Source organism: Somniosus microcephalus, chromosome 2 (genome assembly GCF_052327205.1).
Source record: "Somniosus microcephalus isolate GS21.2 chromosome 2, FLI_Smic_1.0, whole genome shotgun sequence".
Classification (NCBI taxonomy): Eukaryota; Metazoa; Chordata; class Chondrichthyes; order Squaliformes; family Somniosidae; genus Somniosus; species Somniosus microcephalus.
Window position 1 is genome coordinate 115,173,205 of NC_140988.1, and position 72,089 is coordinate 115,245,293.

At 47.2% G+C, this 72,089-nt stretch overlaps 1 pseudogene; it reads left to right on the forward strand.

The window, feature by feature from the left end:
• Positions 1-36,372: 36,372 nt before the first annotated feature.
• On the forward strand, positions 36,373-39,354 carry LOC147122904 (uncharacterized; annotated as a pseudogene).
• The last annotated feature ends 32,735 nt before the right edge of the window (positions 39,355-72,089 follow it).

Below are 72,089 nucleotides of genomic sequence, written 5' to 3' on the forward strand. Positions count from 1 at the left end.
CACCCTTGTGCATCTACATTTGTGGCATTTTTCTTTTCCGAGTGTTTCTACAAGGTGCAACCCCTGTGGCAGGCTGCTCACTTCCCTGCTCTGACTGCTTAGAGACTTGTGGCGGATGTCCTCTGGTTTTTGGAGCCTGTGAGGGCCCCGCCAAAGTCTGCTCCTCCTACACCTGTGCAGGGGCAGACTCAGCCATTGGGATCCAAGGCAGCATGCGGGACTCTGACTGAGGGGAAGGCAACGGGGAAGAAGTGGGAGTGCTTTGAGAAGAGCCCCCACTTTCATATCCCTTCTCACCATCATCCCTCTCATGGGCCACCCACACTTCCCTGCTAGCAAAGAGCTGGAGACCACCTTGCTGCACATCAGTGGGGTGATGAATGCCCAAGTCTAGATTTGTATCCCTCCTACATATGACTGCAATAAGAGTTTGAAAGCTGTTGTTCACTTCAAGCATGATCTCGTTTGACTGGCGCATTTGCTATTCCGTGCAGGTGGCCATGCTTTCCATGGAAGAGCACATCGTAGCCATAGCCTGTGACATGCTGCTCATGTTAGAGATGGACTCCTCCATTTTCCCTACAATCACGCACATCACGGCTGCAAAAGCTGCCAAAGCCTCGCGCATTTTTTTCTGCTCCTCCAAGATCATCCTCTTTGTCGATTGCCCCAGAGGTTCAGCATCTGCATCCAGCTGAGCAGAGCTGGGAGTGTCCTGCACCCTCCGATGAGGAGTCTCCACTGCTGCCCTGTCTCTACCATCTGCTCTTGCTCACTTGTGAATTGTGAGAAGCCAGGTGACAACACTACTCTCTCTCACGGAACCCACTGACGAGCGCATATCTGCGCTGGTGCTGGCTGCGCATGGGTCTGCTGACAGTGCACCCTCAGAGAATGGAGCTTCCCCTGAGGAGTCGGCTTCCTCCTCTGGCTGGACAGTGGGGGTGGGGGTTGGGAGGGGGTTGGGGGAGCACTTGATGGACCTGTGGGAGAGTAAAGACATGAATTAGAACTGTTATGATAAGAATATTTTAAGTTACCATTATTCACATAATCATACGTCACTGGCTGCTGACATCAAGTCAACTTGAGCGACTGTTGTCTACCGTGTGGCTGTATGCTACTTAATTCTGTCACCAGTAAGCTAGGAGCTCCCCCCTCTCCATCTCCCACGGCCAGCAGCTCTGCAACTCCACTTATTTCCAGTGCCTCCTCCTCTGCTGCCATCAGTGGAGTGGTAATTAGAGGGCCACCTCCAGTTCTCAGCCTCTCCCTGGTGTTCTGCGCTCTCTTTTCCTGCAAGGAGGGAAACAAGAGAACTTTGAGTGAGTCATAGGCCGGAATTTTTGTTACTTTGGCGGTGCGGCCGGTGTCCATGGTGGGTTGTGACCCTGCTGCTGGCTCCATCCCAGTGTAGAAAATGAACTTACCTTAATGGGGCCTATTAAGCCTGCCCAGCGCATTACCCAGCCCAATTAGATGGAGCAGGTCTGGTGATGTCATTCATGATGTGTTTTAAGCTGGGATCCTTAAAGGGACCATGGCCACATTAAATTTTAAGTTTAATCTAATATAGTGGGTATTGAATCTTTACTGTACAATAATATAATAAAAGTTATATATGAGTGACAAAGAAATATTAAATAATATTATCATTAAGTAATATGACTCCATCAGCAAATACGATCAAGAATATAATTAAAGAAGTACATTAATTGGGAAGTTATTGGTGCTTTAGTCACAAATCTATAGACTTTTGTATCAGTAACTGGTGCAATTAAAAGATGTGTGTGTATAGGTAATACATAAAATTAAGCAGATTTTAAATGTAATTGTAAAGGGGTGGATTTACAATCATATGCAAGTTCAGTGGAAGAGTTGCGGGATCCTTGACAAACAGTGTAAGTGGTGCTTACAGTGTGTTTCTGGGATTTCTGCAGCTCTTCCATTGAAGTTAACAATGGACAATTGAGAGAACCTCTGCAGAAATTCATCCTAAAGTCTCAAACTGAAAAATTAAATTACAGAAAACTCTGGTATCCGGCACCGACGGGGCCGGGATGGTGCCGGTTGATTAAAAATTCCGGATGACGGAGAGGGTTATCTACCGAGGCTATTTTTAACAAACAAAAATTAAAAAATCAAGAAATGTGCAGTATACAGTAATTGGGTACTCACCTACAGAATGTTGTGTTAAATGGATGGTGGAAGATGCTTGATTAAGTACAGTACTGCCAGTTGAGGGTAATCCATAACTCTTTAATTACTTAACAGTAAAACAAAACTTATACAGTAAACAGAAAAATGGCGGATTGCAAGAGGCTACCGGCAGCGCGGGAGAGTCAGACCCCTGTTGTTGAGGTGTTCGGACTTCCGACAGCGCCAAGAAGCCGAGTAGTGGCAGTTTGGAGAACTACCCCCACTGACTAACTCGGCCACCATGGGAGACTCAGACTCGGACACATTTCCGGTTATTGAAGTGCTGTTTTCGGAGTATGAATTTTGCTGGTTAATAGAGAATTCTGGATATTTAGGTGCCATTTAAACGAGAGTTTCCTGTAGTTATATTCAGGGACTGAAAGCAAATTGAACCAGTGGAATGAGTGATGAGAATGAAATTGTTATGGTTGATGACTTGATTTAATGTGTAACTGGACAATCATAGTATACTGTGAGAGAAAGCTGACCAGAAACAACTCAAAAATTCATTTAAATGGCATATGTCATTTTTTATAGTGCAGATCAATTCACTGTAATTACTGTTGAGCTGGGAGGCAAGAGCCGAGAATTGCCAGTGAAAAATGTATTTCACTCACCATCCAAGGTAGCACTTACATCCCTTCAGGAATTTCTGAATTAACATTTACCAGTAGCTTTTCAAGCAGAACAGAATCTTCATCAATCTGTTAGCTGATGTAATCAACATGTTTTTATTTTGCTTTGTTTTCTATGCGGTCAAGTAATCAGCTGGAGCAATGGCCACGGAACTCATGCCTCAGGTTGACAGACGTGGTTCCCGAGCTGCGTGAATCCCGTGGCCATGCAGGGAAATTTAAAACGTAGGGGGGAAAAGGCTCTTAAGTGCCTACCTCATAATGATTTCAATTGGGTCCCCCGCCGCTGCAGGTCGGGTCAGCTCCATAGTGACAGACGCGCCTGTGGGAAAGGCGAGTGAGAGCAAAGTGACAGTGGGCTCTCATCAGTGTCAGCTGTGGCTCAGTTGGTAGCACACTTCCCCCTGAGTCAGAAGGATGTGGGTTCTAAGTCCCACTCCAGGGACTTGAACACATAAAGCTAGGCTGACACTCTATTGCAGTGCTGAGGGAATGCTGCACTGTCGGAGGTGCTGTCTTTCGGATGAGACGTTAAACCATGGCCCCATCTGCTCTCTCAGGTGGGCATAAAAGATCCCATGGCACTATTTCGAAGAAGAGCAGTGGAGTTATCCCCAGTGTCCTGGCCAACATTTTTCCCTCAATCAACATAACAAAAACATTATCTGGTCATTATCACGTTGCTGTTTGTGGGAGCTTGCTGTGTGCAAATTGGCTGCCGCGTTTCCTACATTACAACAGTGACTCCACTTCAAAACTACTGGTTGTAAAGCGCTTTGAGACGTCCGGTGGTCATGAAAGGCGCTATATAAATGCAAGTCTTTCTTTCTTTCCCATCACCAGGGAAGAGGACCTCCCTGCAGGCTCTCACTCCCTGGAGCAGGATTCCAGGGAGGCATCACAAAATGTTGGCACAGCCTTTAGCCACTGAGCCTGCACTTTTCTTTATAAATCTTTAAACCTTTTGAATCAAACTACTTCCTTACTCTGACACCAACCACTGTTTCCCCCACCAACCTCTCCAGCACCTCCACCAACTTTCAACTGTCATCTGTGCAATGCTCCTTTAAATAGGTGAGATGAAGTCGTGTCATCTGTGATGTCATCAGACCCGCTCCACTTAATTGGCTGGGAAAGTCACAGGACTAATTCAATTGGAGTAGTTTAGTTAAAAAGACACTGCAGAGCGCACGAAATTTCATTATAAGGGGGCACCCTTTTAAATCGGAAATGAGGAGGAATTTCTTCTCTCAGAGGGCCGTGAATCTTTGGAATTCTCTTCCCCAACAAGCTGTGGAGGCTGGGTCATTGACTATATTTAAGGTGGAGATAGACAGATTTTTGAATGATAAGGGAGTCAAGGGTTATGGGGAGTGGGCAGGAAAGTGGAGTTAAGGCCAAGATCAGATCAGCCATGATCTTATTTAATGGCGGAGCAGGCTCGAGGTGCCAAATGACCCATATCAGCAAATCATATCTTGGTCTCTCACCATACTCTTCTGGCAACTTCTCGTCCTTTGAGCCTTTCAACCTGCTCCACCGCTCTCACCTCTCCTTTAAAATTCTTGTTGTCTTTCACCCTGAGTTTCTTCTCAAAATATTCAGCCTCTGCACTAAGCGATTCCTCATCCTCATGATTTGAATCTCCACCTCAGCTGCCCTTGCCTATGAATTCATCATCCTCCTGTTTTTCCTTAACTTCTTTCTCCATATAACCTCTCCTATTGATATTCACGGACACGCCATCAACCTCACCATCTCCCGTGGCCTCTCTACTCCGAAGGTGTTGATCACTGTCCAACCCATCTCTGATAACATCCTTGTATCTCTCACCTCCCATATACCCTACCCCTTTCCAATTCCATTTGCTTCTTCATCTGATCCTGGAAAACAATCTTGAGATAAGTGCATTTAAAAATTTTTAAAAAGGGGATATATTAAATAAATTAATCAAACACAAAGAGGATAAAACCCCTGGTCCAGATGGATTGCATCCATGTATTTTAAAAGAATTTAGTGAAGAGATAGCGGAGGTTTTACTACACATATTTAATCATTCATTAGAAAAGGTGTAGTGCCAGAGGACTGGTGGATAGCTAACGAAATACCAATATTTAAGAAGGGAGATAGAACATGTCCAGGGAATTATAGAAGACCAGTCAGCTTAACATCGATGGTAGGAAAAATAATGGAATTCCTACTAAAAGGGAGAATAGAAGAACATCAAGAAATGAAAAGTATAATAATGAATAGTCAGCATAACCTCCCTCTCCTACATTTAAGACCCTCCTTAAAATCAACCTCTTCAACCAAGCTTTTGTTCCTCACTCTTAATATTTCCTCCTTTGGTTCAGCATTCACTTTTTCTTAAAAAAGAAAGCATTTATATAGTGCCTTTCACAACCTCCGGACTTCCCAAAGTGTTTAAAGCCAATGGAATACTTTTCAAGTGTAGCCACTGTTGTAATGTAGGAAACACGGCAGCCAATTTGCACACAGCAAACTCCCACAAACAGCAATGTGATAATAATAATCTGATAATCTGTTTTAGTGATGTTTGTTGAGGGATAAATATTGGCAAGAACACCAAAGAGAATGCCCTTGATCTTCTTCGAAATAGTGCCACGGAATCGTTTATATACACCTGTGAGAGCAGACGGGGACTCGGTTTAACGTCTCATCCAAAAGACGACACCTCTGACAGTGCAGCACTCCCTCAGTACTGCACTGGAATGTCAGCCTAGATTTTGAGCTCAAGGGCAGGATTTTCATTGGGCCATGGAGGCGGGATTGGAGGCGTGTGGGAGGTTAAAATCCTGAAATTGGGGGGCACGAACCCATCCCACCCCCAACCTGCCTCCATGCCAGTTTCAAAGGAGGCGGGTACCTGACCCGCACTGGGACCCGCCTCCCCAAGGCAGGAAGAGGATTAGTGCCAATTAACTGCCTGTTAACAGGTAGTTAACAGGCAGTTGTTAGCCTAATCCCTATTTTCATTGGTGAAATGTGGGATTCCTGACGGCTCCAAACCACGCCAAGTTAGCGAGGCGGGCCGTCGGGATGAAGGGCTTGGAGGGGTCGAGATGTCCAGTGTTCAGGTAAGTGATGGGTGCATGAGTGCAGAGGTAAGTGTGTTTGGTGTGTTTAAAGTGTTTAAAGAAGTTTTACTTACCTTTACAGCCTTCCTTCCTTCAGGTCTCGGGAGTCCCTCATCTCATCGGCACAGAAAGCAGAATGGCCGCGAGCTGTCAAAAATTGTAGCATTCAGCTTTCTGTTCCGGAGAGATCTCTAAATCATCCTGAGAGGAAGGAATTAACTTGGAGTACAGATTGTCAGTGTTTGACAGCTTCAAACAGCTGTCGAATGCTGATATTTCATCTGTCAAAAGGTCTTGACCGATGAAATATCAATCTGTGACGTCACCTGTTGCTGGGTGGCTCTTAATTGGCCTGCTGAGCCCGCTGGAGGGCTCAACAAGGTCAATCAAGTCAGAATCGCGTGGGTTGGCTAGAACTCGATGGAGGCAGGACTGCAACCCCGAAAGTTGTAGTCCCGCCTCCTACCCGCCTCCTCAATGAAAATCCAGCTCCAAGTCTCTGAAATGGGACACAAACCCATGACTTTCTGACTCCACGGTGAGAGAGCTATCAACTGAGCTACAGTTGACACCCATATATCCCTGTGTAGCATTTTGAGACTTTTTTATTAACATTAAAGCCACTACATCAATGCAATTTGTTAATAATAACTTAATTTCAGCTTTTTGAAAAGTATGTATGAAAACAAAGAAAAATATAAACGTTTTGTGGAAATTGGAGAAAATAAGCATATCATGTTACTTTGCGAAAAAAAAGTGTGAATGTTATCAGTATTTCCCCTGATTCTGAGTATATGAAAGGCAAATGTATTTCAACCAGACGATGTAGCAGAATTATTTCACGGCATGAAGAAAAACTAGGTTTTCGGAAAGCTGGAAGCAGCATTTACAGATTTTACAATTGGAAAATAACAAAATCAAATCAAATCTGAATACTATGAGGTGAAAAAAGTAATATTTTGGTAAAAATCAATAAAACCCTACCACCTGTAGTTTTATTTATACCCCTTTACTTTATGACAAGAGTGACATCAAACACAATCCTGTAATGTAAACAAGTCAACACTGAAACCCTCTTTAGGGGGCAGTTTTATTGGGCGTCTCTGGGAAATTCCTTACATCTTGATTCGGTTGCCAGTAAGCAGAACTCTCAACCTATCCATTTGGCCCTTTGGCTATTGATGGCCGCTGTATCAACATTTTTCTGACATTAGGAAGGGTCCTGGCCTAAATGTGTACATCCGAAATTGCTCCATTAAAAGTGAATCTGCCCCACAGTAAAATGGACAATTTGGCAACATTGGGATAGAAAATAAGAAAGTGAGGGGGAAAAATTAATGATCGCCAGCAAAGCAGTCGGTGTCACCACTAACTGCCATTAACGACCACCCGAAATGGCCGCAGCGCTAACTGACCTAAATTGGTGTGGGGGGCATGGAGGTAGGTGGCGCTGTGCTAAGCTTAGATGCAACGTGGTCCTGGTGGCATTGCACGAGGGATCCAGGACCAATTTGTAGTCCTGGTGGTGTTGTACGAGGGATCCAGGACCAATTTGTAGTCCTGGTGGTGTTGCACGAGGGATCCAGGACCAATTTGTAGTCCTGGTGCGGCGTTGCTACTTCCCCGAGCGTCTGTATGCGAGGCTGTGAAGCTCGCAATGCATTGTGGGCAGCGAGAGCTGTGAGATTTAAAGGGGCATGCACATTGAAGCAAGGAAAATTAAAATAGAAACATAGAAACATACAAAAATAGGAGCAGGAGTAGGCCATCCAGCCCTTCGAGCCTGCTCGGCCATTCAATATGATCATGGCTGATCCTCTATCTCAATACCATATTCCTGCTCTCTCCCCATACCCTTTGATGCCTTTTGTGTCTAGAAATCTATTATCTCCTTCTTAAATATATTCAGTGACTTGGTCTCCACAGCCTTCTGTGGTAGAGAATTCCACAGGTTCATCGCCCTCTGAGTGAAGAAATTTCTCCTCATCTCAGTCCTAAATGTCCTACCCCGTATCCTGAAACTGTGACCCCTCGTTCTAGAGCCCCCAGCCAGGGGAATCATCCTCCCTGCATCCAGTCTGTCTAGCCCTGTCAGAATTTTATACGTTTCAATGAGATCCCCTCTCATTCTTCTAAACTCTAGTGAATACAGGCCTAGTCGACCCAATCTCTCCTCATACGACAGTTTTACCATCCCAGGAATCAGTCTGGTGAACCTTTGCTGCACTCCCTCTATGGCAAGTTCATCCTTTCTTAGGTAAGGAAGTGGATAACTTCACATTTATCCACGTTATACTGCATCTGCTATTTATTTGCCCACTCACTCAACTTGTCTAAATCGCCTTGAAGCCTCTTTGCATCCTCCTCACAACTCACAATCCCACAAGTTTCGTGTCGTCAGCAAACTTGTAAATATTATATTTGGTTCCCTCATCCAAATCATTGATATATATTGCACTGATTCAATACATTTTTCAGCCTTTTCTGTCTTTTCACAAATAGTCAATATTTAAAAGAAGTTCCAAATGTGACAGTTCAGCTCTTAAAGCTGAACTAGCTTCCTAAACTGAACAATTGGGAAAACTGCCTCAGCACTAACACAAATGGCGCAACAAGGCAGAGTATGGGCATCCAGGGTGTTGCAAGCAGCACTCCAGCTTTGTGCAGGGGGTCAACACTGCAAGACTGGCTCTCTACCCACAGGGGCCAGGAGGCCCTCCAGAAAGAACAATGTGGGAGTACATTACCAAGGCCGCCACTGCAGCAGTGTCACCCCCCACCACCTGGCTCCAGTGCCCAAAGAAGCTTCATGACTGTTGTGTATTTTGAATGTTGTATTTGAACTGTCCCACATAGCTTACCATAGTTGTGATGTGCAATGCACTATGGGAAATAGAGTGCAGGAAGTTGAGAAGACTCTCTTGAAAGTGTTGGCTGTGAACTGAACTCTGTCTCCTGCGTACTCTTTTAATTGTTATACAAGCAAGGTTATTAAACTCTTGAGATATAACAAAAGTGGCGACGAGGATGTCTGAACTTACGTGGCTCTGCTGTGTGGAAGATAGTCGGGTTTTACGTGTTTAAAACTGTTATTTTTGCCGTGGACAGTTAATTAAAGTGAGGTTGGCTCGAGGATAAAGGAGCTTGAAATGGCGGGAAGAGGAGATGGCATGTAAGGTACAACGACTTGAGGAAGGGGAGGAAAAGCAGTGATTAAATCAGAAAGGACATTTATTCAACTGTGAAACGATCTGTGAATTGAAGCACTAAATAACTGATAGTGATTTTAGTTGAGTTCAACATTGGAAGGATCCTTAGTGAATGATAATTAGGAGCCTGAGAGAAGGAAAATGGCTGGAATTATCGGTAACATTGGACCGTTTGATGAGAATGTCGAATAATGGAGCTCATACACAGAACGATTTGAATACTTCACACAAGCAAATGACATTGGAGGGAACAAAGTAGGACCTACATTGTTAAGTGTGATGGGACCAAAGACTTTCAATCTTTTGTGTACTTTAGTGCATCCAGATAAACCAGGGACTAAACAATATAGCAAAATTGTAGAGATAATAAAAGGGCATTTTTCACCCAAACCCCTAGTCATAGCTGAGAGGTTTAGGTTCCACAGGCGTAACCAGGAAGAAGGAGAAACAGTGACCATGTTTATAACTGTACTAAAAAGACTATCAGAGCACTGTGAGTTTAATGACGTGCTAAATGATACTATAAGAGACAGGCTAGTGTGTGGTATGAGAACTGAAGCCATACAGAAGAGACTATTAACGGAGAGTAATCTGACTCTACAAAAGGCCATTGAAATCAGTATTTCCATGGAATTGGCAGCTAAGGAAGCTCAACAGTTGGGTGCAACAGAAAAAGTGCACAAAGTAAGAACAGAAAGCCAAGGGCCATGCTTCCGTTGTGGCAAAACGGGGCATCTTGCGTCTACATGTTGGTGTGTGGGCATGGATTGCCACAGCTGTGGTAAAAAGGGACATATTCAGCGCGTATGCAGAAATAAAAAGGACACAGAGAAAACATCAAAAACGGAAGGAAGAAAAAAAACATTCAGACAAAAGACAAAGAAGCATGTCCGCTCTGTAGAACAGGACAAATCAGAGGCAAGTGACACTTCAGAGGGGGAACTATCACTGAACGTGCTGACTGTAGCTGGGGATTCGCATGGCTACTGGGTACATAGATACATAGAAGATAGGAGCAGGAGTAGGCCATTCGGCCCTTCGAGCCTGCTCCGCCATTCAATGAGATCATGGCTGATCATTCAAATTCAGTCCCCGGTCCCTGCCTTCTCCCCATATCCCTTGATCCCTTTAGCCGTAAGAAATATATCCAACTCTTTCTTGAATATACTTAATGAACTGGCCTCCACCGCCCTCTGTGGCAGAGAATTCCACAGGTTCACCACTCTCTGGGTGAAGAAATTCCTCCTCATTTCAGTCCTAAATGGCTTACCCCTTATCCTTAGACTATGACCCCTGGTTCTGGACTCCCCGGCCATCAGAAACATCCTTCCTGCATCTAGTCTGTCCAGGCCTGACAGAATTTTATAGGTTTCGATGAGATCCCCTCTCAATCTTCTAAACTCCAGTGAGTATAAGCCCAATCGACACAATCTCTCCTCATAGGTCATTCCTGCCATCCCAGGTATCAGCCTGGTGAATCTTCGCTGCACTCCTTCCATGGCAAGAACGTCCTTCCTCAGGTAAGGCGACCAAAACTGCACACAATACTCAAGGTGTGGTCTCACCAAGGCCCTGTACAACTGCAGCAAGACATCCTTGTTCTTGTACTCGAACCCTCTTGCTACGAAGGCTAACATACCATTTGCCTTCTTAACCGCCTGCTGCACCTGCATGCTTACCTTCAGCGACTGGTGTACAACAACACCCAGGTCTCTTTGCACTTCCCCTTCTCCCAATCTATTACCATTCAAATAATAACCTGCCTTCCTGTTTTTGCCACCAAGGTGGATAACCTCACATTTATCCACATTATAGTGCATTTGCCATGTTTCTGCCCAATCACCCAACCTGTCCAAATCGTGCTGGAGTTTCACGACATCCTCCTCACAGCATATCCTCCCCCCCAGCTTTGTGTCGTCTGCAAATTTGGAGATATTACATCCAATTCCCTCGTTCAGATCATTAATATATATTGTGAACAGCTGGGGTCCTTGGACCGATCCTTGCGGTACCCCACTAGTCACTGCCTGCCACTCAGAAAATGACCCGTTTATTCCAACTCTTTGCTTTCTGTCCACCAACCAGTTCTCTATCCAAGTCAATACCTTGCCCCCAATCCCATGTGCCTTAATTTTGCACGCTAATCTCTTATGCGGGACCTTATCGAAAGCCTTCTGAAAGTCCAAATACACCACATCCACTGGTTCTCCCTTATCTATTTTACCAGTTACATCCTCAAAAAATTCCAGTAGATTAGTCAAGCATGATTTACCTTTTGTAAATCCATGTTGACTTTGTCCGATCCAGTCGCTGCTTTCCAAGTGCTCTGCTATTACATCTTTTATAATGGACTCTAGCATTTTCCCCACTACCGATGTCAAGCTTACCGGTCTATAATTCCCCGCCTTTTCTCTACCACCTTTTTTGAATAGTGGGGTAACATTAGCTACCCGCCAATCCATGGGTACCGTTCCAGAGTCTATTGAGTTCTGGAAGATGACCAGCAATGCATCTACTATTTCTAGGGCCACTTCCTTAAGTACCCTGGGATGTAGATTATCAGGCCCTGGGGATTTATCGGCCTTCAGTCCCATCAATTTTCCTAACACCATTTCCCTACAAATACTGATTTCTTTCAGTTCCACCCTTTCATCAGACCCTATGTTCCCCGGCATCTCTGGGAGGTTATTTGTGTCCTCCTTTGTGAAGACAAAACCAAAATATGTTGGTCAGCCATTTCTTTGTTCCTCATTATAAATTCCCCCGATTCTGACTGCAAGGGACCTACGCTTGACTTCACCAATCTTTTTCTCTTCACATATCTATAAAAGCTTTTACAGTCAGTTTTTATGTTCTCTGCAAGCTTACTCTCATATTCTATTTTCCCTTTCTTAATTAATCCCTTTGTCCTCCTTTGTTGAATCCTAAACTGCTCCCAATCCTCAGGATTATTGCTTTTTCTGGCCAATTTATATGCCCTCTCCTTGGACCTTATGCTATCCCTAATTTCCCTTGTTAGCCACGGTTGGGTCACCTTTTTTGTTTTATTTTTATGCCAAACTGGGATGAACAAATTCTGTAGTTCACCCATTCGGTCTTTGAATGTTTGCCATTGCCTATCCACCGTCAACCCTTTGAGTGCCATTCCCCAATCAATCCTACCCAACTCGGTCCTCAGACCATCATAGTTTCCTTTATTTAAATTGAGGACCCTAGTCTCCGAGTCAACTACTTCATTCTCCATCTTAATGAAGAATTCAATCATATTATGATCGCTCCGACCCAAGGGGCCTCTTACAACAAGATTGCTAATTAATCCTTTCTCGTTACATAATACCCAGTCTAAGATGGCCTGATCTCTGGTTGGTTCCTCAACATATTGGTCCAGGAACCCATCCCGTAAACACTCCAGGAATTCCTCCTCCACAGTGTTGTTACTCATTTAGTTGGCCCAATCTATATGTAGATTAAAGTCACCCATGATGACTGCTGTGCCCTTATTGCACGCTTCTTTAATTTCTCTTTTAATGCCATCCCCAACCTCCGTCTCACCCTTGCTAGAGGGGCAGCCTGTGCGAATGCAGATCGATACCGGGGTAGCAGTATCTCTTATGTCAGAGACAGTCTACAAAAAGACATTAAAGCACCTTCCACTTCAGCCAGCTAACATAGCGTTAAAGACATATACTGGTGAAAGAGTAACCGTGAGAGGTATCACTGAGGTCACAGTTCAGTTGAATGGACAAACTAGGAAGTTACCACTCTACGTAGTTAAAGGAGACTACCCCTCCCTGCTGGGACGTTCGTGGATGGAGAGAATAAAATTAGACTGGTCATCAGTCTACATGATGTCACACAATGATCGAGGCTTACCCGCCATCTTAAAGAAACATGCAGAAGTCTTTAATGGAGAACTGGGTAGCATGAAAGATATTACTGTGAAGCTTCGTATTAAGCAGGATAGCAAACCCAAGTTCATGAAGGCACGACCCGTACCTTATGCCATCAGACCAAAAGTCAAGGCTGACTTAGAAGCCCTAGTTGAAAGAGGAGTACTAGAACCAGTCAGCGTGAGTGAATGGGCAACGCCCATCGTACCAGTGCTCAAGAAAGGGGGTGGAGTTAGGATATGTGGAGATTTTAAAGTAACTTTTAACCCTGTATTGTCAGTGTGTGGCAGAGCCACCAAGGGACTCTTATATCGATGTATATAATTATCTGTAACAGAATGAATCTGTACGTGTATTCGTTTTACTGCATGTAAATAGCGCGGTCTCCGTGGGATTAAGTCCAAACGCGATGATGTCACCACGTGGGTCACGTGACATTCCCAACAGCGGGAAACGTGATGACGTCATGACGTCAGACTGAGGAGCGTCTTCCCTCAGTCCTCGTGGAGCCAGCATTGAGCATAGACCTGTTAGTTAGTTCTCCTGCGTTTTGATTGTCACTTCTGCAAAACAGTATTAAACTTCGTTTGGTTGACAGACTGACTCGATCTCAGTCCTTTGGTTAGGAACCTAGCAATTCCTACAGTGGTGACCTCGAACTTTCACGAACGATCTTCGCGGAGGAAGCGCAACGCAACGAAACGATGGAAGCGAACGCGGTGGTTTTGAAGCTCCCTCAGTTTTGGGAACAACAGGCAGCCTCCTGGTTCATGCAAGCGGAAGCTCAGTTTGACCTTCGAAACATCGTGGCGGATCAGACCCGTTACCTCTACGTGGTCTCCGCACTCGACGGCTCCACGGCTTCGAGGATCATCAACCTGCTTGAAAACCCCCCCGGTCGACGGCAAGTACAGCACGCTAAAAGTGCGGTTAATTCAGGTTTTCGGCCTCACGAAGGCGGAACGCGCACGCCGCTTACTGACGCTGCCCGGGTTAGACGACTCCAAGCCATCGGAGTTAATGTGCCAGATGCTCACACTCCTTGGCTCCGAACCGCAATGTTTCCTCTTTCGAGAGTTGTTCTTGAGTCAATTGCCCGAGCAGATACAGGCAGCCCTCGCAAGATCGGATACTACGGATTGCGTAGCGCTTGCCGCCGAAGAAGACACCATTTATGCAGCCACGCAGCAATTCTGCGCCGCCACGAGGCGCCCATCCCTCGCGGACTCCGCCCCGACGCCTCCATTGCCCGGCTTGTGTTTTTACCACGCCTGTTTCGGCGCGAAAGCCAGATGCTGCCGGCCTCCCTGCAGTTTCATGCCTCAAACGAAGAAAAAACGCCAGCACCAAATACGGGAAAGGAAGACTGAGCCTGAGGGATGTCCCACGGCCGCGATGGCGGTTGGTGATTCCGAGAAGCTCCTTTACATTACCGATTCCAACTCGGGCCGACGGTTTTTATGCGACACAGGGGCGCAGTGTAGCATCCTTCCCGCCTCTGTCCTCGACATCCGGACGGGGAAGCGTGGTTTTCCCCTCCAGGCCGCCAACGGCGGTGCCATCCGTACCTTTGGTAAACGGCGGGCCCAGGTGTGTTTTGGCGGACAGCGTTTTCAATGGGACTTTATCACTGCCAAAATCTCACAAGCTATCCTCGGCGCAGATTTTTTATGCGCCAACAGCCTTTTGGTGGATGTGAGAAATCGGCAACTGATTAATGCAGCCACTTTCAACTCCATCCCTTGCTTCCGCAGTGCAGTTGTGTCGCACGCGGTCTCCTGCGCCTTGCCTGCGCCTAATGAATTCACTCGCCTGCTTGGGGAATTCCCGGAACTAACCAAGGCCACTTTCTCCTCCTTGACCGCCAAACACGGTGTGGAGCATCACATCGCTATGACCGGTCCTCCAGTTTACGCACGGGCTCGGCGCCTAGAACCCAGCAAACTCGCGGACGCAAAGGCAGAGTTTGCCACAATGGAGCGGCTGGGGATTATTCGCCGGTCGAGTAGTCCCTGGTCCTCGCCTCTCTATATCGTCCCGAAACCCGGTGGCGGATGGCGGCCATGCGGTGACTACCGACGCCTTAATGATGTCACAACTCCCGATCGGTATCTAATACCGCATATCCAGGATTTCTCCGTGCATTTGGCGGGAAAGTCAATATTCTCCAAGGTCGACCTCGTACGTGGATACCATCAAGTGCCCGTACACCCCCAAGACATCCCAAAGATGGCGGTCATTACTCCCTTTGGCCTGTTCGAGCTCCTCCGGATGCCATTTGGGCTCAAGAATGCGGCGCAGGCATTTCAGCGCCTGATGGATTCGGTGCTGCGGGACCTTACCTTTTTATTTGTCTACCTTGACGATATCCTAATCGCCAGCTCTACCAAAGAGGAACAAACCTGCCAGTTGCGCACCCTCTTTCGCCACCTCCATCAACATGGCTTGATAATCAACCCGGCCAAATGTCAGTTCGGCCTACCACAAATCGACTTCTTGGGCCACCGCATCACTTCGGAAGGCGCGATGCCGCTTCAGTCGAAGGTAGAGGCGATTACAGCTTTCCCACGGCCGCAGTCCATCAAGTCCCTCCAGGAGTTCCTGAGTATGGTAAATTTTTACCACCGTTTCGTTCCTAGGGCTGCGCAACTTATGCAACCACTCTACGAGGCTCTCAGAGGAAAGCCGGGAAAAGGGTCCATGGTTTGGACGCCCGAGATGGACTGTGCCTTCAGCGACACAAAGACCGCTCTAGCAAATGCAACTATGTTGGCACACCCACTGCCTGGTGCCACCATCGCTCTCACGACCGACGCTTCTGACTACGCTATAGGCGCCGTGCAAGAACAGTGGGTCAGCGGCACGTGGCAGCCACTGGCATTTTTTAGTCGCCAACTACGACGTAATGAACGCAAATACAGCACGTTCGACAGGGAGTTGTTGCCGCTGTTTCTGGCTATCCGCCATTTTCGATTTTTATTGGAGGGACGCCAATTCACCGCGTTCGTGGATCACAAACCATTGACGTTTGCTAAGCCAAGACCGCCAAACCGTGGTCGGCTCGACCGCAGTGACAACTTACCTTTATTTCGGAGTTTACGACCTACATTCAGCACGTGGCCGGCAAGGGCAATGTGGTGGCTGATTGTCTTTCGCGTGCGACCGTCCAAGCCATTCAGCTGGGAATAGACTATTCCCACATGGCCGCCGACCAAGCAACCAATCCGGAAACACAGGCGTTCCGCACCGACTCCTCCTGCCTCCAGCCAGCAGATGTGCCATTCCATTCAGCAGGCACCTCCATGCTCTGCAACGTCTACTTGGGAGATCCCCGCCCGATCGTTCCGACTTCCTGGCGTCGCAAAGTTTTTGATGCCATACACGGACTTTCGCATCCTGGCGTGAAGGCGTCTCAAAGATTATTGGCATCTAAATTCGTCTGAAGAGGAATGCGTAAAGATGTCCGCGACTGGGCTAACACCTGCGTCGTTTGTCAAAAATCTAAAGTGCAATGGCATGTAAAAGCCCCCTTGGCCACTTTCGAAGTGCCAGAACACCGTTTCGACCATGTCCACGTTGACCTCGTTGGGCCGCTTCCGCCGTCACAAGGTTTCACACACCTCCTGACCATGGTCGACCGCACTACAAGATGGCCAGAGGCGGTTCCTTTGGCATCTACTACCTCCGCTGATGTCACCAGGGCTTTTATCTCCTCATGGGTCGCATGTTTCGGTGTCCTGGCAGATATTTCGTCCAACCGCGGTCCACAGTTTTCGTCCGAACTTTGTAACGCTGTAGCCTTAGGTTTGGGCACCAAGCTCCATTGCACCACAGCTTACCACCCGCAGGCGAACGGGTTGTGCGAACGTTTCCATCGGTCAGTAAAGGCATTGCTAAGGGCCAGCCTGCAGGGCACCGCATGGGTGGATCGGCTCCCGTGGGTTATGCTTGGTTTGCGCACGGCGCCTAAAGAAGACCTGCAGTCATCTTCTGTGGAGCTGGTGTATGGCCAGCCACTCCGGGTTCCAGGCGATTTCCTGCCATCGCCGACTAAGCCGTGGTCCGCAGCCGACCAACTCAGCACCCATCGGGAAACAGCCGACTCCTTTAAGCCAATTCCAACGTCGCACCACGGCCTTCCTTCCTCTCACATACCAACAGAGTTAATGCAGGCTGAGTTTGTCTTCGTTCGCCATGATGCCCATCGCGGTCCACTCAAGCCTTCTTATACGGGCCCCTTCCAAGTACTGGAGGCAGGCGACAAGAGTTTTTTGGTTGACATCGGTGGCAAACCCGACTACATTTCAATTGACCGCCTCAAGCCCGCGCACCTGGACCTCGACTGGCCGGTCGAAACTGCACAGCCACCACGTCGTGATCGACCGCCCGCCGCTACTACGTCCGACCGGATCGCTCCACCTGTCAGCCCATCCACTACTCAGCAAATTCCTCTCCGGGAATATAGGAGTCGTTCGAACAGGCTTGTCCGACCTCCTCTTCGATTGACTTTCACTGTTAAAGACAATTCTGGGGGGGCTTAGGAACCTAGCAATTCCTACAAGTGGAGCAATATCCGCTTCCCCATATTGATGATTTGTTTGCGGGACTTGCTGGGGGCCAGAAGTTTCGCACAATCGACCTCTGTCAAGCCTACCTGCAAATGCATGTGGATGAACAGTCACGAGAAATGCTGACTATTGTGACGCACAAAAGCCTATTTAGGTATCGTCGACTTCCTTTCGGAATTACATCAGCTCCAGTGCTTTTCCAACGTGCTATGGACCAGATCCTTAGTGGATTGCCTGGAGTCCAGTGCTACTTAGATGATATCTTAGTTACTGGGTGTGATGACCAAGACCATCTGCGTAACTTGGACGCAACGCTACAGAGACTGAGGGATTACGGACTCAGAGTTCGCAGGGATAAATGCAATTTTTTTCGCATCAGTTGAGTATCTCGGTCATGTGATCGATGCCACAGCACGGTGGCATAGTGGTTAGCACTGTTGCCTCACAGCGCCAGGGACCCGGGTTCAAATCTGGCCTCGGGTGACTGTCTGTGTGGAGTTTGCACATTCTCCCCGTGTTTGCGTGGGTTTCCTCCGGGTGCTCCGGTTTCCTCCCACAGCCCAAAGATGTGCGGGTTAGGTTGATTGGCTATGATAAAAATTGGCCCTTAGTGTTAGGTGGGATTAAATACGTGGGGTTACGGGGATAGGGCTTGGGTGGGATGGCTGTCGGTGTAGGGACCGGGTGCTAGGGTTTGGATGATCAGCCATGATCTCGTTGAATGGCGGAGCAGGCTCGAAGGGCCGAATGGCCTACTCCTGCTCCTATCTTCTATGTTTCTATGTTTCTATGTTTCACAAGGCACCGTCCAAGACCAAGGCAATCGTGGATGCCCCAGTACCTGAAAATATCAGCCAGTTGCGTTCTTTTCTAGGGTTACTGAACTACTATGTACGGTTCGTACCGAACCTAGCCTCGATGCTGAGGCTGTTGCATTGGTTGCTATGTAAAGACAAGAAGTGGGAATGGACTAACAAGTGCCAGGAGGCGTTCATGACAGCAAAGGACACGTTCCTGAAGTCAGAGGCTTTGACGCATTTTAACCCTTCATTACCAATGCAGTTAGCTTGCAATGCATCGTCATATGGGGTGGGAGCAGTCGTTTCTCATATCATGCCAAACGGAGAAGAGAAGCCGGTAGCATTCGCATCTAGGATTTTGAACAGAGCTGAAACTAACTACGCCCAAATAGAATGAGAAGCCCTGAGCATCGTTTTTGGCGTTCGCAAGTTTCACCAATATTTGTACGGGAGACAGTTCACCCTACTAACAGATCACCGCCATCTCACGACCATCTTCGGGCCACATACAGGGATTCCGTCACTTGCTACAAGCAGAATGCAAAGGTGGGCGCTGCTGTTGTCTGCACACACATTTGACATTAGATATCATAAGTCTGACCTGCACGGCAACGCCGACGGTCTTTCCAGGTTGCCGCTGCCTGTCACCAAGCCTATGACGCGTAGCATGGACGTCTGCTATTTTAGGCAGGTGGAGAACGCGCCTGTTACTTTGACACAGGTTCGACGAAACACCAGAAACGACCCAGTGTTGTCTGCAGTTGTTGTCAGGGGCATGCTTGACAGCAATGACCCAAACCTGAAACCATATCTCTTAAGGAGAAATGAACTGTCGGTGCAGTCTGGATGTTTGCTGTGGGGGAGGAAAGTGGTTATTCCACCATCGCTACGGAAACCAGTGTTACAGCAACTACACTCCGGACACTGCGGAATGGTTTGTATGAAAGAAATAGCGAGGAGCTACTTCTGGTGGCCGGGTATGGATGGACAGATTGAGGACAAAGCTAAAACCTGTTCCTCATGTCAGAGAGTTCGTAATGTGCCACAGCTTGCACCTCTTCACCCCTGGGACTTTCCGGAGGAAGCATGGCACCACATTCATGTAGACTTTGCAGGTCCATTCGAGGAGAGAATGTTCCTGGTGGCTGTTGACGCACACAGTAAGTGGCCAGAGGTTGTTATAATGAGGTCCACCACCGCTGAGAAGACCATCGAGAAGTTAGGTGAGGTGTTCAGCCGATTTGGATCTACGATGCAACTTGTCTCAGACAACGGTCCACAGTGGGTGTCACAAGAAATGGCTACATTCCTGCAGGTGAATGGCGTACAACATATCAGGGCTGCACCATACCACCCTGTGACCAATGGTCTAGCTGAGAGGTTTGTTCAGACCATGAAACACTCTCTAAAGGCATCGCAAGGCCAGGGAACACTTCATCAGCGCCTGAATAGTTTCCTGTTGAGTTACAGGAACACACCACATGCGACCACAAAAGCATCACCTGCCACTCTACTGCTCAAAAGAGAGCTACGAACCAACTTCGACCTGCTGAAACCGCCAAAAGTGAAAGACGTGGTACAGTATCAGCAGGACAAGCAGATCAAGCGACATGAACAACGCTCCAAAGACAGAGTCTTCAGTCCAGGTGAACATGTGTTGGCATGGAACTACAGTGGTGGATGTTAAGTCTGTGTGTTATAGTGATAATTACTACACAGACTACAAGAGTAAATTCAACAGGTCTTTACTGGTTGGAGGTCGGGACTATACTGAATACAATATTACTACACAGTGCTTATATACCGGTGTGGTCACCACCGGTATTACGTATACAGCAGCCAGAGAAAGTAGTACATCTCTTAAGGTGGAACAGGCTTAAGTTCTCTTAAGGTGGAACAGGTTACATACACCACAATCCTCCCTTTTTAGCTTAACAGTCATATCCCCATTTAACATAACATAATAACATATATAAATATAATAACTTCAGGTATAACAGTTCAAAGGTTCAGTCTCTCAGGAGGCTTTCTGATGCGTCTTGGATAACGCCTCTCAGTAGTCACTGATTCTTGTTGTTGAGGTGCCTCCTCTATTTGGTTTCCAATGTATTGGGTGTCATCATCATCAAGTACATTCCCTGCCGAGGTAGATGCCTCAGGTTCATTAACGTCTTCCACAGTTGTCTCTGTCACAACCATGGGTTCGACCCTTGCTCTCGACTCTACCAGTTGATCCGCATGACGCCTTATCACATTATGACCAATATCTACTGTGTACATCAGAGGTCCTTGTCTGGCCCGAATTGTTCCGGACTGCCATTTTTCGTTTCCATAGCCCCTTGCCAACACTGGTTGTCCTACGTCGAAAGTTCGAGTGGTCTTGTTGTTAATATGCCGAAACTGTTTGTTTTCCACTTCCCTCCGCACATTTGGTTTTAACAAGTCCAACTTGGACCGCAACCTCCTGTTATAAAACATCATGGCAGGACTTTGGTTAGTCACTGCATGATCGGCGTTTCGATATGACATCAGGAACTTGTCGACCTTGTGTTGCAGCGGAATCTGATCATCGTTCATGGCCTTAATTGCCTTTTTGAATGTCTGGACAAATCTTTCAGCCAACCTGTATGTCGCCGGATGATATGGGGCAGAGGTATAGGCCTAGAAATTCAGTCGCGTTTGCGCCCACTTATTGGCAATAAAGTGGTTTGCGGCGGAGGTTTTTTAGCACCCGAAATTGAGTTGGTCCCTAACATCGGCATTAGCCGGTAGCGCTGCGCCGGCACCGATGACGTCATCGGTGTGCGCAGTGCCCCGGTTCCAATGGTAATCCGTCCCAATGGCCAAATTCAGTTGCGGCCGCCTCGCCCGTCGCGGCCGCAAACAGCGTTTGCAAAACGGTGCCTTACAGCTCCGAGAGGCCGGCGCATAAAGGTGGAGGGGCGGCCGGCTGCTTTCCCGGCGGCCGCCTGGCCGCACCTCCCTCCCCGGACTCCTGCACCACCCCCCCGCAGCATTGGTGTGTGACTCCCGCGAGCCCGGCACTTCTCTGTGGTGCCGGGCTCATTTGACGGGGGAATCCAACGGCGATCTCACGGCTGCAGGCAGCTCCTCCTTAAGAGAAGGAGGAGGCCTGCAGTACCCCAGCCTGCCGCACCGCATCGGTTGCCGCAGCGGCAGCTGGGCGCCGGAAACTGACATTCTTCGCCCCAAACGAGGCGGCCAAACCCTCCAATAGCGCCCGCCTCCGTCTTGGGGCGGCGCTACTGAATTTCAGGCGGGCGCTAGGGGAATCCGGCCCAGCGCTAAATTTCGGGCACTAAAGACCTGGCGCGGCGATACCGAATTTTTAGCCCACTTGCCTAGAAATTGGGTATAGCCCCGCCAGCACGTTTGCGCCGAAAATTTTGCGCCCGCCGCGGAGCCAGTTGTGCCCGCCCCATATTCACTTTCAGCGCCCCAAAGCGGAACCGGGCGCTGGTACAGGGTGTGTCCGCCCCGCTTGGGGTGCTGAAAGTGAATTTCAGCGCTCCCGGTCCCGCTGCGCCACCCGATGCGGTGCGGCAGGCTGCTGTACTGCAGGCCTCCCCCTTCTCTTAAGGGGGAGGTGCCTGCAACGGCCGGAGCCCCGATTGCAAGTGCCGGCAAAAGAGCCCGGCACAACGGAGAAGTGCCGGGCTCCACGGAAACCAGCCGGCAATGCCGCGGGGGGGGGTGGAGGAGGCCGGGGAAGGAGGTGCGGGCAGGCGGCCGCCGAAAAAGCGGCCGCCCCGCACCTCCACCTTAACTTGCGCCGCTAAGGCTGCAGTAAGGACCCGGTCTCCCGATGTTGTTAGCGCCCGCCACGGAAGAGGCGGCCGCTACTGAAGATGGGGATCGGCGTGGTTTCGGGCGGTACCGGGGCACTGCGCACACCGATGACGTCATCGGTGCTGGCGCAGCGCTACCGGCTAACGCCGATGTTAGGGCCCAACTAATTTCGGGCGCGACGCAACTTCCGGCGCAACCCACTCTTTCGCCCCTAATTGGGCGCAAACGCAACTATGTTTTACTCCATTCTTCTTTAAGAATTGTCGGAATTCTTCCGATACAAACTGTGGTCCGTTGTCCGAACAGATCTGTTCTGGCAATCCGTTCCTTGCGAATATTGTTCTTAACACCGCAATTGTCTTTTCTGAAGTAGTGGTATTCATCTTGATGACTTCTGGCCATTTGGAATGAGCGTCCACCGCGATTAGGAACATGGAGTCCATGAATGGACCGGCAAAGTCAATGTGTACGCGTTGCCATGGGGCTGAAGGCCATTCCCATGGGTGTAGCGGTGCTATCGGAGGTGCATTTTGCACTTTTTGGCACCCAGTGCAGCTTTTCGTTAACTCCTCAATCTGTTGGTCAATACCCGGCCACCATACATAAGCCCTAGCAAGACTTTTCATTTTAACTCCCCCCAGATGACCTTCATGCAGTTCGTTTAAAACTCTTTCCCTTAACTTGGGAGGAATAATCACTCTTGTCCCGTACATCAAGGTACCATGGCAGACGGAAAGCTGGTCTCGCCTTGCCGAAAATGCCGGTAACAGAGGATCACCCCGTGTTGGCCATCCTTTCACTGTCACCTTGTAGACTCTGGACAGTGTCGGGTCGTTCCTGGTTTCTCTTTCAATACTTGCATTGGTGACTGGTAAACACTCGATGATGATCGAATGAAATAACTCAACAGGGTCAACTTTCGTCGTGTCTTCTTCTTCAGGTAGTGGCAGGCGCGACAGCCCATCAGCATTGCCATGCTGTTTCGTACCTTTGAATTCTATTTGATATTGATGTGCCCCTAGGAAAAGAGACCATCTCTGGAGACGCTGCGCTGTCATCACCGAAACGCCCTTCTTAGGGTTAAAAATGGATACCAACGGTTGATGGTCTGTCAGAAGTGTGAATTTTTGGCCCTGCAGGTAATGATTAAACTTCTTCACTCCCCATACAAGGCTAAGAGCCTCCTTATCATCTGTGCATAGTTGCGCTCAGCGGAGGTCAATGATCTGGATACAAACGCGACTGGCCTTTCCGTGCCATTTGGCAACTTGTGTGAGAGTACTGCCCCAATACCATATGGAGAAGCATCACAAGCCAACCGAATAGGCAGTGTCGGGTTGAAGTGAGCCAACATTTCCTCTGAGGTGATCAATTCTTTGCTTTTGCGAAATGCCTTCTTACAGTTTTCGCCCCATTCCCATGGTACCCCTTTCTGTAAAAGAGCGTTTAACGGGTGCAGTACCGTGGATAGATTTGGCAGAAATTTATGGTAATAGTTAATTAATCCTAGAAACGACCTCAACTGAGAGACATTCTCCGGAGCGGGAGCCTTTACAACTGCCTCAATCTTGTCAGGAGACTTATGAAGCCCCTCCCGGTCAATGACATGGCCACAGTACGAGATCCGCTTCTGGAAGAACTCACATTTCTGCCGATTTACTGTAAGTCCATACTCTTTCAGTCTGTTGAGCACCAGTTCCAAGTTTGCGAGATGTTGTTCATCACCATCACCTGTGATCAGAATATCGTCCAGGTAACATTGTGTGCCTGGAATTCCCTGTAATACCTGCTCCATGGCCCTCTGCCAAATTGCTGGAGCCGATGCCACTCCAAAAATGAGCCTATTGTACCGGTACAACCCTCGATGCGTGTTGATCGTGAGGTATTGGCGTGACTCTTCCTCAACCTCCATCTGCAAGTACGCCTGCGCCAGGTCTATCTTGGTGAAGTGTTTCCCGCCAGACAATGAAGCGAAAATATCCTCAATCCGTGGAAGTGGATACTGCACCGTGTGAAGCACCGGATTAACGGTGATTTTGAAGTCTCCACAGATGCGAACCTTCCCTGGATCTCCTGGCTTGTTGCTCGCAGGACGTTTCATAACGGGAACAATGGGCGTAGCCCACTCACTCCAATCTACCTTAGACAGTACACCTGAACATTCTAGTGCTTCCAGTTCCGCTTCAACAGTAGGTCGTATTGCATAGGGTACCGGTCTGGCTTTAAAAAATTTTGGTTGTGCATGTTCATCAATCTTGATGTTTGCCGTAATTCCTCTCAGTGTTCCCAGTCCCTGCTGGAACACCTCTTTAGCATCATCCAATATTCTGGACAATCGTTTAGGTTTGACATCTGTTTCCCCGGAATCTACCGTTAGTGCCTTCAAGGAGTGCCAGTCCATATTCATTTTCCTAATCCACTCCCGTCCTAGTAGTGGTGGACCTCCTTCAGGTAGCACATATAAGTCCATTACTTGGCTTTCTTCGCCCTTGTGGACCACTTCTACCTCTATTTATCCGATGGGGTACACTCTTTGCCCCGTGTATGTTTTCAATATAATCTCCGTATCCTGTAGGGGAATATGTTGGAATAACCTTCTGTAATCTTTCTTATTCATGACCGTCAATGCCGATCCAGTGTTCAATTCCATTTTTTCTTGGACTCCTGCTATCTGAAGAGTGACCCAAATTGTCTGGAGATCTGCATCCTTACCAACATTGTGTACTCTTAAGCTATCCAGTTCATTACTGCTAGCATCTGAATCTGACTTCTGTTCGGTCAAACTGTTCTTTGTCACCTTGTGTACCTTTGCGTATTTTCCTTGCGGTGACTTTTTGTTGCTGGTCTTCTTTCCTGACCGGCATACTTTAGCTATGTGGCCAAGCCTGCCACACGTTCTGCATTCTTGGTTTTTAAACCAACACTGGTTCTGATCGTGCGTTGTCTTTCCACAACGATAACATTTGACAGAACTCAAACCCAATTTGTTTGCACCGAGTTCCGGTGACCGTAGCTGCATTACTGCCGTGCCTCTCGCTGCGGCTTCATGTGCTGCTGCCATAGTGACCGCCTTCTCAAGCGTCAGCTCATTCTCCTTGAGCAGTCGCTTTTGTGTATCCTGTTTAAATAAACCACACACAAATTTATCTCGTAGTGCCTCTGTCAGTCCTGTTCCAAACTGACAATATTTTGCTAGCTTACGTAATTCCCTCAAATATTCAGCATTGCTTTCATTCTGCAGCTGCCTTCTGTCGTAAAATTTAAATCGTTCCGCTAGCATCAGCGGCGTGGGGTTTAGATGATTTTTCAGGACAGTAACAATCTCATCGAACGTCTTATCCGCCGGTTCATCTGGTGATAACAAGTGTTTCAATTGCCCGTATGTCTTCACACCCATTAAATTTAATAATGTTAGTGCTTTATCTGCATCAGGAATTTTATTTGCCTTACAATAATTTTGTATGCGTTCTACATACATGGCCCAATCTTCGATGTCACTATCAAAGGTATTAATGTTCCCATGTTTAGGCATCGTTGCAATTTATTGTATTTTTATGTTATCCAAGGTGGCGGCTTCCCGCTCTTGTCGTCGTCCTCCGCCCACAAAATGGCGGTTTTCCCGCGCTTGGCAGTCTTCAACTGTCCCCCGATGCTGTCTCCGCTTCACCGTGGCTCTCGCGCCTTCAGTTTCCCCAGACGCTGCGCCTTTTAGCCCGAATGCGGCCCTTATCTCCGGTCGCGATCGATGTCCCCGCGCTGCGCCTCTCGCTCGAAAGCGGCCCGGCCCTTATCTCCGGTCGCGATCGATCTCACCGCCCTTATTCCTCCGTCTTCCCAGCCCCGTCTGTACAGCCAACGCGGTTGACTTTCTGTCGCATCGCTGCCCGGCTTACCCACCACCGAGGTAGAAAAGAAGAAAGCTGACAGTCGCTGATGGAGGCTTCGAGGTCAGGATGTCTTCTGCACTCCGGTTTCTTGAAGCCTGCCGCTCGACGTGTCTTCCAGTAGGGTGATGAGGGTGGAAACCTCTCTTCAACGTCCTGCCTGTGGACGAAGCTGCCGTGGAAATAACTGCCGCAGGGTAAGAATCGGCCTCGTCGCCACTGTTAAGTCTGTGTGTTATAGTAATAATTACTACACAGACTACAAGAGTAAATTCAACAGGTCTTTACTGGTTGGAGGTTGGGACTATACTGAATACAATATTAATACACAGTGCTTATATACCGGTGTGGTCACCACCGGTATTACGTATACAGCAGCCAGAGAAAGTAGTACATCTCTTAAGGTGGAACAGGCTTAAGTTCCCTTAAGGTGGAACAGGTTACATACACCACAGTGGATCTAAGTGGGTTCCTGCTACTGTCATTGCACAGACTGGTCCAGTATCCTACACTGTACAGATACCCAAGGACATTGCCTGGAGGAGACACACTGATCAGCTTCTACGAAGTGCAGCAACACCCACTGAACCATCAACAGCAGTTTATCTGCCATTGGGTGATGCTGTGGGTCATCCGCCTTCTTCACTGAGAGGCTCACCTTCTGAGGAAGCAGCCACTTCAGCCCCTATCTCATCAGCAAGGGAGACCTGTATACAGGCACCCCAGCCGCCTACACCTGTGTTGACATCACCTGTGAGAGACAATGAACTGGAGAGCCAGGTTGACCGCCGGTATCCTACCAGAGAGCGGTGGCTGTCTATACGTTTGAACTTATAGTTCAGAGGCTTACCCTTTATCTGGGGCAGAATAATCCCCATGGGTATAGCCATGGTTGGAGGAAGTCTACCCTCACTTCCAGGTTATTGTGTTTTAAAAATGTTGTGGTTCTATTGGGACATCTAATGTAAGAGGGGAGGAGATGTTGTGTATTTTGAATGTTGTATTTGAATTGCCCCACATAGCTTACCATAGTTGTGATGTGCAATGCACTATGGGAAATAGAGTGCAGGAAGTTGAGAAGACTCGCTTGAAAGTGTTGGCTGTGAGCTGAACTCTGTCTCCTGCGTACTCTTTTAATTGTTATACAAGCAACGTTATTAAACTCTTGAGATATAACAATGACCTCAGGCCACTGGTCAAGGTCAGTGAATGCATCTTTAAAAGCCATTACTTACCAACTACATCACTAGCCTCACACACTGCTCAATGCAGGACCCCCAGTCACTCACCTACCAACAATCTGCACCAATGACGAGGCACATTTACCATTCCTAGCATCACCTCACCCCCTTGGAGGAGACAGTGCTGGCCATTCTTGGCAGGAGCATGGCTGAGCCCTTGGCCAGCAGCGGGGCTGAAAGAATACAAGATGCCAGTATCGTCGTACATTATCCCCCTTCTGGCATGCACCTCTAGGCTTCCAGCCCTCCCGTCAGCACAACTCCACCATTGTGTCTTCCTTATTTCACACACCCAAGAAATGCATCTTGCTCAGCCAGTGGGTCAACAAGAAGAGGTAGCCTGCCAGCCAGTAGGACCACAGGTGGATGATTCCATCCTGGAAATCCCGGCTACAAAGGGACTGTCGGGGATGCATCCTTCCATCTGATTCCTCCTCTTTGGCTTCCTCCTCTTCTGCGTCTTCCTCTTCCCTCTGCTAGGGAATACTGTAAATGTGAAATGCCAGCATAAGATGCTACAAATACTCAGTTGGTCAGGCAGCATGTCGACCTGAGACGTGAACTCCACAGATGTAGCATGACCTGCTGAGTTTTCGCAGCATGTTCTGTCTTCTCAAAGGCGTTCACTTACCATCCGAGCCCTTGCAAGCATCCAGCAGCACTCCCAAAACATTTTTAAAACTTTTCATGTATATTGCAGCCAGCCAACACTTCAATAAAATCCTAAAAACCAAGGCCAAACCCTTCCATTCAAACTTACCTGATTGATGTGTGTGTCCCTTTAACAGCTGCAGATATCGCCCCTGTCAGAATCTGACAGCCTGCTTGTACGCCAGGTTAACCTGGCGTGCTTAGGACCCAGCGCTGAATTGAGCGCTAGGGTCAAAATTTGTGTAGGTGATGTCACCACGCTGCCATTTTTTTGCAGGGCGCTGCCAGTTACCAGCAGCACAAAGAGGCACACAAATATGGCTGCCACCGTCAGGGCCACCTCCAGCTGGCGCAAGAGCGGCGGCCGCCATTTTTTCGAGAATCGCTGGCGTTAACTGGTGACGGTAAGTATATGAATTTCTCACCCTAAGACTTGTGTGTGTGTGTGTGTGTGTGTGTGTGTATGTGTGTGTGTGTGCGTATGTATATATTTAAAAGTTTTCATGTCCTCAGGATGGTCCAAATGCTTTGCCACCAATAAATGACTTCTGAAGTGTAGTTGCTGTTGTTATGTATGTAAATACAGTAGACAATATGCATACAGCATGGTTCCACAAACAGAAATGAGGCAACTGATTAGTTAATCCATTAAAAAAAAAAATTTCTGATGCAGATCTCCTTGCTCTTCTTCAAAAAAGTACCTTGCATTCTTTGAACAGGTAGAATGGGCTACAGTTTAACATTTCATCTGCTAGACGCCATCTCCAACAGAGCAGCACCCCCTTTAGTACTACAATGATGCATCAGCCTAGATTATAGGGGTGAATTTCCCCTGGGATTCTCCCACTTGTCCACAAATCGCTAAAAACAATCCTTCTAAAGGTCAGGTCCTCCTTGCAAATAAGAGTAAAGGGCAGTCATATCATCACAGTTAGCTTTTCTTAAAATTCCTTCAAAACAAGATCGTATATCCATCATTTCTGCGTATGTAATAATACAGGTCAAATTCTTTTATATAATTATGCAATAACTTTTTTGCAGTATATGAATTTTTAAATGAAAATCAGTTACTAGAAAAAGAATGCATTCAATGAAAGCCGTTAGCAATCTGAGATAGATTCCCTCTAGATTTATATTCGAGAAACATGGTACATTTAAGATGAATGTTTGAGAGGAAACCTAAAGAGTGTGACAATCTTTATAGGCTCTGAAAATCACAGTAAACGTATGACGAATGTGGATAGGGAAACAGCAGTGACTATTTCTGGTTTTAAGTCTGACTAAAATCAATTGCAGTGGTAAGTGACTTATATTTAAGATTACAGCAAACTAATCTTAACCATTTTACTTAGTGTAATACAATGATTACATTAATTTGAAACAAAATCTAGAGGTCAATAAATACTCAAACAGAGCCCAAAGGATCTAAAACTAGTTATGTGACCCCGTTTAAACAGCATTTTGAAAACCACTGTTAATCCAGCAATGACGCTGAAATCAAAATTAGATTCCTTTCCCCCAGCAGTTCCATTATTTTGGTATGGTATTTGTCCCAGAGTTCTTTATATCCATTATTTATGTATCTTGGAAACGCTTCTTTTTAAAATTATCCTATATATTTCCTCAATTTATTTCTGTAAGGTCTTGGGGAAGATTTATTATTTTGCATGTGTTCATGGTGAAGAGCGATTTTCTGTTTTCAAGAACAACTACAATCTCAATTTGACCTGCCCGTAGATCGCACGGCTTCACCATCTGTTTCACCAAATTGAGAAACAGTTCCTGCTGCAAACAGAAAGGAGAAAGGTTTATTGTGATATTGCAAGAAAAATGTAACCTTTCCTATCACTGCTGTGCTATTAAGTAAATTGTCCTTGTGGAAATCAGGGGGGTTAAATTAGATAACCACCGAAAAGAGGCGTGGGGATCACAGTACAAGATTAACCCGAGCCTATTCATTGTGTTGCAGGCAGCATGATAAATTTGTGCTGCCTGCTGTTTTAAATGAGTGCTGCTTGCAGCCAGCGCTACCCATACTGTTCATTTGCTCATGCATTAGCAAGGGGCCTGATATCGTGAGTGGCTACCACTACTTAAAGGCAGCCTGCACCTCTTAAAGGGGAGGTGCATTGTGGCTTGGGAGTCATTTGGAAACTGAATCTATGTAGTAATACATTGAAGATTTTTTAAAATTATTTTTTATTCATTTTTATAGGGTGTGGGCGTCACTGGCAAGGCCAGCATTTATTGCCCATTCCTAATTGCCCTTGAGAAGGTGGTGGTGAGCCACCTTCGTGAACCACTGCAGTCCGTGAGGTGAAGGTACTCCCACAGTGCTATTAGGGAGTTCCAGAATTTTGACCCAGCGATGATGAAGGATCGGCAATATACTTCTAAGTCAGGATGGTGTGTGACTTGGAGGGGAACTTGGAGGTGGTGGTGTTCGCATGCACCTACTGCCCTTATCCTTCTAGGTGGAAGAGGTCGCGGGTTTTAGGAAGGGCTGCCGAAGAAGCCTTGGCGAGTTTCTGCAGTGCATCTTGTAGAAGGTACACTCTACAGCCACGGTATGCCGATGGTGGAGGGAGTGAATGTTTAAGGTGGTGGATGGGGTGCCAATCAAGCAGGCTGCATTGTCTTGGATGATGTCAAGCTTCTTGAGTGTTGTTGGAGCTGCACTCATCCAAGCAAGTGGAGAGTATTCCATCACACTCCTTACTTGTGCCTTGTAGATGGTAGAAAGGCCTCGGGGAGTCAGAAGGTGAGACACTCGCCGCAGAATACTTAGCACCTGACCTGCTCTTGTTACCACGGTATTTATGTGGCTGGTCCAGTTAAGTTTCTGGTCAATGGTGACCCCCAGGATGTTGATGGTGGGGGATTCGGCAATGGTAATGCCATTGAATGTCAGTGGGCGGTGGTTGGACTCTCGCTTGTTGGAGTTAGTCATTGCCTGGCACTTCTGTGGCGCGAATGATACCTGCCACTTATCAGCCCAAGCCTGAACACGTCCAGGTCTTGTTGCATGGAGCATGGACTGATTCATTGCTTGAGGAGTTGTGAATGGCACTGAACACTGTGCAGTCATCAGCGAACATCCCCATTTCTGACCTTATGTTGGAGGGAAGGTCATTGATGAAGCAGCTGAATATGATTGGGCCTAGGACACTGCCCTGAGGAACTCCTGCAGTGATGTCCTGGGGCTGTGATGGTTGACCTTCAATCACCACAACCATTTTCCTTTGTGCTAGGTATGACTCCAGCCAGTGGAGAGTTTTCCCCCCGATTCCCATTGACTTCAGTTTTACTAGGGCTCCTTGATGCCACACTCGGTCAAATGGTGCCTTGATGTCAAGGGCAGTCACTCTCACCTCACCTCTGGAATTCAGCTGCTTTGTCTATTTTCGACCAAGGCTGTAATGAGGTCAGGAGCCGAGTGGTCTTGGCGGAACCCAAACTGGGCATCAGTGAGCAGGTTATTGGCGAGTAAGTGCCGCTTGATAGTGCTTTCGATGACACCTTCCATCACTTTGCTGATGATTGAGAGTAGACTGATGGGGCGGTAATTGGCTGGATTGGATTTGTCCTGCTTTTTCTGGACAGGACATACCTGGGCAGTTTTCCACATTGTTGGATAAATGCCAGTGTTGTAGCTGTACTGGAACAGCTTGGCGAGAGGCGCGGCTAGTTCTAGAGCACAATAGCTGGGATATTGTCAGGGCCCATAGACTTTGCTGTATCCAGTATGCTTAGCCGTTTCTTGATATCACATGGAGTGAATTGAATTGGCTGAAGACTGGCTTCTGTGATATAGAAACATAGAAGATAGGAGCAGGAGTAGGCCATTCGGCCCCTCGAGCCTGCTCCGCCATTCAATGAGACCATGGCTGATCATCCAAACTCAGTACCCTCTCCCTGCCTTCTCCCCATATCCCTTGATCCCTTTACATAGAAACATAGAAGATAGGAGCAGGAGTAGGCCATTCGGCCCTTCGAGCCTGCTCCACCATTCAATGAGATCATGGCTGATCATCCAAATCCAGTACCCTGTCCCTGCCTTCTCCCCATATCCCTTGATCCCTTTAGCCTTAAGAAATATATCCAACTCTTTCTTGAATATATTTAATGAACTGGCCTCCACCGCCCTCTGTGGCAGAGAATTCCACAGGTTCACCACTCTCTGGGTGAAGAAATTCCTCCTCATTTCAGTCCTAAATGGCTTACCCCTTATCCTTAGACTATGACCCCTGGTTCTGGACTCCCCGGCCATCAGAAACATCCTTCCTGCATCTAGTCTGTCCAGGCCTGACAGAATTTTATAGGTTTCGATGAGATCCCCTCTCAATCTTCTAAACTCCAGTGAGTATAAGCCCAGTTGACACAATCTCTCCTCATAGGTCATTCCTGCCATCCCAGGTATCAGCCTGGTGAATCTTCGCTGCACTCCTTCCATGGCAAGAACGTCCTTCCTCAGGTAAGGCGACCAAAACTGCACACAATAATCAAGGTGCGGTCTCACCAAGGCCCTGTACAACTGTAGCAAGACATCCTTGTTCCTGTACTCGAACCCTCTTGCTACGAAGGCCAACATACCATTTGCCTTCTTAACCGCCTGCTGCACCTGCATGCTTACCTTCAGCGACTGGTGCACAAGAACACCCAGGTTTCTTTGCACTTCCCCTTCTCCCAATCTATTGCCATTCAAATAATAATCTGCCTTCCTGTTTTTGCCACCAAAGTGGATAACTTCACATTTATCCACATTATAGTGCATTTGCCATGTTTCTGACCAATCACCCACCCTGTCCAAATCGCACTGGAGTTTCACGACATCCTCCTCACAGCTTACCCTCCCACCCAGCTTTTTGTCGTCTGCAAATTTGGAGATATTACATCCAATTCCCTCGTCCAGATCATCATTAATATATATTGTGAACAGCTGGGGTCCTAGGACCGATCCTTGCGGTACCCCACTAGTCACTGCCTGCCACTCGGAAAATGACCCATTTATTCCAACTCTTTGTTTTCTGTCCGCCAACCAGTTCTCTATCCAAGTCAATACCTTGCCCCCAATCCCATGTGCCTTAATTTTGCACGCTAATCTCTTACGTGGGACCTTATCGAAAGCCTTCTGAAAGTCCAAATACACCACATCCACTGGTTCTCCCTTACCTATTTTACCAGTTACATCCTCAAAAAATTCCAGTAGATTAGTGAAGCATGATGTACCTTTTGTAAATCCATGTTGACTTTGTCCGATCCTGTCACTGCTTTCCAAGTGCTCTGCTATTACATCTTTTATAATGGACTCTAGCATTTTCCCCACTACCGATGTCAGGCTTACCGGTCTATAATTCCCCGCTTTTTCTCTACCACCTTTTTTGAATAGTGGGGTAACATTAGCTACCCTCCAATCCATGGGTACTGTTCCAGAGTCTATTGAGTTCCGGAAGATGACCAGCAATGCATCTACTATTTCTAGGGCCACTTCCTTAAGTACCCTGGGATGTAGATTATCAGGCCCTGGGGATTTATCGGCCTCCAGTCCCATCAATTTTCCTAACACCATTTCCCTACAAATACTGATTTCTTTCAGTGCCACCCTTTCATCAGACCCTATGTTCCCCGGCACCTCTGGGAGGTTATTTGTGTCCTCCTTTGTGAAGACAGAACCAAAGTATGAATTTAGTTGGTCTGCCATTTCTTTGTTTCCCATTATAAATTCCCCTGATTCTGACTGCAAGGGACCTACGCTTGACTTCACCAATCTTTTTCTCTTCACATATCTATAAAAGCTTTTACAGTCAGATTTTATGTTCCCTGATAGCTTACTCTCATATTCTATTTTCCCTTTCTTAATTAATCCCTTTGTCCTCCTTTGTTGAATCCTAAACTGCTCCCAATCCTCAGGATTATTGCTTTTTCTGGCCAATTTATATGTCGTCTCCTTGGATCTTATGCTATCCCTAATTTCCCTTGTTAGCCACGGTTGAGTCACCTTTTTTGTTTTTTAGCCTTAAGAAATATATCTGACTCCTTCTTGAATATATTTAATGAATTGGCCTCCACTGCCTTCTGTGGTAGAGAATTCCACAGGTCCAGCACTCTCTGGGTGAAGAAATTCCTCCTCATCTCTGTCCTAAATGGCTTACCCCTTATCGTTAGACTGTGACCCCTGGTTCTGGACTCCCCCGCCATCGGGAACATCCTCCCTGCATCTAGTCTGTCTAGTCCTGTTAGAATTTTATAAGTTTCAATGAGATCCCATCTCATTCTTCTAAACTCCAGCGAGTATAAGCCCAATCGACCCAATCTCTACTCATACGTCATTCCTGCCATCCCAGGTATCAGTCTGGTGAATCTTTGCTGCACTCCCTCCTTGGCAAGAACACCCTTCCTCAGATAAGGTGACCAAAACTGCACACAATACTCAAGGTGTGGTTTCACCAAGGCCCTGTACAACTGCAGCAAGACATCCTTGTTCCTGTACTCAAAACCTCACGCCATGAAGGCCAACATACCATTTGCCTTCTTAACCGCCTGCTGCACCTGCATGCTTACCTTCAACGATTGGTGCACAAGGACACCCAGGTCTCATTGCACTTCCCCTTATCCCAATCTATTGCCATTTAGATAATAATCTGCCTTCCTGTTTTTGCCACCAAAGTGGATAACCTCACATTTATCCACATTATACTGCATCTGCCATATATCTGCCCAATCACCCAACCTGTCCAAATCATACTGGAGTTTCTCAGCATCCTCCTCACAGCACACATGCCCACCCAGCTTTGTGTTGTCTGCAAACTTGGAGATATTACATCTAGTTCCCTCGTCTAGATCATTAATATATATTGTGAATAGCTGGGGTCCTAGCACCAATCCCTGCGGTACCCCACTAGTCACTGCCTGCCACTCGGAAAAAGAGCCGTTTATTCCAACTCTTTGCTTCCTGTCTGCCAGCCAGTTATGGTGGGGAGCTCAGGAGGAGGCCAACATGGATCATCCACTCGGCACTCCAGGCTGAAGATGGTTGCAAATGCTTCAGCCTTTACTTTTGCACTCACGTGCTGGGCTCCACCATCATTGAGGATGGGGATATTCATGGAGCCTCCTCCTCCCGTTAATTGTTTAATGGTCCATCACCATTCATGACTGGATGTGGCAGGACTGCAGAGCTTTGATCTGATCCGTTGATTGTGGGATCGCTCAGCCCTGTCTATAGCATGCTGCTTCCGCTTTTTAGCATGCATGTAGTCCTGTGTTGCTGCTTCCCCATTTTGGCACCTCATTTTTAGATACGCTTGGTGCTGCTCCTGGCTTGCTCTTCTACACTCCTTGTTGAACCAGGGTTGGTCCCCTGGCTTGATGGTAATGGTAGAGTGAGAGATATGCCGTGCCATGAGGTTACAGATTGTGGTGGTGGAATACAATTCTGCTGCTGCTGATGGCCCACAGCGCCTCATGGATGCCCAGATTTGAGCTGCTAGATCTGTTCTGAATCTATCCCATTTAGCACGGTGGTAGTGCCACACAACACGATGGAGGATGTCCTCAGTGTGAAGATAGGACTTCGTCTCCACAATGACTGTGCGGTGGTCACTGCTACCAATGCTGTCATGGACAGATGCATCGGCAACTGGTAGATTGGTGAGGACGAGGTCAAGTAGGTTTTCCCTCGTGTTGGTTCTCTCATCACCTGTCGCAGGCCCAGACTGGCAGTTGTATCCTTCAGGACTCGGCCAGCTTGGTCAGTAGTGGTGCTCCTGAGCCACTCTTGGTGATGGACATTGATGTCCCCTACCCAGAGTATATTCTGTGCCCTTGTTACTCTCAGTGCTTCTTCCAAGTGGTGTTCAACATGGCGGAGTACTAATTCATCAGCTTAGGGAGGGCGGTAGGTGGTAATCAGCAGGGGGTTTCCTTGCCCATGTTTGACCTGAAGCCATGAGACTTCATGGGATCCGGAGTCAATGTTGAGGACTCCCAGGGCCACTCCTTCCCGACTGTACACCACTGTGCCACCACCCATGGTGGGTCTGTCCTGCTGGAGGGACAGGACATACCCAGGGATGGTCATGGAGGAATTTGGGATATTGGCTGAAAGTTATGATTCTGTGAGTAAGACTATGTCAGGCTGTTGCTTGACTAGTCTGTGGGACAGCTCTCCCAATTTTGGCACAAGTCCCCAGATGTTGGTGAGGAGGACTTTGAAGGGTTGACTGGGCTGGGTGTGCCGTTGCCGTGTCCGTAGCCGGTGCTGAGGTGGTCCGTCCAGTTTCATTCTTATTATGTTTCGTAGTGGTTTGTTACAACTGAGTGGCTTCGTAGATCATTTCAGAGGGCAGTTAAGAGTCAACCACATTGCTGTGGGCATCACTATGGACATGGCCACTGGCAGGGCTGGAGGGATAGATGATGAGGATATCTGCATACCTAATCCTCCTCTCTCATCATACTTCTCCCTCATCACTCAATCTCTTCTGCCTCACAAGCATTGGAACACCCATCAGCCTTCTTCTATAGCCTGGCCCATCGTAGGCCTCAGCTGACTCCTCTGCAGCAGAACTAGTGTGCGACCGCCCAAGAATTGGAACCTGCCCAGTCAGTGGAGGAAGAGGAAGAAGGCAGTGAAGATGAAACGACACTGTCGCTCAAACTTACACTCACAGTCACCAGGTCAGATACTGACACTGTAGGTATTTTAGAGGCTAGGATAGAGGAGCAATCTGCACGTGGTGTGACACTGGGAACAAGTGCACAGGAGCCAGAGTAGGGGCAAAGGTTAGCACAGGTGCCAGCTTTCTGGAGTTTGAGGTCACACACTAGTTCTGCTGCAGAGGAGTCAAATGTGGACTTTGATGGGTCAGGCTATAGAAGAAGGCTGACGGGTGTACATATCCAAATGCTTGGTGCGCTGGAAAGCCTGCCAGAAAGCCTATGCACAATGTCAAGGTGCATGGAGGAGTCCAGCACTAACTTGGCACAGGGCTTTGTGCAGAGCTTGGAGACCATCCTTTCCAACATGGAATGGGTGGTCATCTCCATCAGCATAGCTGTGGAACCCACAATGATGCAGCGTCACTTTAACAGTTTCCAGTTTCCTGGCACCAACTGTCTCCTTTTCACTATGGACGTCCAATCCCTCTACACCTCCATCCCCCACCAGGATGGCCTGAGGGCACTCCGCTTCTTCCTTGAACAGAGGCCCGACCATTCCCCATCCACCGCCACCCTCCGCCACCTGGCTGAACTTGTTCTCACATTGAACAACTTCTCCTTTGACTCCACTCACTTCCTCCAAATCAAAGGTGTTGCTATGGGATTCCGCATGGGTCCTAGCTATGCCTGCCTTTTTGTGGGATATGTGGAACATTCTTTGTTCCAGTCCTACTCAGGTCCCCTCCCTCACCTCTTTTTCCAGTACATTGATGACTGTATCGGTGCCATTTCCTTCTCTTGCCCTGAACTGAAAAATGTCATTCACTTTGCTTCCAATTTCCACTCTTTCCTCACCTTCACATAGTCCATCTCTGACTCTTCCCTTCCCTTCCTTGACCTCTCTGTCTCTATTTCTGGGGATAGGCTTTCGACCAACATCCAGTATAAGCCCACTGACTCCCACAGCTACCTTGACTATACTTCCTCACAACGCACTTCCTGTAAGGACTCTATTCCATTCTCCATCTCCTTTGCATCTGTTCTGATGATGCCACCTTCCATACTAGTGCTTCCGATCTGTCTTTTACCTCAACCGAGGATTCCCTCTACCGTGGTTGACATGGCCCTTGGACGTGCCCGTTCCATTTCCTGCGCTTCTACTCTCACCCCTTCCCCTCCCTCCCAGAACCTCACCTTTTACCCCACCAGCCTCCACATTCAACAGATCATCCTCCGCCATTTCCGCCAGCTCCAGTATGATCCCACCACTAAACACATCTTCCCCTCCCCTCCCCTTTCAGCATCCTGAAGGGATCTTTCTCTCTGAGACACCATGGTCTGCTCCTCAATCACCCCCAACACCCCCTCCCCTTCGCCTGGCACCTTCCCATGCAAGTGCAGGAGATGCAACACCTGCCCTTTTATCTCCTCCCTTCCTATCATTCAGGGCCCCAAACATTCCTTCCAGGTGAAACAGAGATTTACTTGTACTTCTTGCAATTTAGTATACTGTATTCGTTGCTCACGATGCGATCTCCTCTACATTGTGGAGATCAAACGCAGATTGGGTGTCCGCTTTGTGGAATACTTCCATTCAGTCCGCATACGTGACCCCGAGCTTCTGGCCGCCTGTCACTTTAATTCTCCGCTCCACTCCCACTCTGACCTCTCAGTCCTTGACCTCGTCCACTGTTCCAACGAAGCTCAACGTAAGCTCGAGGAACAGCACCTCCATTCCAATAGGCACTTTACAGCCTCCTGGACTCAACATCGAGTTCAACAACTTCACACCATAACCTCTGTCCCGATATTTTCAGATGGCAGCTGTTGATGATTCTGCCATTCCCATTTACACTTCTTCTAGACTCATCTTTTGTTTCTTTACTTGTCCCATTACCATCTCCTTTTGCTTTGTACAATCATACCTTTTGTCATTTAATCGCTCCTGCCTTCCACCCTATCACAGACCTTCTCTCCCCCTTTTCCCTGTCCCTGCACTTGCTTAAAACCTGGTATATCTCTAACTTATTCCAGTTCTGATGAAAGGTCTTTGACCTGAAATGTTAATTCTGTTTCTCTCTCCACAGATGCTGCCTGACCTGCTGAGTATTTCCAGCATTTTCTGGTTTTATTTCAGATTTCCAGCATCCGCAGTATTTTGCTTTTGTATGATGCAGCGTCTGATGGCCGATGTCACAGCTTGCATTGCAGCACAAACAGTTTCCATCAAAGGTCTGAGTGCTGCATTGGAAGCTCAGACTTTTGCCACCATGGCTCTGGATACCACTGTTCAAAGGGGCTTCTAGGGGATCACAGCAGTCCAGCAATCTGTTCTCCAACAGATCAGTAAGATTGCTGTGGCGCCGCCCCGGGAGAGTGGCATAGAGCACGAACCTGCTGTCCTCTCTCAGGATGACAGCATTCCTGCTCCCAACCCTGCCAGGCCGCCAGTGCCCTTGCTGATGCATGTCAGCCAGCCAGCCCAGACTGCTGCAGCCCAGGCAGAGATGCTGCAGTTTGAAGCTGAGACCTCGAGGCCTGGAGTTGCTCAAGGTCGCACTCCAAGGCCATCTGCAGTCTCCTCAATTGAAGGTCAGCAGCCTTCCATCACCCATGCTGCAGCCACTGGGGAAGCACCTCGGATCAGCACTAGGATAGGCAAAAGCACACGGAAGACAGGCACTAAGGGAAAGTACAAGGGTGATTAGTTTAATTTTGTATGCATTTTTTAATAAGTGAATTTATAAAATTGGATTCTAATGTGCATCTTCTGGTTGTTTTTATTTTTGTGCTGTCAGAAAGAGTATGATGTGATGGTCAGTGATAGAGGATAGGTAAGGAGTGTGAATGGGGAGGTGTGCTTCAGGTTACTAGTATTGCTCATGATTAATGTGATCATGTCGAGCCTGGGCTAAAAGGAGCTGTCTATGTTGTATCTTTTTGATGTTCCTCTACTCCCTGTTGCACTTCCACCTCCTCCTCTTCCGCTTCTTCCTCCTCCTCCTCTTCCTCATGCTCCTGCTCCTCAGTTTCTTGCCTGGTAGGTGGTGGCAAGGGCTGTTCCCTCATAATGGCCAGGATATGCAGCATGCAGCATGATGTGCCATCAATAACTCAAAGACAAGGGCCTAGAAATTGAGTTTGCGCTGCGCCAGGGCTTTAGCACCGGAAGTTAGCGCCGGCGCTAAGTCCCTTTGCGCGCGCCAAAAATTCAGTAGCGCCGCGCCCAAACGGCTGCCGGCGCTACTGAAGGGTTTTAGCGCCTGAAAACTGGCGCAACGCGCCGCATTGCGGCGCTATTCCGGCGCTGCGGCGCCCGCTGCGGTGCGGCAGGCTCGGGAAGTGCAGGCCTCCTCCTTCCGTTAAGGAGGAGCTGCCTGCACCCGGCCGCGGCCCGCGCAAATCTCTGCAAAAATGAGCCCGGCACCTCGGACAAGTGCCGGGCTTGCATCTGTTCCGGGGGGGGGGGGAGAAGTCCGGGGAGGGAGCTGCGGGCAGGCGGCCGGCGGGAAAGCGGCCGGCCGCCGCACCTCCTTAAAGCGCCGGCGCAGACTCCGGCAACACTCGTTTGCCGGAGTCTTAGTTGCGGCTGCCACTGGCGAGGCGGCCGCAACTGAATTTCGGCTTGGGGCCGGGTTACCACGGCAACCGGGACGCTGCGCACACCGATGACGTCATCGGTGCCGGCGCAGCGCTACCGGTCTACCGCCGCGGAAGGGCCCCAGGCAATTTAGGAACCGGCGCCAATTGCAGCGCTGGGCCCTCTAGCGCCGCAAAATCGGTGCTAAGGGCACTGAATTTCTAGGCCAAGGAGTTTAAAGGATTCAACTAAAGGCTTTTAATCACTAAGAACATTGCAGGTCTTTCCACATCGGGTTCATCTGATAGAATGACTCATACAGCTCTTGAGACCTTTATATGACAAAAGACAGGGGCGTAGCCAATACACACAATAGGAAAAAGGGGGCGGTACACACAATACAAAGCAGGTAAAACACAGGGGCTGATGAAGGCATATATTTCATCACATTCACCCCTTCACAGATTTAGTCTGTCTGGAGGTGTGATAGTCCTTCCTGAACGTCGCAACAGTACCTCGGGTTCCGACCGGGAGTCCGTGGTGCCCTCCTGGGCATACCCATGTGTTGGGGGTGTTGCAGGTACTTCTGAGGGTGGTGAGCCTGGGAATGGTGGAGGTTCTTCTGGGGGTGGTGGTGATGGGTCGTCGTCGCTTCCTGCCGAGGCGAGGTCCTTTATGGACACGGTGTCCTCACGCCCGTCGGCGTGCTTGACTTACGCGTACTGTGGGTTTGCATGGAGTAGGTGTACTGCCTCCACGAGGGGATCCGTTTTGTGGCCCCTCACATGCTTCCGTAATAGGACTGTCCCTGGGGTGGAGAGCCACGAGGGTAGGGACACTCCTGAGGTTGATTTGCGGGGAAAAACAAACATCTTCTCGTGAGGAGTGGCGTTAGTAGCAGTACACAGTAGCGACCTTATCGAGTGGAGTACGTCTGGGAGGACCTCTTGCCAGCGGGAGGTGGGGAGGCCTTTAGACCTTAGTGCTAAGGTGACCACCTTGCACACTGTCGTGTTCTCCCTCTCCACTTGCCCATTACCCCGGGGGTTATAACTAGTGGTCCGACTCGTGGCTATCCCCTTCGATAGCAGGTATTGGCGCAGTTCGTCGCTCATGAACGACGCCCCCCTGTCAGTGTGGATGTAGTTAGGCATGCCGAACGTGCAAAACAGGTTGCCGAGGCACTTGATGACCGTGGCACTGGTCATGTCTGGGCAGGGGTAGGCAAATGGGAAGCGGGAGTACTCGTCCACAATGTTGAGAAAGTACACATTGCGGTCGGTGGAGGGGAGTGGTCCCTTGAAATCTAAGCTCAGGCGCTCGAATGGCCGTGTAGCTTTGATCAGGTGGGCTCGGTCGGGCCTGAAAAAACGGGGCTTGCATTCCGCACAGGTGCGGCAGTCCCTGGTCATCGACCGGACCTCCTCAATGGAATAGGGGAGGTTACGGGATTTTATAAAGTGAAATAGCCGGGTGACCCCCGGGTGGCAGAGGCCATTGTGGAGGCCCTGTAGCCTGTCCCCCTGGATGCTGGCACACATCCCTCGTGATAGGGCGTCGGGGGATTCATTGAGGGCCCCTGGCCTATATATTATGTCGTACTCAAGCGTGGAGAGTTCGATCCGCCACCTGAGAATTTTGTCGTTCTTGATCTTCCCCCTCTGTTTGTTGTTAAACATGAAGGCTACCGACCGCTGGTTGGTAAGCAGGGTGAAGCGTTTGCCGGCTAGGTAGTGCCTCCAGTGCCGCACTGCCTCCACTATGGCCTGGACCTCCTTCTCTACCGAGGAGTGCCAGATCTCGGGCCCTTGGAGGGTTCTTGAGAAAAAGGCTACGGGCCGCCCATCCTGGTTGAGGGTGGCTACTAAAGCGAAGTCGGACGCATCGCTTTCGACCTGGAAAGGGATGTTTTCGTCCACTGCCTGCAGCGCGGCCTTCTCAATGTCGTGTTTAATGCTGTTGAAGGCGGCGTGGGCCTCGGCCGTGAGCGGGAAGGACGTTGATTTCAGAAGGGGACGGGCCTTGTTGGAATAATTGGGGACCCATTGGGCGTAATAGGAGAAGAACCCCAGGCACCTTTTCAGGGCCTTGGGAATGTTTGGTAGGGGTAGCTCCCGTAGGGGGCGCAATCGGTCGGGGTCCGGACCGATTTCCCCGTTTTCCACCACGCAGCCCAGGATACAGAGGCGCGTGGTGCTAAAGACACACTTATCCTCGTTGTAGGTGAGATTGAGTCTGAGGGCGGTTTTCAGAAATCTCGCGAGGTTCGAGTCGTGGTCTTGCTGGCCGTGGCCGCAGATGGTGACGTTGTCTAGGTATGGGTAGGTAGATGTTAACTGGTTCTCATCGACCATGCGGTCCATCTCCCGCTGGAAGACCGAGACCCCATTCGTTACCCCAAAGGGGACTCTGAGGAAGTGGTAGAGGCGTCCGTTCGCCTCGAAGGCGGTGTATGGACGGTCCTCCAGCCTAATGGGGAGCTGGTGGTATGCCGATTTTAGGTCGATGGTGGAAAACACCCGGTATTGCGCAATTTGGTTAACCATATCCGCTATGCGGGGCAGAGGGTAGGCGTCTAGCTGGGTGTATAGATTAACCGTCTGGCTATAATCTATCACCATCCGCTTCTTTTCGCTACCCTTAACTACTACTACCTGGGTGCGCCACGGGCTGGTACTGCATTCGATGATACCCTCCCGCTTGAGTCTTTCTACTTCCGATGCAATGAACCGTCTATCCTCCCAGCTGTACCGCCTACTCTTGGTCGCTATGGGTCGACAGTTGGGTGCGAGGTTGGTGAACAGAGAGGGCGGCTTGACCTTCAGGGTAGCCAGACCGCACACTGTGAGGGGCGGCTGGGACCCACCATAGGTAAGCGTGATACTTTGGTGGTGGCACTGGAAGTCCAGACCCAAGATCACGCTCACACAGAGATCTGGCATTATCAATAGTTTAAAATCTCTGTAATCAGTGCCTTTTACCGACAACATAACCGCGCAGAAACCTGTGATTTTTGAGGTATGAGTCTTATCAGCCATGGCGATTTTGCCCTGTGTGGGGACTATCGTTAGTGAAAGTCGTTTTACCAGGCTAGGATGAATAAAGCTTTCGGTGCTCCCGCAGTCAATCAAGCATTTAACCTTGTTCCCGTTTACCTCTATGTCCATCATCGATTTAGACAACGGATGCGGCCTGGGTTGATGCACTGTGATCGAGGCCACCAGTGGGTCCTGGAGGTCCGTGTAGTCGGGGCAAGATGGTGGACTCCATGAGGGTGGACAAGATGGCGTCCAAGATGGCCGCCCCCACGGCGCGCACGCGGCGGTGGTGGAGTTGGAGGCGGGGTTCCCTCTGCAGACTTTGCTGAAATGTCCTTTCTTCCCGCATTTAAAACAGGTGGTGCCCTTCGCTGGGCACAGATGCCTGGAGTGTTTGTCCTGGCCGCAGAAGTAGCATTTCGGGCCCCGATGCATCGCGGCAGTAGTGGGGCTCCTGGGTGGAGGCTGGGGCTCCGACGGTGCTGGGCTGGCCTGAGACCTGGGAGGTGAAGATGGCTTCCAAGATGGCGGCCCCCACAGCGCACATGAGGCGGAGTGGGCCGCGTGGCCTGAGGAACAGGATTCAGAGTTCCTCTGGGCCATATCCAGCGATTGCGCTATACCCATAGCCTGTTTTAAGTCCAGTCCCTCCTTTTCAAACAGTTTCTGCCGAATGTAATTTGAACTGAGGGCGCAATAAAGGAGTCTCGGATCAGCTCCTCCGTGTACACGATGGCAGACACGGCCTTACAGTTACAGTCTCTGCCCAGTACTTTTAGGCTTAGCATGAAGTCCTCTAGTGACTCACCATGCCGCTGCGTGCGAGTAGTCAGAAGATGCCTGGCGTACACCTCGTTTATTGGCCGCACGTAGTGGGCCTTCAGAATGGTGCAGGCATCCCCGTAGCTGGTGGCATCTTGGATGAAAGGGGAGACCCGATGGCTCACCCAGTTTCGCAGGATTCCCAGTTTCACATCTCCGGTGGCGGTTGCGGCTGCTATGGCGGTGGATGAGTTTGCGATGAAAAATTCGAAGCATTGGAACCAGTGTCCGAACTGTGTGGCTGCGTCTGAGGCATGGGGGTCCAGATCCAAGCGCTTTGGTTTCAGGAGTCGATCCATCTTGGTGTTTAAGTGATTAAAATTGATGTGCCATCAATAACTCAAAGACAAGGAGTTTAAAGGATTCAACTAAAGGCTTTTAATCACTAAGAACATTGCAGGTCTTTCCACATCGGGTTCGTCTGATAGAATGACTCATACAGCTCTTGAGACCTTTATATGACAAAAGACAGGGGCGTAGCCAATACACACAATAGGAAAAAGGGGGCGGTACACACAATACAAAGCAGGTAAAACACAGGGGCTGATGAAGGCATATATTTCATCACACAGCATACTACCACAAATCTTGATACCCATTCTGCTGAATCCTGCAGGGCTCCTGCAGAGCGGTCCAGCCAGCGGAAGCATTGCTTGAGGACGCTGATGGTGTGCTCCATAATGTTCATTGTGGCAGCATCGCTCTCATTGTAAGCCTGCTGTGCACGTGTGCGTGGGTTCCTGACCGGAGTCATGAGCCATGTCATGAGGAGATAACCCTTGTCGCCCAGTAACCAGCTTTTGACTTGCCGTGGTGGCTCAAATACAGGTGGCACAGAGGACTGCCGCAGAATGAAGGAATCATGGCTACTGTCAGGATAATGGGCATTCACCTGCATGATGCGCTGCCTGTGGTCCTACACCAGCTATACATTTAGGGAGTAGAATCCCTTTTGGTTCATGAAAATGGCTGAGATCAGATCAGGCAATGTACGTGTTGTCAATGGAACCCTTGCTCGCTTCAACTGCTTGTCTCTTGCAAGCGGGAATGAGATGACAGTATTCCCCTTTGTATAGAGAGCCTCAGTGACCTCCTGTATATAGCAGTGCAGTGAAAACTGTGAGGTGTTGCTTATATTGCCAGCAGCAGGCTGAAAGGGGCCAGGGCATAAAAGTTAAGAATCATGGTCACCTTGACAGCCACGAGCAATGCTGTCCTTGCCCTGCTTTGAGGCTGCAGCTGTGGCTGCAGCAGTTGGCAGATTTCAGTCACAACCTCTTTTATGAAACAAAGATGCCTCATGCATTGGTCCTCACTAAAGCTGAGGTAAGAGAATTGCTCCCTAAAGACCCTTGGCGGATATGACCTTCTGCTGAGAGCCCTTCTCCTCTTCCTCCCTTTTTTAGCAGCTTGTCCTGCTCTGCATGGTCTCTCTTCATTCTCCCAGTCATGTTCAATTCACAGAGGAAGCCCTACTAGGCCACCCATGTCTGGAAACAACTTCTTTCAGCACTATATTTTAAATGACAAAAAAAAGTACTTCAAGACAAACCACACTACTCCCTGTAGAGTATTCAAATTTTAGTCAAGTATAGCAAAGCTCCAAAAATACATACAATTGCACCAGCAGCCAGAAAAAAATAATCCAACAACTAATCTGTAAGTTGTTCATGATCCCTTTAAATAGCACTGGTGGGGGATCCTTCATTCCATTTAATGTCGTATTCAGCTGTGCAAGGTTGACAGGGCGTTGGCGGGAGTGTGGAGTTTGAAAATGGCAGCAGTGGCTTCAAAACACGTTGCACACTGATTCGTGTCATGATCTGTCTGTTCTGTATGCTACTGGCAGTCGTTAGCCTGTAAAACCCTTTACCAAGATAGCATCCTGTGCACTTCCCATCAGAAGTGCGCGTAAGCTTTTTGTACCCCATTTTCGAGCCTTATGTGGCTGCATAGTGCCTAAAAGAAAATTGGCACTGGACGGCTAATTTCTGCTTGTTAAAGTCTTATTCATTAATGATGAACTCTTGGGCCTAGAAATTGAGTGGGCTTAGCGCCCATTTTGCGGCGCTAGAGGGCATTGCGCTGGACTTACAGCCGGTTTTGAAATTGACTAGGGCCCAACATCGGCGTTACACCGGTAGCGCTGCGCCGGCACCGATGACGTCATCGGTGTGCGCAGCGTCCCGGTTGCCATGGTGACGGGCCCCAGCGCCGAAATTCAGTTGCGGCCGCCTCGCCCGTGGCAGCCGCAACTAAGACTCTGGCAACAGAGTCTTGCACGACTTTGCGTCGGCGCATAAAGGTGGAGCGGCGGCCGGCCGCTTTCCCGCCGGCCGCCTGCCCGCACCTCCCTCCCCGGACTCCCCCACAGATGCTTCTCGGCTGCGAGCCCGGCACTTCCCCGAGGCGCCGGGCTCATTTTTGTGGCAATTTAACCGGCCAGCGGGCGGGTGCAGGCAGCTCCTCCTTAACTGAAGGAGGAGGCCTGCACTTCCCGAGCCTGCCGCACCGCATCGGGCGCCGCAGCGCCGGAATAGCGCCGCAATGCGGCGCGTAGCGCCAGTTTTCAGGCGCAATCAGCCTTCAGTAGTGCCGGCAGCCGTTTGGGCGCAGCGCTACTGAATTTTTGGTGCGCACAGCGCGACTTAGCACCGGCGCTAAATTTCCGGCGTTAAGCCCCGGCGCAGCGCAAACTCAATTTCTAGGCCTTGGTATTTTACAGCTTCCCAGTCAAATTGAAAAATGAGGATTTTACAGATTTCTGTGCTGAGGCACTCAATATGCTTGATCTGCACCCTGCATCAATTAGGCCCTCATTACCAGCACTGATGCCTCTTCCTCACTGGTGCTCAGTGCCTCAACTTGTGATTCCTCTTGAACATCATTATTGACCTCTCTCAAAGTGTGTGTCTCTGTGTCATTGACTGTTTCAAGACCATAAAAATTGTCATTGAATAAAAAAGCAAGGACATGATGTTGAATTTGTACAAGATATTGGAGTATTGCGTGAAGTTCGGGGCGCACGATTATAGGAAGGATAATAGGGTTATAAAAAGGATACAGCAAAGATTCACTAGAATTATACCAGGAATGAAATGTTACAAAATAGGTTCACTGGAACAGAAAAAGTTGAGATGGATCCATTAGACATTTTCAAAATTATGAAAAGATTTGAGAAGGTAAATGGTGACAGATTGTTTCCACGGGTTGGCTAATGAGCAACAAGGAGGCATAAACCCACAAATAATATTAGAAGAAAAATGGGGGATGTTGAAATAATTTTTTTCACAGAAGGTTATTAGAATATTGAATGCTTTCCCACAAGTGGCTACTGAGGCAAAGACTATAACATCATTTAGAGGAGAATTTAATTATTAGTTTAAAAGGAAGATTAAAAAAGAATATGAGGAAAGGGCAGAGAAATAGGATGAAAGTAGATAGTCTCATTTGAAGAGCTAGCACCAGCATGGATGCGATGGCTGAATGGTCTCTATTTGTGCTGTGATATCTATGTTTCTATGATGCGGGGGTAGTGGTGGTCGATGCTTTGGTGAGTGGTGCTCTTCAGATTCTGCTGGAGGACAATGGTGTTCTGCTTAGACTGTGAGAGGAGCAAATGGTGCATTGAGTAAGTAAGAACACTAATCCATAAGGGTGTAGCATTGTCATTACTTGCTGTATTATGTGTTTGGGTTCAATCACTGTTTATGGATACAATTTGCAGAGACCTACACCTCCCAAGCTCTCCATCTGACAGCTTCCTCAAATATCATTGTGGTCTGGGTGTCTGCCAGCCGTTTCATCCTATGACCCTCATTATGTGCAAGCTTTGCCTTTAAACAGAGGAGCAGTGTAAATGAAGACATACAATTTAGCTTGTTGAAATTGCTTCCTGCAGTATTTTCTCTTTGCTACTATGGCATGTGTATAATTGTATTTGTATAATCCTGCTGTTTGCAATCCCAGTAGCTTACGTAGGTACATTCTCACTAGCATTTCTCTGTGTCAGTATACATTTTTTGCATATATCTTTAACAAACACAACCTTTTATAATGTGGCTTATTTTGTGCTCTTTAAACTTCTTTCACCATTTTTTGTCCCAGGTCCTTCGAGTGGTTGACACAGAGTTCACCATCTCTAATATCTGCTCCCATGTCCCTCACCTCCTTTACATATTTGGGGGCTGTTGTCAGTTGTCTCCACAAAAAAGATCCTTGTGACTCTCGATAAAAGTTAAGCAGGACTTGCAGGATCTGACAGATAGAGGTTGACTTTCTCTGTTGCTGCTGAGTTTTTCTCCACTTCTATTGTCCATTCCAAGCCTGGAATAATGAACTTTCAATGTTTGTACCGATCAAGTGGCTCATTGACTGTCTAAGAGCTTTAGGATCAATATTGCAGATGCCTCTTGCTTGGTTGTGAATTTTTTTATTTCCGATAATAAAATTGTAATCTCAGGAATTGAGTATTCAAAAATGTGCATTTCTGTGATTTTGCTTGTGGTTTAATTTTAATCAGGCTATTTTCACATCTATTATATATTAAGAACTTTCTCTGGTCTCAAGATTCCAAAGTACTGCATCTGCAGGTGTTACTGTAAACATATTGGCCCAGAAATTCAGGTCGGAGGCTTCCTGCAGGTGTAAGCCTCCGACCTGCACTTACCTTGCGCGCCGGCCGTTGAGCTGTGGGCCCCCGAGGAATTGCGATCCTGGGCCTCCTCCAACTGCCGGCGTGCAGTGCTTGCATATCCCAGGGGCGCAGTTAGTTCGATGCATTCCCTGGGGTCACGTGGGCCATGGAGAACCAATGGTAGCAGGGTATGCTTCATTCATAAGTTTGACAGGAAGAGCTGTCAAACCTATAAATGCTATAAGCCCCAAAACACCACTAAAACTTCAAATTATTTTTTTTTAAATCTCATTTTTAAAATAACTATAAATTACATGAAATAACTATTTTAAACAATAATTTAAATTTTTGAAAAAATTAATTACATTTTTTAATGGGGCTAAAAATAAACTTACCTTTAAAGTATTTAAAAATAATAAACCTGTGGAAAAAATGTTTTAATTTTAATTAATTCACCACTTACCTTGTTAAAAGCAGGCCTTGCGACTGCTTTTTACATGTCTAAATTCTGGAGACTTACCTTCCCGGAGAAACCTGGAAAAAAAATGTAAGTTCAATGCGCACACGCAGCCTCTCCTGCGCACACGTTCCACCTCTTAACCCCTTCTTTCAGGGAACAGAAGTGCCGGTTTCCCGTGCATGCGCAGTGCATGCACGAAACTGGCACTTTCGTTGGGCCTATGCGTGAGTACCCCGTGCGTACTCACGCGTGGGGACCCGAATTTCTGGGCCAATGTTATGTGATTAGTTGAGTATTATGGGGCAGCACCTAATTTTATGAGAATGAATTACATATAGCACAGAAACAGGCCATTTGGCCCAACTGGTCTATGGCAGCATTTATGCTCCACACGAGCCTCCTCCCACCCGCTCCTACTCCCCCACCCCTTCATCTAGCCCTATCGGCATATACTTCTATTCCTTTCTCCCTCATGTGTTTATCTAGCTTCCCCTTAAATACATCTATGAAATGCTCCTCAACTATTCCTTGTGGCAGCGAGTTTCACATTCTTACCACTCTTTGGGTAAAGAAGTTTCACCTGGATTCCGTATTGGCTTTATTGGTGACTACTTTATATTTATTGCCTCTAGTTTTGGTCTTCCCCACAAGTAGAAATATCGGCCTAGAAATTGGGTTTTGGCGCAGCAACGGCTTTAGCGCCGGAAGTTAGTGCCGGAGCTAAGTCGCGCTGGTCGGGCCAAAAATTCACTACTTCTGCGCCCAAACGGCTGCCGGCGCTGCTGAAAGCTGTTAGCGCCTGAAAACTGGCGCTATGCGCTGAATTTTGGCGCTATTCCGGCGCTGCGGCGCCCGCTGCGGTGCGGCAGGTTCGGGAAGTGCAGGCCTCCTCCTTCCCTTAAGGAGGACCTGCCTGCACCCGGCCGCGGCCCGCGATAATCTTATTAAAAATGAGCCCGGCACCTCGGACAAGTGCCGGGCTTGCTTCTGTTCCGGGGGGGGGGGGGGGGGGAAGTCCGGGGAGGGAGCTGCGGCCAGGCGGGCGGCGGGAAAGCGGCCGGCCGCCACGGGGCCTTTAATGCGCCGGCGCAAACTTGTGCAAGGCACCTCTGCCAGAACGTTGCTTGCGGCTGCCACGGGCGAGGCGGCCGCAAGTCAATTTCCCAGTTCGGGCGGGTTACCATGGCAACCGGGACGCTGCGCACACCGATGATGTCATCGGTGCCGGCGCAGCGCTACCGGTCTACCGCGGCGGAAGGGCCCCAGGCAATTTAGGCGCCGGCGCCAATTGCAGCGCTAGGCCCTCTAGCACCGCAAAATCGGCACTAAGGGCACTGAATTTCTAGGCCATCTTCTCTACGTCTATATCCTATCAAACCTCTTCATAATTTTAAAGACCTCTATTAGGTCACCCCTCAGATTTCTTTTTTCTAGGCAAGAGAGCCCCAGCCTGTTCAGCTTTTCCTGATAAGTTCTGGTATCATCCTTGTGAATCTTTTTTGCACCTTCTTCAGTGCCTCTATATCCTTTTTATAATATGAAGACCAGGGTCTAGAAATTCATCTCGGGCGCTATCAGCTCAGCCGCCCGTTAAACGTGCGCCTGATATTCAGTTGCTTTGACTGCAATAGAACTGAATATCAGACCCTGTGTAAAACGGGCAGCCGATCCGATACCACCGGTTTTGCGCCACTGCCCAAGACGAATTTCTAGCCAAGATGTGTTCCTAGTATTCGAAGTGTGGTCTAACCAAGGTTAGATACAAGTTTAACATAACGTCCCTGCTTTTCAATTCTATCCCTCTATAATTGAACCCCAGTACTTTGTTTGCTTTTTTATGGCTTTATTAACCTGCATTGCTATTCCTGGTGATTTGTGTTTCTGATAGGCTTCCATTATTCAGCTCTCAGAAATCTCAATGTAACCGGTTCAGCAAAATAATCACAGTCCCAGGCATCCAAGACATGTGCAGATGAGCAGAATAAAGTTTTAAAAATAGCAGTGATTTGAAAGTGCTTGATATTGCATATTAACAAACACTGTGCTTAGGAAAGTGAATCTGGGCTGTTCAAAGTCTGTCCACCGGCCAACTGAGCATTTATGTGTAGATAAGGAACAGTGAAAGCAAGGGTGGAAAGAATTGTTGGGAGCATAAAAAGTCGCAAGAAGAAGCTTGTTTTTATTTAATATCCTACTCACAATAGAACCCACTGACTGACAAAGGACGCTTAAAAAGAAAGTACCGAGGCTGTAGAAGGGAAATTGCCAGCTGCTGACATCTGTCTAAATTCTCTCCTGCAATACTTTTTTATTTGTTTATTCTTGGGATGTGGGCGTTGCTGGCAAGGCTGGCATTTATTACCCATCCCTAGTTGCCCTGAGAAGGTGATGGTGGGTGTTCTTCTTAAACCGCTACAGTCCGTGTGGTGAAATTGCTTCCACAATGCTGTTATTCTTTGTAGCGCTCAAGAGGGAAGTTAAGAGTTAACCAGGTTGGTGTGGGATTGGAGTCACATTATAGATCAGACGAGGTAGGGATGGCAGGATTCCTTCCCTAAAGAACATAAGTGAACCAGTTGGGATTTTCCGACAATCCGACAGCTTCGTGATCGGCTTTATATTTTTAAACTGAATTCAAATTCTCAAATTGCCATGGTGGGATTTGAAATCACATTCTTTGGATTATTAGTCCATTTGGATAACCACTATGCTACCATACTCCTATATGAATGAGGAAACAAGCGGAACAGCAACAGCCAATAATCACAAAGCATGGAAACAGAGGAAATACTAAAGTAACATCGACTGGATCCATAAATGGATACATAGAATTTGTTTACTCTGACAACACAAGACAACACCAGTTTGCCTATCGTGCAAACAGATCAATGGAGGATGCAATCACAACTGCTCTACACTCGGCACTGAATCACCTAGATGGTAAGGAGACCTACATCAGAATGCTGTTCATAGACTACAGCTCAGCATTCAACACTATCGTCCCCAACAAGCTGGCCACCAAACTCCAAACTCTTGGCCTGAACACTTCCCTCTGCAACTGGACCCTGGACTTCCTAACAAACAGACCCCAGTCTGTCAAATTAGGTAACCACACCTCCCCCCACCTGACCCTGAACACGGGGGCCCCACAAGGATGTGTGCTGAGCCCCCTCCTCTACTCCCTCTTCACCCACGACTGTGTGGCTGTTAATGGTTCCAACACCATCATCAAGTTTGCGGATGACACCATGGTAGTAGGCCAGATCACCAACAACGATGAGTCAGCCTACAAGGAGGAGGTCCAGCATCTCGTGAAGTGGTGCGCCGATAACAACCTGGCCCTTAACACCAAGAAAACAAAAGAAATCATCGTGGACTTCAGGAAGTCCAAAGGCGGAAGTCACACCCCCATCCACATCAATGGGGCTGTGGTGGAAAGGGTGGACAGCTTTAAGTTCCTCGGAGTCCACATCATGGAAGACCTCTCCTGGTCCCTCAACACCTCCTCTCTGGTGAAGAAGGCCCAGCAGCGCCTATATTTCCTAAGGAGGCTGAAGGGATGTAATCTGTCACCCCTGATCCTCTCTAACTTTTACCACTGCACTATAGAGAGCATCCTGACAAACTGTATCACAGTATGGTATGGCAGCTGTAGCTACTATGACCGGAAAGCCCTGCAGCGGGTAGTCAAAACTGCCCAACGCATTACCGGCACCCGGCTACCGACCATAGAGCACATATACCAGAAACGCTGTCTACGGAGGTCACGGTCCATCATCAAAGACCCTACCCACCCCAGCCACAGTCTGTTCACCCTCCTGCCATCTGGGAGATGCTACAGATGCATTCGCACCCGTACGACCAGATTTAGGAACAGCTTCTTTCCCAGGGCTGTCATCCTACTGGACTCCACAAATAAACTCTAAAGCCTGCACATCTGCCAATGCACTTTATATGGTTATATTTATGTTAATATACTACAAGCCAAATGTATGTTGAATGTTTAAATGTCTTAATCCAAATGTACACTCTCGGGAGCCGCAAGCCTACATTTCGTTGTACTGCACTTGTGCACTAACAATGACAATAAAAGTTGATTTGATTTGATTTTGATTTGAAAAATAGAGCACAACTCCCCACTCCCTGCTGAGGTGACGGCCTGCATTCCTAAAGTAGAAATGCATGCTCCCTTTCAGCAGTTTGCCCAACCACAGAGCAAAGATTATATATTCTGACAATGGAAAAAGAAAGAATGTGCTGGGCCAAACCAGAAGAGGAGAAAGCAGCATGCACATTCATCAAGTCTGCCCCTCTTGTCATTGAGAGCAATCCTGCATTCCAGGGATTGCAACATCACCAAAAGTCCTAATTTGGAACAATTTAACCCTGCACTTGAAGTTTCCAAAGTCCTCAACCATCAAACCCTAACCACCATCACTGAGAAGATATTTTGGGGATTCCCCGTCCCTAAGCAGCGAGAGATGAAAAATGAGATGATCAAACATGGCCTAAAGTAATGAATATTTGAAATTAATAGGCCGGGATTTTACTAACCCTGGCGGGTCAGTGGCGGACGACGTCAGTGGTGGGTCCCAACCCCGCTGCTGGCTCCATCCCGCTGTGTAAAATGAATTTCCCTTGATTGGGCTTGTTAAGCCCGCCCAGCATGTTTCCCGGCCAATTAGAGGAAGCGGGTCTAGTGGCGTCATTTGATAACGCATCATCAGCCGATTTCCTTAAAGGGACCATGGTCAACTTTAATTTGACATTTGTGCTGTCAGTGTTCTACAGCATTAAGGTGCTGCAAACACTGACAAGCACTGCACAGAGGCAGAGGGCAGCACCCAGGCTCTCCCTTGACTCCCTCCATATGCTTATTGTTCTGGACCGATGGACTATTTTATGTGCAGATAGCACCCTCTGGTGGTGGTTATTGTGTTAGCAGTGTGTTTGTATGAAACAGAGGTCATTTGACCTCTGTTCCTTTCTTCCTGTGTGAGGTCATTTGACCTTCGTACCTTTCTTCCTGTGTAACCCAGGAAGTAGAATTCCAGGAAGAACCTGGCAGTAATGGAGGATTCCATGAGGGTTTCACAATCCAATGTAATCTGATTTCATATGTTAGGCCAGCCAAGCACAATATCTGTGAGTATCTTTGTTTGTTAGCATAATAGCAACGTTGTCAGAGTAGTATTTTGATAACACTATGTTTATAAAAGGCTAATATTTGATAGTTACAGAAGTGAGTCCAAATGTTAGTTAGTTATACAATTAATCTATTCTACTGTTGTAACTATGTTATATCTTATGTAATATTGAATGTATAGCACTTAGTTTATGTACATAACATACTTTGTCTTTGTTTACAGTTTCACAAAAATTGTTCAAGTAAAGGCTTCAAACAGCAAACAGCTTCACAAAGAATTATTTTGAATAAGTGTTTAACTTGCTGGCTAACTAGATAGGAGCACGTCTAGCGTGGCCAGTACAGTGAAAAGATAGCAATACAGCTAGCTGTGAAGAGCGGAGCAGGAGGAACCCAGAGTAAGCCTTAACCTCGTAGAGCACATCTACCTCACATCAACATGTCAGAAGATAATAACGAAAATGCTTTGCAGCAAGGAGAAGACCTTAAACAGGCAGACGAAACTGTAGAAGGTGACAATCGGCCTATAAGCTCCGGTTACGTCAGATCACAAGCTGGTTCACGGTCATCAGGTGGTTCTAGAATAAGCGTGACTATCGCCAGAGCACGGGCTAAGCTAGTGGCAGCTCAAGCCAGAGCTGCGCATGCGAACAGTGAAATAGAAATAAAAGTAAGACAGGCCCATCGCCAAGCTGAACCCCAAGCTGAACAGGCCCGACTCCAAGCAGGACAGGCCCGACTCCAAGCAGAACAGGCCCGACTCCAAGCTGAATTCCAAGCGGAACAGGCCCATCACCAAGTTGAACGCCAGGCTGAACAGGCCCGTCTCCAAGCCACATTAGACGCTCTGCAGCAACAAAAAGAGATAGATGCTACATTAGCCGAGACACAAGTATTCGAGGCAATTTTGGAGGGAGCTGATCCCGAGACAGCTTACAAACCTTTAATTCCCGTTTCGTGGCAGAGTCCACGACAGCGCACCATAGATTACGTGAGCGACCATGCTGACATACAGTTTACAGGAGAAAGGGATGAAGGCCCGCACATCTCTACAGACACAAGCACTTCGTATAACATGCCACAAGTTGCCAATCCAGGTCAAAGCAGACGGCGTGCCTCAAGCCGCAGAGTCTCCCCCAGCAGAATGGAAGACACGGTGCAGAGGAATAGGACGCTGAATAGAGACAGTCAGAGGCAAATCCCCTCTCGGTTCCTTGAGACCCCCAACAGAGCCCCTAGCCAAGGCAACCCTGGCACAGGTCCCAGCACCTACCACCTTGCCAAATACCTTGCATGCACCCAGCTGGTGACTTCGGGGTTAATCAAGTTTGATGACAGGCCGGAGAATTATCGGGCTTGGGAGTCCTGCTTCCACAATGCCATATCGGGCTTAGACCTGTCGGCAGGAGAAGAGCTTGGCCTCCTTATCAAATGGCTCGGCCCAGAGTCCGCCGGACAGGCCTGCAGGATAAAAGCAGCCAATGTGGGACAACTGCCAGAGGGGTTGAAGAAGGCTTGGGCGAGGCTGGAAGAAAGCCATGGCTCACCCGAAGCCATTGAAAGGGCTCTCTTTGACAGGTTGGAGAACTTTCCGAGGTTGACGAGTAAGGAACCCCAGAAGCTCCGCGACCTTGGAGATCTGCTGTCGGAACTCGAAGCCGCAAAGCAGGGCAGCTACCTACCCAGTCTATCGTACTCAGACACTTCCAGAGGGGTAAGTCCCATCATTGAGAAGCTTCCATTTAACCTGCAGGAGAAGTGGATAACGTTTGGATCAAAGTTCAAGCTAAAGCACAACTTGGCGTTCCCACCATTCTCTGCGTTCGTTAAATTCATCCATAAAGAAGCCAAAGCCAGGAACGACCCCAGCTTCAACTTCTTCTCCGCCCACCCAGCACTTGCCAGAAGAGACAAGTTCGACAGACATGGAAAGACACCAATATCTGTCCACAAAATGCAAGTGTCCTCAACTGAGCACACAAAGATTCAGAAGAAACCTGAGGATATGAGCAAACAATGCCCTATCCACAACAAGCCCCATCCTTTAAAGAAGTGCAGAGGCTTCAGGGAGATGTCCCTGGAAGATCGGAAACAATATCTCAAAGAGAACTCTATATGTTTCAAGTGCTGCTCGTCCACGAGCCATCTCGCCAAGAACAGCAAGGTAGATGCAAAATGTACAGAAGGCGAAAGTAATCGGCATGTTTCAGCACTACACCCAGGCCCAGCTCCTTGGAAGTCAGAGATGCCTCCTCCCGCTTCAGAGCACGGCGGGGAGAGAGAGGGAGCTGCCGGTCCGGAGATTACATCCAGGTGCACTGAGGTGTGTGGAGAAGGAGTGAGTGCAAGAGCATGCTCCAAGATATGTCTCGTTATTGTGTACCCTGTAGGACGTCGCCAGGAATCTGAAAAGATGAAAGCACACTTCCTAGAATTTGTCAAGAAAATGCTTGTCAACAATCATGCAGAGATAGCTCCTCCACTCCAGGAAGGCCAAGAGTGTTGGTACCTCCCTCCCTTCGGAGTCTATCACCCCAAAAAGCCGGAACAGATCCGCGTGGTGTTCGACTCCAGTGCACCATATCAGGGAATCTCTCTCAACGACGTACTCCTCACAGGGCCCGATCTTAACAACAGCCTCTTGGGAGTGCTCATGAGATTCAGGAAAGAGCCTGTCGCCATCACTGCCGATATCCAGCACATGTTTCATTGCTTCGTGGTGAGAGAAGACCACAGAGACTTCCTCCGCTTCCTGTGGTATCGGGACAATGACCCTAATAGAGACATTGTGGACTACAGAATGCATGTCCATGTCTTTGGGAATAGCCCATTCCCTGCTGTCGCCATATATGGACTAAGGAGGGCTGCCAAGGAAGAAGACGATGACTTTGGCAGTGATGTGAGAGGGTTCATCGAACGAGAGTTCTATGTCGACGACGCACTGAAGTCATTCCCAACCAAAGCAGAGGCCATCAGTACCCTCGGACGAGCCCAGGAACTACTTGCACTATCCAACCTCAGGCTGCATAAGATAGCCTCTAACAGACCAGCAGTGATGGAGGCATTCCCCCCTGAAGATCGTGCTAAGGACGTCAAAGACCGAGACCTCTTCGCTGATGACCTCCCCTTACAGCGTAGCCTAGGAGTGTCTTGGAACATAGCAACAGACATGATCACGTTCCAAGTCTTAGATGCCAAGAAACCCTTCACACGTAGAGGAGTGCTCTCTACAGTCAACAGCCTATACGACCCTCTTGGCTTCTTAGCCCCTGTTACCATACAAGGCAGGCTGCTCCTCAGGGAACTCTCCACATACGCTGAAGAGTGGGATTCACCTCTCCCTGAAGAGATGGAAACAGAGTGGGACAGATGGAGAGACTCACTCCAAGACTTACAGGAGATCCGAATACCTCGCTGCTATTCGTCTTTCTCTCCCTTAAATGCCCAATTCAAAGAGCTTTGTGTCTTTGCAGACGCATCCGCTAAGGCCATTGCAAGCGTGGCTTATCTGAAGGTCACCACTCAAGAAGGACAAAGCAAAATCGGCTTCGTCTTTGATAGAGGCAAGTTGGCGCCCCAGCCAGACCTCACCATACCCAGATTGGAACTGTGCGTAGCAGAACACAACCTACCCCCTCACAGCAGTCTATGGAAGCTGCATCCTATCATCGACACCGACTGACCGTCTCTGAGGTGGTTCTTCTTTTGTCACCAGAGGACTCCAGTGACAAGTAGAGTTTGGACTATGTGGAGTTGTTAACGACCCCAGACGGGGAGTGTTCTGGACCGATGGACTATTTTATGTGCAGATAGCACCCTCTGGTGGTGGTTATTGTGTTAGCAGCGTGTTTGTATGAAACAGAGGTCATTTGACCTTTGTTCCTTTCTTCCTGTGAGAGGTCATTTGACCTTTGTACCTTTCTTCCTGTGTAACCCAGGAAGTAGAATTCCAAGAAGAACCTGGCAGTAATGGAGGATTCCATGAGGGTTTCACAATCCAATGTAATCTGATTTCATATGTTAGGCCAAGTGCAATACCTATGAGTATCTTTGTTTGTTAGCATAATAGCAACGTTGTCAGAGTAGTATTTTGATAACACTATGTTTATAAAAGGTTAATATTTGATAGTTACAGAAGTGAGTCCAAATGTTAGTTAGTTATACAATTAATCTATTCTACTGTTGTAAGTATGTTATATCTTATGTAATATCGAATGTATAGTACTCAGTTTATGTACATAACATACTTTGTCTTTGTTTACAGTTTCACAAAAATTGTTCAAGTGAAGGCTTCAAACAGCAAACAGCTTCACGAAGAATTATTTTGAATAAGTGTTTAACTTGCTGGATAACTAGATAGGCGCACGTCTAGCATGGCCAGTACACTTATGGAGGGAGTCACAGCACGCAGGGAGGTTCTCATCCCTTCCCATGGGCGGAAGAGACATCCCCAAGAGAACAACACAACATTGCAGAGGAGGGCACAAGCAAGGATGTGGTCAGGAGGGCCTAGGTGTAGTGACACAAATGTTTCAATGATCTCAGTATAAAGCCACAACCTCATCCTACTGTGCCTCTCATCACATCCCCATCACTCTACCATCCCTACCTTACTCTTGCACATCCTTCTCACACCAACTTACCTTGCACCTCCAGCCAGCCCTCTCTATCTATATTATCACATCCCCATCTCACTAGCTACACCTCACACTCACCCTCATTCTAGTGCAATCATACCAACTAACAGCACACAAGGGTAGGCACTTGGGTGGTTTTATGCAATGTTCATGTAAAATTTCTGTTAATGTGGTGTCAAACATTGAAACCTTCATTTTCAACACTTTGCGGTCTTGGACAGATTTGTGTGCACCTTTGGAAGTGGCTTAGTGAGTTGTAGTGAATGGTGAGACATAACGGTACCCACCCCGCAATGCTGATAAGTGTGAAAGGAATGGCTTGGGCATTGTAAGGATGCTTTATGGTGTTGGTGTGGGGTGGTGCCAACCTGGCGCATCATGTGGCAGCCAGGGTGTACTACGTCAAGTGAAGTAAATCTGGCCATGATGAGGCCATCCCAGGTCTCCCGGGCAGCAATGTTTTTGGGTGCTGATGCCATCTGGCCTGTGCAGCATCAGGTGATTGTGGAGAAGTTTGGTGGTGTTGTTGTTGGTGCTGCTGGTGTGCCTGGTGCTGCTGGTGTTGTGGCTCATCGTGGTGGTATTCTGAGGACCATGGTGAGAGAGTATAAAGTGCACCCATGCTGATGGAATAGATGGCAGGTTAAGTAGAGATGACAGAAGCAATCTACCAATGATGAGAGAGGTAATGAGGTCAGACTGGATGGAGACTTGTTTAAAGACTTGCAGCATGGTGAATCTGTTATGGAAATGCAGTGAGGAAGAGCTTGTGGCTGAGAGAAGATATCTCTGTAAGGTGGGAGTTTTTACTGCACATTTGAAGCTGTCAACTCAACAGCTGATTCACTGGCCTCTGAACTCCCGCCTCAGCTTGACAGACATGGTCCATAACCAGCGTGGAGCCCATGGGTGAGCTGTTAAATGCAGAAGGTGAGCTGAAATCCATTCTTAAGTGGCTTTAAACAATACAATACAATAAACTAAGACAAGAGTATATATAAACAAGGTGAATGTATATTTATAAACTCAGGGATATACCTGTTTATACACTGTATGAATGGAATCGCGTTTATGTGTTCAACCATAAATGTATTTTGATGCTTTGGCAACATAAGATGTACCTTATCAAACAAGCCACTATTTCCTGAATTGGGCCCCCCTGCTGTGAACCTACCGCTTTGTGTTGGGTCTGCTCAACGCTGACAGACCTGATATTGGGAAAGGCACTTGGCAGCAGGTTCACAGCGGGATCCCAACCCGCTGGGAGAAAAAAACACTTTCCCACCCAACCCGCCACCGATCCCGCTCGCTGACCCCCTGGAAAATCTCGGCCAAAGAGTGAAATTACACAAACCATAGTGGAAACCGTCTTGTCTTCTCTCATTATAACACTCAACAAGCTCGACACTGTCCAGGACAAAGCAGCCCGCTTGATTGGCACCCCATCCACCACCTTAAACAGTCACTCCTTCCACCACCGGCATACCATGTCTGCAGTGTGTACCGTCTACAAGATGCACTGCAGCAACTTGCCAAGGCTTCTTCGGCAGCACCTCCCAAACCCGTGACCTCTTCCACCTAGAAGGACAAGGGCAGCAGGTGCATGGGAACACCACCACCTCCAAGTTCCCCTCCAAGCCACACACCATCCTGACTTAGAAGTATATCACCGGTCCTTCATCGTCGCTGGGTCAAAATCCTGGAACTCCCTCCCTAACAGCACTGTGGGAGTACCTTTACCACACGGACTGCAGCGGTTCAAGAAGGCGGCTCACCACCACTTTCTCAAGGGAAAATGGGATGGGCAATAAATGCTGGCCTTGCCAGCAATGCCCACATCCCATAAACAAATTTAAAAAAAATTATCCAAGCTAAGGAACTGGAAGGCCTTCATCAGGGAAGTAATACTGGAAAGAACCTCTTGGCTGTGTCCTAATGATATGAGAGGATGAATTTTGTGTGATCCTCTTGCTCATCGGATTTGGCATGCGGTTCGTTGTTGCTGCTGTTTGACGTTCTACTCCGGATATTTTGTGATTTTCTCTAAAATTTGAAACTTAATTCATAAATTCAAATGAAGCAATTACACTAGAATGGCACAGTGGTCCTTTTTAATGTAATATGAATTAGAGCAATCCCACAGTTCAAGTTAAGCAGCTTTGAATAAGTAGTAAACTGTAGAAATAAGTGTTTAAATTCTACTGATGCAACATAGAACAATAAAGTCGTTGGTTTAACAAACCTCTCAGCATTGTTACATAGTCCAATACATACATCAATTCTAATAGCATTACATTTGAATAGATTTAACTTTTACCACTGGGCTGTAAACTCAATGTTGCAGATCGGCCGCTCGTTATACACCTCGTCCAATCTTCCTTTCCATTGAGTCAATCCAAAGGAAAATTGGGTGGGATGTATGCAGGTGGCCAATCTGCAAAGCTGAGTTTACCAGCCAGTGGTGAAATTAAATTCTACCCCATTGACTTAGAATCATAGAATCTTACAGCACAGAAGGAGGCCATTTGGCCCATCATGCCTGTGCCAGCTCTTTGAAAGAGCTATCCAATTAGTCTCACTCCCCTGCCAATAGCCTTGCAATTTTCACTGCTTCAAGTATTTAGCCAATTCCCGTTTGAAAGTTATTATTGAATCTGCTTCCATCACCCTTTCAGGCAGTGCATTGCAGATCACCATGGGCCAGATTTTGAGCAGTGAACGAACAGCGCCAGCATGAGGTAAGTACAGCAACTTCATGCCATTCAGGAGCCAGATGGCGAAATGCAGTTTTCAGGAAACATTTGGAGGAACCTTGAATCTTGGAGTGCAACTTCCTGATTTCCGGGTTTAACTGCGCATGTGCGGTCGCCGGAAGTTGCTGTCCGATTTTCCATAAATAGCGGTGAGCAATATTAGCCTCACCATTATTTCTACCACAAAATCCGGCCCAATAACTCATTGCGTAAAAAAATCTTTTAATCTTGTCTCCAGCTCTTTTGCCAATCACCTTAAGTCTGTGTCCTCTGGATAGCGACCCTTCTGCCTCTGGAAAGTTTCTCCTTATTTACTCTATCAAAACTCTTCATGATTTTGAATGTCTCTGTTAAATCTCCCCATAACCTTCTCTGCTCTAAGGAAACTACAGTGTTTTGATTGCACACTTTGGAAATGTTGTAATAGCTGCATTATGCAGAGAAAATAACTTGTGTTTCAAATGATACAGCTTTTCCAATGAATATATGAATGAAAACAGGACCCAGAAGATAAAAGGGAACCACGTGTGACAGAAAATAAGTTACACCAAGGTCCTTAGCGTTTTCTATATAAAATTGAATTGGACAACGAGCATGGGGGAGAAAGTAAGAATTAACTGTTTATATTGGTAATATTTAATAGCAGCTACTATATTACAAAACAGGCTTCATGGTAACAAAATAGAAAATTGTCTTTGCCTATCCCCTTCCACTGTGAGCCAAGCTCATGCAATAATGGTGCTTATTCAAATTTATTCTTTGTTTCATAACTATGTGATTGAAAATGAATGACTTCTATCTAGCAACTAAAACACTTCAGGTCTGATAGTGCAATAGGTGGAGTTTCCCCGCAATTGAAAGTAGGTGAAGGTCTGATTTATCTGTCTCCACTCATCATAATTCAGAAGACAGTTCTTAATGACCTCTAAGGCAGTCAGCAAATGTGATTATTTAGATTTATGTGCAGCAGCTGCTTTCAGTTCTCTCTGGAGCTTTGCTTCTATTAAGACAGGTTCAGACTTGCAGTAAGTACTGGGTATATTCATTTTATACAAGTAAGAATAGACACAAGTGTGAGGTACAGAAGGATTCTAATTCACTGTTTCGCATCAACAAATGTGTGATTATAACTAAAAAAATTATTGCTAAAAACTACTGTCGGCAATATGAGTGGACAAACATTTGGCTCAAAGTATTACATAAAAATAAAGACAGAATATATGGGGCTGAAAATCCACAACTGTTCCAGCGGACTCTAGTTGTAAGTTTGGTGGGAGTCTGTTGGAATGGCTGCAAGATCAGCTGGGACTGAGATCCGTCCGTCCCGGCCTTGCAATAGAATTCCAATTGGCCTCGTAAAGCCAACGCCTCCACCAACCCCTAGAAGTCCATTAGAATAACGGGGAGGCAGGACTGGGCAGGGGCTTCCTAAGTCAGGAGCTCCCATGGCCTGGCCTCAGTAATAGTAGGCTGCTGGGGGCAGCCTCTTCCCTTTTCAGTTGAGGAGGGAAACTGGCACCACCCACCCCTGAGCAGCAAGCTCAGTTCCAGGCTCCTCAATGTGGGAGTACCCCAGATGTATCCACAACCTGTTAGAGGCCTGGTTCTCATGCTCCCATCCCCTGACGCCCCCTCCACACTTCCTCATTAATTTTCAGCCTATATAACTGTAACTGGGGACTGAATTATATCTGCCTGCCCTGGTCCAATTATCCCCTCCCTCTAAGCCCAGTTCACCTGAAAACTACACTTGGTCTTGACTTCCTGTTTCAACACTACGGCAGTTCAATTAGTGTCTGTCTATAAAATCTTACGTCCTGTGTTACTTTTTTGTCACAATTCTCTGTTAGCTTTTCCCATTATAAATTCTGATGTCCACATTTATAATGGGAATGACCGCTGTAAACTTCTCAGCTGTAATTAAAGGGTTAAAAGCAGCAGCAGACCTGCATCAACAAGAGAAAACGACAGTGTGACATCACAGGTAAGGCGGGTAAGTGATTGGTAGTGACTGTGGGCTAAGTTTTAAGTTAATATAACATATAACTAAATTTAAAAAACTAAACTTAATTTAATTAATTTAATAAACTAAACAAGGTAAATAATTTGATTAACACTAAACTAATTCATTAATTAAATAAGTAAAATAATAGGAGAATAGCAGATGTGTTGCTGCTGCAATATGTGGGAGCTTGTGGACATTTTTGTCCAGGGTAATTACATCTGCAGTAAGTGTCTGCAGCTCGAGGAACTTCGGCTCCGAGTTGAGGAGCTGTAGTCCGAGCTGCAGACATTGCGAGACATCAGGGAGGGAGAAAGTTACCTGGACCTTTTGCTCCAGGAAGCAACCACACCCCTTAGATTAAATACTTTAGAATTGACATGTGGTCAGGGACAGGAGGGTGTGACTGCGAGTGAGGCAGGTACGGGGATCCAGGAGGTAGTATTGCAGGAGCCTCAGTCTCTGCACTTGTCCAATAGATTTAAGGTTCTTGCAACCCTTGTGGACAAGTGCGGGGACTGCTGGGAGGATGAGCAAACTGACCACGGCATCGTGGTACAGGAAGCCGTTCAAGTGGGGGGAGTAAAAAGGAAGGTGGTTGTAGTAGGCAACAGTATAGTTAGGGGGATAGATTCTGTTTTCTGTAGCCAGGAGCATGAGTCCCGAAGGCTATGTTGCCTACCCAGTGCCAGGGTAAAGGACTTCTCCTCCAGGCTGGAGAAGAATTTGGAGTGGGAGGGGGAGGATGCAGTTGTTGTGGTCCACATAGGTACCAACAACATAGGTAGGACAAAGAAAGAGGTTCTGCTGAGAGAGTTTGAGCAGCTAGGGACTAAATTAAAAAGCAGAACCACAAAGGTCATAATCTCTGGATTATTACCAAAGCCACGAGCAAATTGGCACAGGGTCAATAGGATCAGGGAAATGAATGCGTGGCTCAAAGATTGGTGTGGGAGAAGTGTGTTTCGATTCATGGAGCACTGGCACCAGTACTGGGGAAAGAGAGCGCTGTTCCGTTGTGACGGACTACACCTGAACCATGCTGGGCCCAGAGTTCCAATGAATCAAATAACTAGGGAGGTAGTGTGGTGATTATTCCTTGTTTAGTAAAAGTATTGTGATTGGTTGTTTGTTAACTGCCTTGGGATATATGTTGTAATCTCATTGGTAGTTGATGATCACATGATGTGTTGTGGCCACCTTAAATTCAGTTCTTTTCCAGCTTTGGTTGGGACTGGATGTGGGAAGATGTGCTGCAGATTTTAAAGTTAATAAAGCCTAGCTTTGGAAGGCAAATCTATTCTTTATTTCAATTTATTAACTTTATGTTAGAATGGAGCGATATCTTCAACCAGAACGATTCAAGGCTGACCCCAATTCTGCTGGAGTGGATGATAAATGGAAACATTGGTATTGTACATTTAAAAACTTTTTGGGCGTGTTGGATCAAGAGTCTCTAAATAAGCTGAATATGCTGATCAACTACATTGCTCCGGATGTATATAAATATATTTTGGACTGTAAAACTTATGAAGTGGCTATTTCTACATTGGAAAAGATTTTTGTTAAAACAAAGAATGAGGTATTTGCACGTCACCTTCTATCTGCCCGTAGGCAGCAGGTGGGAGAATCTTTGGATACTTATTTACAAGCACTTCGGTGCCTTAGTGTTAACTGTAATTATAAGGCCGTGACGGCTGAAGAATATAAGGAAGAATCGGTACGGGATGCTTTTATTAATGGATTACTGTCTAGATCAATTCGTCAGCGGTTGTTAGAAAATAAGACTTTGGATCTTAAAAGTGCTTTTGAGCAAGCTTCTACATTGGATGTGGCTCAGAGAAGTTCGGATTCTTATGTTCTTTTTAATTGGCCTGCGACTATGGTTTCGGCAGTTTCGGATGAAAAGGAATTATGTGGACTTAATGGGAGTGGTTTACTAGATTCTGAAACAGTTTCTACTTCGGCGGCTGTTGCCTCTAGGATTCAGAAGTGTTATTTTTGTGGGAATATCCGGCACCCTCGTCTGAAGTGTCCTGCTCGGGAGGCTGTGTGTAGTAAATGCGGCAAGAGAGGTCATATGCACGCGTGTGCAAATCATCAGGTTCAATTACCTCCCCCTCTCCTGGTGTGGGAGGGCCCTCCTCCACTACCTCCTCTGTGACTATTCAGCCTTTAGATAGGGCGTTTATTGCATCAATTTCTGCTGCATTTGCTCATGGCCTAAACAAAGCTATAGTTACGGCTCAAGTTAATGGGTTGGAAGTGAAGGCCCTTATAGATACGGGCAGTACTGAGAGTTTTATAAGTCTTCAGTTTGTGAAGGAGAAGAATTTGAAAATTTCGCCTGTTACGTATCAGGTGTGTATGGCTCAGACGACCCTTACTTCACAAATAGCTGGTTGTTGCTTTGTGAAAATGATTCTTCTAGGTAATACGTATACTGATATACGCCTATCTGTTTTGCCTAATCTCTGTGCGGATATTTTGATTGGACATGATGTGCTTCAGTTACACGAGTCTCTTAGTCTTTCATTTGGAGGGACTAAGCCACCTTTATCTATTTGTGGATTAACCTCTTTATCTATTTCTCCATTATCACTTTTTTCCAATTTGATGTTGGATTGTAAGCCAATTGCTACCAAGTCAAGAAGATATAGTAGTCAGGATAGAGAATTTATTAATTCTGAAGTTCAACGTCTCTTATTGGAAGGAATCATTGAACCTAGTTGTTCGCCTTGGCGAGCACAGGTAGTTGTCATGACTAACGAGAGACACAAGAAACGAATGGTGATAGACTATTCCCAAACTATTAATAGGTATACTCAATTAGATGCGTACCCTTTGCCTAAGATTGATGAGCTTATCAACAAAGTATCTCAGTATAAGGTTTTAGCACTATTGATTTAAAGAGTGCTTATCATCAGATTCCTATTGTTAAGAAGGATCAACCATATACGGCCTTTGAGGCTGGTGGAAAGCTGTATCAGTTTTGCCGAATACCATTTGATGTTACTAATGGTGTTGCTTGTTTTCAACGGGCAATGGATGCTTTTATAAGTGATAACTCCCTCTCTGACACCTTTTCATACTTAGATGACATCACAATGTGTGGCAAATCAAGGGTGGAGCATGATTCTAATTTAAAAAGATTCCTTCAAGCTGCGGAAAAAGTTGGTTTAACTTTTAACAAAGAGAAATGTATCTTTTCGACTACTGAGGTAAATCTATTGGGGTATATTATCTTGGGAAACAAGATTAAACCAGATCCAGAACGTCTGCGACCATTGATTGATTTACCTTGTCCTACTAATTCTAAGGCTTTGCAACGAGTTGTTGGACTGTTTTCTTATTATTCTAATTGGATTGCAAATTTTTCACGGAAGATCTGGCCTCATATTCGGGTTACGACATATCCTCTATCATGGGAGGCCAGGACATGTTTTGAGAATTTTAAAAAGGATACTTTAGGAGCAGTTGTGCATTCTATTGATGAGCAGGTTCCTTTTGTGATCGAGACGGATGCTTCGGATTTGGCAATTGGGGCTACTCTGAACCAAAATGGAAGACCTGTGGCCTTTTTCTCACGTACTTTGAACAATAGTGAAAAAAGACATTCTTCAATAGAGAAAGAGGCATACGCAATAGTAGAAGCATTGCGTAAATGGAGACATTATTTATCGGGGCGACATTTCACGTTGGTAACTGATCAAAAATCTGTGTCCTTTATGTTTGATGTTAAACATTTTGGAAAGATCAAAAATGATAAAATAATGAGATGGGGGATTGAGTTGGCATGTTACCATTTTGACATAGTTTATCGTCCGGGGAAGGATAATGTTGCTGCTGATGCACTGTCGAGGGCTTATTGTTCTGTGATTCACAGAGATACGCTTATTAATCTTCACAATGCCTTATGTCATCCTGGGGTTACGAGGATGATACACTCTGTACGCAGTAAGAACTTGCCTTTTTCAGTTGAAGACATCAAGCGGATGACTTCATCATGTTCTATCTGTGCTCGGTGTAAACCGAATTTCTTTAAGCCTCAACGAGCTCATCTTATAAAGGCTACTTCCCCTTTTGAACGTTTGAGCGTCGATTTTAAGGGGCCTCTTCCTTCAACTACTCAAAACCGATATATATTTACTGTTGTGGATGAGTTTTCAAGGTTCCCTTTTGCTTTTCCTTGTGCAGATGTATCAGCTGCTACAGTTATTAAATGTCTGACTCAACTTTTTGTCATCTTTGGGATGCCTGCGTATATCCATTCAGATCAGGGAAGTTCTTTTATGTCTTCCCAGTTGAAGGAATGCCTTCAGAGTCGGGGAATTTCTACTAGTAGAACTACGCCGTATAATCCCCAGGGTAATGGACAGTGCGAGCGATACAATGGGGTGATCTGGAAGGCAGTTATGTTGGCTTTGACATCCCGGAACCTTAAGAATACACAGTGGGAAATGGTACTGCCTGATGCCCTGCATTCCATTAGATCATTGCTTTCAACGGCTACTAATGTGACCCCCCATGAAAGGCTCTTTAACTATCCACGGAGATCTACTACGGGATATTCGGTACCTTCATGGCTTACTATGCAGGGACCTGTGCTGCTTCGACGCCATGTTAGATTGGCAAAATATGATCCTTTGGTGGAGGAGGTGGAGCTGTTGGAGGCAAATTCCCAATATGCTCATATTCGATTCCAAGATGGGAAAGAAAGTACTGTTTCAATTAAAGACTTGGCTCCTTGTGGGGGCCAGCCCTCTTCTAAGGATATTAACAATAGTCATGATTCAGATAATGTGGATGCTGTTACAGATACTACGAACATTTCCAATCCGATTGCAGATAATTATACTTCTATTAGTCAGCCCTTGATAGATGTTTATGACCGTCCCAGTTTACCTTCTGATGGGATTTCTAATCCAGAAACCGTTGAAAATCGGGATATGGATAGCCTTCCTGCTGAAGATACTTCTGTGCCTTCTGGTGTGGGAGGGCAAGGAATTTCACCAAGGTTAAGAAGGTCGACACGAACAAGATATCCGGTCGACCGATTGAAAATGGACTTTTAAATTGATAGTAATGTTTTAAAATTGTTGAAATATTATAGTATATTGTTTTAGTTGAGAGATACTTAATACTTATGTGCAATGTTACTATTTGTTGTTGTTCACTTAGTATTATGTCATGTGAACAGTTTTATTCTTGTTGTGCATAGTTTTAGTTGTAAATAATTACAAAGGTTATTTAGGTTGGAGTATATTTTAAAAGGAGGGGTGAATGTGGTGATTATTCCTTGTTTAGTAAAAGTATTGTGATTGGTTGTTTGTTTACTGCCTTGGGATATATGTTGTAATCTCATTGGTAGTTGATGATCACATGATGTGTTGTGGCCACCTTAAATTCAGTTCTTTTCCAGCTTTGGTTGGGACTGGATGTGGGAAGATGTGCTGCAGATTTTAAAGTTAATAAAGCCTAGCTTTGGAAGGCAAATCTATTCTTTATTTCAGGTAGATAAGGCTTTAAACGAAATAAGGGGGTGGCAGGGGGAGGGTCCCGGTGGAGAGAAATCTAGAATGCTAAAGAGAAAAGACAAGGAAGCAGTGCAGGAAAGTGATTGGGGTAAGGATAACCAGATTGTGTCGGGAAGGGACAGAGCGCACGAACAAATAGAGTCCAGGTAAGAAAAAATGGTAATAAGACAAATAGTACAAAAAAATGTTAAGATGTCTAAAAATGTTAAAAAGACAAATCTAAAAGCATTGTATCTGAATGCACGAAGCATTCATAATAAGGTAAATGAATTAACAGCGCAAATAGATGTAAATGGACATGATATAATTGCGATTATGGAGACATGGCTGCAGGGTGACCAAGGCTGGGAGCTGAATATCCAAGAATAGTCGATATTTAAGAAGGACAGGCAAAAAGGAAAAGGAGGTGGGGTGGCATTGTTAGTAAAGGATGAAATCAGAGCAATAGTGAGAAAGGATATTGGCTCAAAAAATCAAGACGTAGAATCAGTCTGGGTGGAGCTAAGAAACACCAAAGGGCAGAAAACATATGTGGGAGTTGTCTATAGGCCTCCAAACAGTAGTGGTAATGTAGGGGATGGCATCAAACAGTAAATTAGAGATGCATGTAACAGGAGTACTACAGTAATCATGGGTGACTTTAATCTACATATAGACTGGCCAAACCAAATTAGCAATAATACTGTGGAGGAAGAATTCCTGGAGTGTGTAGGGGATGGTTTTTTAGACCAGTACGTTGAGGAGCCAACTAGGGAACAGGCTATCCTAGATTGGGTATTGTGTAATGAGACGGGGTTAATTAATAATCTTGTTGTGCGGGGTCCTTTAGGGAAGAGTGACCATAACATGATAGAATTCTTCATTAAGATGGAAAGTGAAGAAGACAATCCGAAACTAAGGTCCTAAATCTAAACAAAGGAAACTATGAAGGTATGAGGAGTGAGTTGGCTATGATAGATTGGGGGGCTTCATTAAAAGGCATGATGGTGGTGTAGGATTCCCAAAATTCCCACATCTCCCAAGTTATTAATAAGGGACCCTGAAGGACAAGTTATTAACAAGGATACCCTAAAAGGAAATGGCTTTTGGACTTCATGACAAAACCTGCAAGGTTAAAGGCAGGACCCTGCAAACAGCATGTCAAGTTCAAAGCTCAAAACTTGACATGCCCGGGCCTGTAGCAGACAGCTTTAATTTGTGATTTCAAACCAGACAGCTAAAGGAGACAGAATACGCATTCTTCCCTTTAAAACAAATCAACCCAGGAAACAACTTAATCTTGCACAAACTTAAAGCCATCAAGACTATGCATATATAATCGCCTACAGTTCAAACTAGCTACCAAGCCAGAAAGACACTGATTTACGTTATGCATAACAAACACCGAGACATTAAAGACCATTTAACAACGGGACAATCGCCCAAAAACCAGTTAAGGTGAACGACCATAATCACCTTAACGAGCCCGCCAAAAATCAGACAAAGAACTAACCCTGATTTGGCGCGCAGATAACAAACTCAGAAATAGTATAATTGTAGTCCCACAAGCAAGCAGAAAGGGCAGAAAGAAAGCATTGGGGACAAGCAGGCACACGCTCAGGGCCAGGGTCGCTCAAAACTCAAAGAAGCAGACGGAACATCATGGCGAGGAGGCACAGTGGGGCAGGCTCAACCAAAGATGACTAGGCCGCAACCACAACCTTACGCAGAGACCGACCAAGAGCACCGCAGTAACAAAGGGCCCGGTAAACCATACCTTCAGATCATTACCACTACACCGCGACCGAGCCGACACCGAAGACAGCCAGCCGAACCCCAACCACAACAAAAACTCGATGACCAGACCACCACCAGAAGAACAAAACTCGAAGTTTTCCACTCTACAAGATAAAGTACCCAACAAAGACTTTACTCCCTATCTCTAATGGAGAAAAGAAAGGTACTCACCCTGACAAATCCACAACCGCGCCCATACCGCATCTGCGGACTGCATCCAACTGAAGAATCTTCGCAGATTCTAAGGCTGAGACCACGTGGCGATGGCAGGCCCCAAAGGACACAAAGAGCGAACCCCAAAATGCAACCGGCTTAATTGACAGGATTCAAACTGTCAAGAAACCCCTATTGTTGAGCATAATCCCTGGCTCTTGTAGTGCAATTTAGTTAGGTATTGGGGGTGGGACAAGGGTAGGGAGATTATTAATGTGATTTTCCCTCGTTGTGCCGTATGTTCCCCATTCTTAATTAAGTTCACTTTTGTATGCCTGTAATCGCTCCAGTAATTTAAGTGTGTAATTTTAAGCGTGACTCTAAATAAAATACAGTTTTCTTGCACCAAACCAGTTGTCTACTCCAATTCTATATCGCCGCCTGTGCCTAAGTCCGGTGTCTAGAACCCAGGGGTGTGGGAGCGATTTGAACCGCTCAAAAATAGTCAGGGGCCAAGCTGACTGCACACACCAACCCCCTACAGAAATGGCGACCGCGGCAGGGCTCCGGCAACAGGGGTGCGATACAGTAGACACTGATTCGGAAGAGCAAACTGTAATGGAAGAGAGGATTTCTAATTATGTATTCAGTAAGGTGAATGCCACTAAGAAGTGGATCACTAATCTGTTAAATGCTGGGCGTCCGGTAGATGCTGCACTTAAATGGACAGAAGGGAAGGATCATAAGAAATTCATAGAAAAGGCAGTCTGGCTGATGTGCTTCAAGAAACAGATCCAGCTTTTGAACAGGCTCGTTGAAGCCCAGGCAGCCGAGATACGGGAGTCAGCCCTGGAAGTCCAAACAAGGACTCTAGCAGGGGAGAAGTTACTGGTAGCATTGCAG